This window comes from Octopus sinensis, linkage group LG5 (assembly GCF_006345805.1).
Source record: "Octopus sinensis linkage group LG5, ASM634580v1, whole genome shotgun sequence".
Lineage (NCBI taxonomy): Eukaryota > Metazoa > Mollusca > Cephalopoda > Octopoda > Octopodidae > Octopus > Octopus sinensis.
In genome coordinates, this window is record NC_043001.1 from 89,830,835 (window position 1) to 89,888,334 (window position 57,500).

The 57,500-nt window shown below is 39.0% G+C and overlaps 1 protein-coding gene across 2 annotated transcripts; it reads left to right on the forward strand.

Annotated features, from left to right (window-relative positions):
* The first annotated feature begins 17,713 nt into the window (after positions 1-17,713).
* LOC115211923 (prenylated Rab acceptor protein 1) lies at positions 17,714-40,918 on the forward strand. 2 transcript variants are annotated; one of them, XM_029780672.2, is made up of 6 exons: positions 17,714-17,894; positions 17,991-18,151; positions 34,605-34,817; positions 37,468-37,565; positions 38,240-38,341; positions 40,582-40,918. In XM_029780672.2, exons 2-6 carry the CDS (start codon positions 18,072-18,074, stop codon positions 40,671-40,673), a joined length of 585 nt encoding a protein of 194 aa, XP_029636532.1. In that variant the 5' UTR covers positions 17,714-17,894; positions 17,991-18,071; the 3' UTR covers positions 40,674-40,918. The 2 variants fall into 2 exon arrangements, with proteins under 2 accessions (XP_029636532.1, XP_036358826.1); XM_036502933.1 differs by lacking the exons at positions 17,714-17,894; positions 17,991-18,151 and adding an exon at positions 33,913-33,935.
* The last annotated feature ends 16,582 nt before the right edge of the window (positions 40,919-57,500 follow it).

Consider the following 57,500-nt stretch of genomic DNA (forward strand, 5'->3'; position numbering starts at 1 on the left):
GGTGTCACTAGCACAGGAGCCAGTCAGGGCAGGGGGCTGGCATCGACCACATTCAGATGGTGCTTTTTACGTGTCACTGGCACAGGGAGCCAGACAGGCGGAGCTGGCATCAGCCACAACTACAATTTGATTGTGGTTTGATTTGATTTTGATGTTGATGTACTTGACTCAATAGGTCTCCGCAAGCATGGCATGTCACCCTATGATCCTAGGTACTTTTTTGAGTGGGCTGGTTATGTGTCAATGGTGTAGGTTACAGCTGTGATGTCACTTTATTTGCTGGGTCTTCTCAGTCACAGCATATCTCCAAAGGTCTCGTTCTTTCATCCTTCCTCTGTGAGGCGCAACATTCGAAGGTCATGCTTCACCACCTCATCCCATGTCTTCCTGGGTCTCCCTCTACCACAGGTTCCTTCTACTGTTTGGAAGTGGCACTTCTTCACACAGCTCTCCTCATCCATCCATAGTACATGACCATACCAGTGCAGATGTCTCTCTTGCATGCCACATCTGATGCTTCTTATGTCTGACATTTCTCTCAGGGTGCTTATGCTCTGTTGTGTGTGCACACTGACATTACACATCCAGCCGATCATGCTAGCTTCATTTCTTCCGAGCCTATGCATGTCTTCAGCAGTCATGGCCCATGTTTCACTACCGTGAAGCACAGTAGTTCACACACATGCATCATACAGTCTACATTACACTCTGAACGAGAGGCCCCTTGGGGTAGAAGCTTTCTGAACTTTGCCCAGGCTCTTCTTATTCTAGTGTTACACCCTCTGAGCATCTATCTCCCACTACAGACTTGGTCACCTAGGTAGTGGAAACTACCAACTACTTCTAGTTTCTCCTCCTGGCATGTGATGGAATTTGTTTTCTGAGTATCTGTGGTGTTTATTGTTGCCCCAGTGCATCTGCTACATATGAAAGCTATCTTTCCAGTTAATCTTCTTTTGATGTTGCTGCACCTCTTATGCGTCCATAGCTTATACTAGATAATCTTATGGAGTTTCTACCTTCACCTTTTCTACAGATTGAGCAGGGCCATATACCTGAAGGTGTATGTGATGTTTGCCTTCCTAGAACTTTGGTTTTTGCAATATTGACTCTAAGGCCCTTCGATTCTAAACCTTGCTTCCACACCTGAAATTTCTTCTCTAGTTCTGGTAGTGATTCTGCTATGAAGGCCAGGTTATTAGCATAGAGGAGCTCCCATGGGGAACCTGTCTTGAATTCCACTGTTATTGCCTGGTGAACAAGAGGGGGCTGAAGGCTGATCCTTGGTGGACCCCTACTTCTACCCAGAATTCTTCACTGTACTCATTGCCAACCCTAAGGATATGCTGTGACCTTACTAATGGCATCTCTGTATAGGGCCTGTACGGCCCTTATTAACCATTCATCAATCCCTAGTTTCTGCATCACCCACCAGATAAGTTGACAGGAGACTCTGTCAAAGACTTTCTCTAAGTCCACAAAAGTCAATATGCAAAAATGAAAATAACACTGACACCTCATTTTATCAGACATATTTACCAAAATTACATAAAAATATCTTCAAATACTAAAGAGTAAATTTATTCAGTAAAATAACCATTGGTTTCAACCATGGCCTCCATATGACTTCGGAATCTTCTGTAACTCTTCTGGATGGTCCCATTGTTTAAGTTGGTGAATGCTGCCATAATCCTTGCCTTCAATTCGTTTTTGGTATTCCAAGGAGTTTTGTTGGTCTCTTGCTCAACTGCACCCCACACATAATAATGAAGTGGGTTGCAGTCTGGGGAGTTAGGTGGCCAGATGTTAGGAGTGATGTGGTCACAGAAATTGTCTGACTGCCATAACTGGGTTCTCCTGCTTGTGTGGCATGGTGCATAGTCTTCTTGGTAGACACAGGGTCTTCCAGCAGCCTCTCTCTTGACCCAGGGGAGCACTAACTCCTCCAGGCACTTGATGTAGGCTTCTGTGTTGAGTCTGAGAAAGATGAATGGAGGCATAACCTCACCACCACTAGTGATCATTCCAAATACCATGATATTGACTGGATGCTTGATTTGGTACATGTCCTTAGATTGCATTGTCCTCAGAATGATACCCAAACACTCTGAAATGTTCGTATTGGAGCTTCCAGTGCAAATGTTAAGCAATACAACATGTTTCCAAATTTCTGGCAGACTGAATTGCGTCATAGTGCTGCTTTCTCACAGATGGTGCCCAACTGACCCTACTATACTATGTAGTTGACAAAATCAAAAATAAATAATGCACAAAATTGAAAATATAAAATGGCGACAATTTACCCATTACACCCTGAATACATGATTTTTATGTGTTACTAATAGTTTCTTGTGCTGAGAACATGCTGCATAATGAATTATAACATGTGTAACCTCTCTGTACAGTCATCAGGAACAAACCACACATAGCATAAACAAACTTTGGAAAATCCTTTTGATATCATCTCACCTGAGAAAGCTTATGGTACAACAAACTTACTGTCTTAAAGCAATCTAAATTAAAATCTTCCATCATAATTTCATGTTAAAATTTCGTTCCAATCACCAGCTTAATAATGACACAACTGTTTTACAAAATTCTTTCATTATTTTCAAAATGTACTGAAACCGCATCTGTATTTCAACCAAGATATGATAAGAAAAGTTGTGCTCTTCACCACAACTCCTGAAGCGGTTATCAATTGCACTACGGAGGAACCTCTAGGTGACTCTGATCATGCTATGATCATCGCCAATCTGGCTCTTGCGGGCAACAAAAACCTGAACCATCTCCAATCTGCTTCCTTCGATTGGAAGAGAGCAGATTGGAACCTGTACCACACTGAACTACAGCACCCAAACTGGCGTGAATTCTACAACTCTGGAGATGTGAATACTATACTCCAGAGTATCCTGGACTCAATATGGGCAGCATGTGCAGCATCAGTGCCACGTAAACAAAAAAAGAAGAACCGCCCCAAAGGGCAATTTGGGAAACTTCAGCGGTCCGACTTGCCAGGAGGGAACGTCGGACTGCTGAACAGGAATACAGGTTGCATAAATCAGACACCAACAGGAAGAAGCGGAATAAATCCTCCAACCATCTCAAGCAAGTAACAAAAAAAGCAGTGCTTGAATTTGAACAGTGCATAGCAGCCAATCCTGACAGTAAGGTTTTCTGGGAATATGTGCACTCAAAGCAGAGACCTCACTCTCCAGTGGGCCCTCTTCGCAACCCTCACACAAACCAGATCACTGACGACCCCAAGGAATGCGCAGAACTCATTGCCGAGTGCTATGCAAACATATTCACTGTTGAAAGTCAAGATGTACCATCTTCACCATCACTAACAGCAAACTCCATAACAACTATGGAATTTACACCTGCAATGCTGCGACGTCACCTTCAAAATAAGCGCAACTGTGCCTCCCCTGGTCTCGATGGAGTTACATACCTGCTTCTCAAACGTGGCAGGCACTTCCTTTTACACCAGCTTTCTATTTTCTTCCAGTACTGTCTCAACAATGGTGCTACTCCGGAGCAGTGGAAAACTGCCAGTGTCATTCCTCTGTTCAAAAAGGGCGACCGCACATCACCTGTCAACTATCGCCCAGTCAGTCTCACTAGCTGTATTGCAAAACTGATGGAATCGTGTGTCAGAGAAACACTCTGGAACTTCTGGAGCTCTCACAGTCTCATCCGACCCTCACAATATGGATTTGTCCCTAACTCCAGCTGCAGTGACCAGCTTGTCGAGTTCCTTGAGGACATTACTCAGATTACTGACAGTGGCTCATGGGTGGATGTTGTCTACCTTGACTTTGCTAAGGCTTTCAACTCTGTGCCACACAAAAGGCTTATGGTGAAACTCTCTGGAATGGGTGTGGGGGATGACCTTTTTAACTGGTTGAAATCCTTCATCCTCAGCCGAAAGGAGGTTGTCACAGTTCTAGGACAGCACTCTACACCATATGAGATGTCATCGGGTGTACCACAGGGATCTGTCCTTGGTCCCCTCTTGTTTGTGGCATACATTAACGACATAGATGCCAATTTAAAGAATGCCACAGTATTGAAATATGCAGACGACATCAAGCTGCACCTTGAAATCAAGAGGACAGATCCTGATGTCTACAACTCTTTCCTGCAATCAGACCTAGACACAATGCAGCAATGAATCACAGACTGGCAACTGAAACTGGCTGTGGACAAGTGTACCACCATGCATTTTGGGAGAAAAAACCCTGCGTTCACATACTCCCTCCACAACACTGATATCAAGAAATCCTCTTGCGAGCGTGACCTAGGCATCACTGTCAGCAGTGATTTGCGTTGGACAAAGCATATCTCTAAGATTGTCAGGAAGGCCGAGGGTGTCTTGGCATCACTCAGCAGGTCTTTTGTTAGCCGCTCTCCAGCCATCTATTTAAAACTGTATACAGCTATGGTACGACCACACTTGGAATTTGCATCATCAGTTTGGAACCCCTATCTTGCACAGAACATTGACCTCCTGGAATCTGTCCAGAGACGTGCAACCAAACGCATACCCTCCATCAGACACCTACCATATTCTGAGCGCCTTGTTTCCCTGGGCATGGATTCACTGAAGCTCCGGCGTCTGGCGACGGACTTGGTAAACACCCACAAAGTTATCAACCACCTCACCAACAACAACACTGAACACCTTTTTGATCTCCATGTGTCTAACACACGTGGACATGCCTACAAAGTCAGAAAACAATACAGCTCTCATGACTTTCGGAAACATTTTTTCACGCTCAGAGTTGCTGAAGCATGGAATAAACTGCCTGCGTCAGTTGTTGACTGCTATGACACTGCATCTTTTAAGGCCCTCATGCTTTCCGAAATCCGCCGAAACTACACCTGATTATATATACACTTTAGATGAGTTGTAGTGCACCTGAGCACTGTACACAATTATTATTATTATTATTATTATTATTAACATGCAAAAAATTTTTCAACTGAAAAAAAATTAGTAAATGACAGTAAATAACATGCAGAATGTTATGGCATTCAGACAGAGAAACACAAGTATGGAAGGATGCGTGGGCTGCGTTATTTTACTCATGCAACGAAAATGTTGACAGTTAAGAAGTTCATTGTTGTGGTAAATCTGTAGTTGCAGACATATTGTCGGTGATGTTTCGTTTGTACCATAATCTGTTATTGATGTTTTTGTTCATAAAAACTGTGACTTCTGTATTTGCCAATTGTCATTGTAATTTTTAACAATGAGACAGTTACGTTCATCTTTTCTTCTTTAGTGTATTAACAGACTGATAGTGCAGCTTGTGTAAACTAATTACATTTTATACATTCAGGCACAGGTATGTCTATATGGCTCAGTAATTTGCTTCCTAACAACACAGTTTGGGGTTCAGTCCCACAGTACAGCACCTTAGGCAAGTGTTTTCTACTATAGCTCCTGGCCAACCAGAGCCTTGAAAATGTATTTGGTAGACTGAAACTGAAAGAAGTCTGTCATGTGTTTGTGTGTGTGTGTGTGTGTGTGCAGATAGATAGACAGAGAGCAAAAGAGAGAGGTAGAGAGAGATAGAGAGATGTGTGTGTGTTTGTCTGTGTGAGTGCAGATAGATAAAGTGTGACAGAGAGATAGACAGTGAGAGATAAAGAGAGAGAGAGAGAGATGTGTGTTGTGTGTGTGTTTGTGTGTGTGTGTGTGTGTGTGCGCGCAGATAGAGAGACAGTAAAAGAGGCAGAGAGTGATAGAGAGAGATAGAGAGATAGAGACAGAGAGACAGAGAAATATGTGTGTGTGTGTGTCTGTTTGTAAACCTCCTCCACTTGACAATTGGTGTCGATTTGTTTATATCCCTGTAACTTAGCAGTTCAGAAGAAGAGACTAATAAAATAAATACCAGACTTAGAAATAAGTACTGGGGTTAATCTTTTCTACTCTAGGCACAAGACCTGAAATTTTGGGGAAGGGGGCCAGTCAATTAGATTGATCACAGTACGAAACTGGTACTTAATTTATCGACCCTGAAAGGATGAAAGGCAAAGTCGACATCAGCGGAATTTGAACTCAGAATGTAAAGACAGATGAAATACCACTAAGCATTTCACCCGGCGTGCTAACATTTCTTATTTCTTTACTGTCCACAAGGAGCTATACAGAGAGGGGACAAACAAGGACAGACAAACGGATTAAGTTGATTATATCGACCCTACTGCGTAACTGGTACTTATTTAATTGACCCTGAAAGGATGAAAGGCAAAGTTGACCCTGGCAGAATTTGAACTCAGAACGTAAAGACAGACGAAATACTGCTAAGCATTTCACCCAGCGTGATAACGTTTCTGCCAGCTCACCACCTTCTACTGGGGTTAATCTGTTGAACTAAAGCTGTCAAGGCTGTGCCCCAGCATGGTTGCAGTCCAATGACTGAAACAAGTAAAAGAATAAAAGATGAAAGATATGTTTATATGTGTGTGTGTGTGTGTGTGTGTGTGTGTGTTTCCTTACCTTGACATCACATAATAGTCGGAAACCAGCACCGCCATCAGGCAGGCAGTGTTGTTCATTTCCAATTTTACATGAAAACATGTCTGGTCAAGGGAAAATATTACCTTACCTTGCTTGGAAACAAGTGAGAAACAGTGATAGAAAGGGTGTCTGGCCCCTTAAAATCAGTTTCAATTAATACTGTCTGACATAATACAAGCATGGAAAAGTGGATGTAAGAATAATGATGACGATGATGGTGATGTTGATGATGTGGAGGAGCGAAATGAAGATGACAGTCAGCTGAAAGTTACACTGTAAATATAGGCTCCATAATATCTTAAGAATTTGTCCATATTACCAGAATGTAAGGCAGTGAGGTGGCACCCTCTTAAAATAATATAATAATGAAATTATTGTATACAGTGCTAAGGTGCACCACAACTTGTCAAAAGTGCGTATAAAGCATATGAAGTAATGTACAAATATCTGGAAAGTGAACAGTGTATGTGTCAGATACATGCTTGCATGTGTATGGAGGGGAAAAAAATCAGGTGTAGTGTTGGCGAATCTCAGGAAGCATGGAAGTTTTCAAGAATGCAGTGCTCCAACAAGTAACAACTGATGCTGGCAGTTTGTTCCATACTTCAGCAACTCTTGGTGTGAAAAAATGTTTCTGAAAGTTATGGGAGCTGTGCTGTTTTCTGACTTTGTAAACATGTCCATGGGTGTTAGACAGGTGGAGTTTGAAAAGGTGATCAAGGTTATTGTTAGTAAGATGGTTAATAATTTTATGGGTGTCTGCCAAGTCAGCTGCCAGATATCGGAGTTTCAATGTATCCATGCCCAGGGAAGTAAGGTGTTCAGAATATAGCAAATGCCTGATGGAGGGTATTCTCTTGCCTGCACGTTGCTGAACGGTTTTCAGACGATTAATACCATGGGCAAGATAGGGGTCCAGACTGGTGATGCAAATTCCAGGTGAGGCCGCACCATAGCTATATAAAGCCTCAAATAGGTAGCTGGAGAGTGGCTCACAAAGGACTTGCCATCACTCAGCTACCCTCCAGCTATCTATTTAAGGCTGTGTATGGCTATGGTGTGGCCACATTTGGAATTTGCATCATCACCAGTCTGGAAACCCTGACTGCGGGTGTCTTGGCATTACTCAGCAAGACCTTTGTCAGCTGCTCTCCAGCTATCAATTTTAGACTGCGAATGGCTATGGTGAGGCCACATTTGGAATTTGCATCACCAGTCTGGAACTTCTATCTTACTCAGGACATTGATCTCCTGGAAACTGTTCAGAGACATGCAACAAGTGAATACTCTCCATCAGGCATCTACCATACTCTGAACGCCTTGCTTCCCTGGGCATAGATACATTGAAGCTCTGATGTCTGGTAACTGACTTGGTAAACACCCACAAAATTTTTAACCATCGTGCCAACAACCATCTTGAGCACCTTTTTGAGCTCCATGTGTCTAACACATGTAGGCATGCCTACAGATTGTATTTCTAGCTGCGCACAGTGTTTTCTTTTTCATATGAATTTACCCTTGTCTGCGTGTGTACAGATCATGGTGTACCTATTCATGTAGATGATGGTGTGGGTACATGCATACATAAATACATAGATATGTGTGCGTGCTTGTGCGCGTACAGTGATGGATTCAAGGGTTTCATTTATTTATGACGTGATTTCTTAATTTCACCAGTGTATAAATACCTATAATGGTGATACTTAAAAAAAAAAAAAGAATTGAACTCACAAATTTCCCGATAAGCAAGTGGTCATATTATTTTGTTCACTTTCTTTTACATATGAACTGACCTTCATCTGCATGTGTGGCACAAAATCAAACTGCATCTCATTTTAACTTTCATAACCTGTTTCAGCAATTTCATACATCTGTAATACTAGCTCTTTCTATTTTATCTTCATCATTATCATCATCACTTATTTTTTTATCAAAATTTTAAATTCAAAATTCTTATTCATACTCATCCAGATTTTCTTCATTAAACCTATTTGCTATATGCTTGGTGCCAGATCCCCTAACACATTTGACATATTCAAGTAACTCATTAGCAACTTCTTTCTTTCTCTGATACATGAAGTCTTGTAAATTTTATCATTTGTATTTTGTCTTCAGTGATTTCTCAAACGTGAATGCTGGCCACAATTTTTGCTAACCTTTCTTATTTCTTTATTGCCCACAAGGGGCTAAATATAGAGGGGACAAACAAGGACAGACAAAGGGATTAAGTCGATTGGTATTGGTACTTAATTTATTGACCCCAAAAGGATGACAGGCAAAGTCAACCTCAGCGGAATTTGAACTTGGAGCGTAGCGGCAGACGAAATACTGCTAAGCATTTCGCCCTGCGTGCTAATGTTTCTGCCAGCTCGCCGCCTTTCTTTGCTAGCCATTCTTTAGGGTTGATGGTTTTGCAATATCCCAGACACTAGAAATAAACCAGCGCACATCTTTGATGTTGTATTCTTTTGTACATGCCTTTATAGGCTTGCCAGCATTTACTACATCTATCTTTACTTACTTATTTAAACCCTTTTCTCCCTAAGGAGCATGGGCCATTGGCATTTTTTCTTCCTTGTTCTCGACTCAGGGCTCTCATTTCTGTATCTTTCCATTTAAAGGGTCAGAAAAGAAGTTGACCTTGCAGCTTTCTTTCAGATTTTGTTGCACTGCATTATAGGTTTCCCTGAAGGATTGCCTTCCTTGTCCAGGTCTTGATGCTTTTCAATTGTCGTCAATACTTCTCTATGCTATTTTTCTGTGTAGTGGTGCTAGCCCTACACATACTCATTTTTATCTCTGGAAAGACACGGTCCATATTAGACTAGCCTCTATCCTATAGCCTGTCCAGTACGGAAGACCCTACCAGGAGTTTTGTACTCTGTTGGCATAGCTCTCAGGATCATTGAGACACACAAGCCAACATGCTGCAAGAAGGATAGGACCTTGTAGTTGACATCTATCATACATTTCATAAAAAGTAAGTGATACTCCACCTTCAAAAAATGTTCTATTCCTTGATCTTAAGCTTAAATACGGGATGTATAATTTGGTGGTAAATGCTCTGTAAACCCATTCTTATGCAGGGTTTAGGCTCACTCAAAAGCTGAACTCCTGTAATATAAAAAATAATTTTACAAAATATTTTCCAAACCATTGTATAGTAATATAAGTAGGAATGTGTGTGTATGTATGTATGTATGTGTGTGTGTGTATGAACACACTCGCACGTGCGCGCGCGCGCGCACACACACACACACAGAGTATGTGTCAGCGGGGGTGCGTGTGTTGTTATACTGACTCACATTTCTCCATTCTTCTCGTTATATCTTAATTTTCTTTTTTTTTTACTGGCTATCTTCGCCCTCGACTAGATAATTTAGGATATATATTTATTATTGCACTTTCCCCGTGATTTTTCTATACATTTCCTTCTTTATCATCGTAGTTATTTTAACGTTTTAACTAACCACAGTTATCTCCCCTATATTTCTATAGTCCTAAATTTTCAACCATGTAAATGTTATTCTTTTAAAATTCTCCTTTATCTTTATCCTTTTTGGTAAGTTCTCTCTCTCTCTCTCACACACACACACACACACGCACACACACATACAGAGTATATCCCTTTATTCCTTTTTACTAACTAATTTGTACGTTAGACGACAGCTTGCTAAAATGCCATAGCCACGAAATATTTTTTACCTCCCCTTGGCAAGATCTTTTCCAATCTCAATCCAGTCACTTGTTTCATTTTTCTTTTTTCTTCAATACATTTTGAAAGATAACCATAAAAATTTATTCATGTCTCCTGTTTTTGTATACATATCAAATATGGCATTTTAATCCTTGTGATCTTCCCTCGTCGATTCTGTACAGTGTATGCACTTTTAGCTGTCAATGCTTTCTTCACTTGACTTATTGCTGCTTTCTGCCTCCTCTTTTACCATTTCTCTGACAGGTTGCAGTACACCTAAACACTGTGTACAATAACCCCATTATTGTCCTCACTATCATTATTAAGACGACGCTCTCAGGGAAACTCTAGGTGTCGATGAGGATCAACTAATTGGTCTGTTTCGGAGAACTTCTGGGTCTGGGCCTATGGATTATCATCATCATCGTTTAACGTCTGCTTTCTATGCTAGCATGTGTTGGACGGTTCAACTGGGGTCTGGGAAGCCAGAAGGCTGCACCAGGCCCAGTCTGATCTGGCAGTGTTTCTACAGCTGGATGCCCTTCCAAACGCCAACCACTGCGTGAGTGTAGTGGGTGCTTTTTACGCGCCTTCCAGAAATCCCTTGCCTGGCAATGCTACCGAGGGGCGCTGCCTGTTCAGGATAAACTCTACAGGCATGGAAGTACTGTCAGCTGGGCCTGCTCAAGGTGTGCGCAGAGTGATGAAACCGTTTTGTACACCCTTGTCCAGTGCCCTAGTATTGCTAACCTGTAGGTTTATGTCGAACACCTGCTGTCGTATGTAGGATGGATCTAGCTATCAGCTGAACTCATTGCAAGGATTGCCCACTGTCCTCCTTTGTCTGGGAGGGGCAGGCAGTTTTTATTTGTCCGGTGGCTGTAGTGAAAAAGGTGGTATGGTAGACCTGTTTGAAAGGGCTAAAGCCGGACACTTTCCTCTTTAGCCAAGTCCTTATGAACTTTTTCAAGTTCCACTTGAAAAAGAAAGTGAGGGAAGCGTTGTCTTCTAACAAATTTGTGAAAAGGTGGGTAAAATTATTACCTGTCAAACACTGGAGTCAAGGTGATCGACCAACCCCACCTAAATTCCAGGTCTTGTGCCAATAATAGAAAGAATTATTATTGTTGTTGTTGTTGTTATTGTTAGTTATTGTTATTATTCTTATTATTGTTGTTGTTATTATTATTGTTATTATCATCATCATCATCATGCGAGCTGGCAAAATAGTTAGCACATCAGGCTTAGTGGTAGTTTGCCTGTCTTTACGTTCTGAGTTCAAATTAGCTGAGGTTCACTTTGCCTTTCATCCTTTTGGGGTCAATAAATTAAGTATCAGTTGTGTACTGGGGTTGATCTAATCGACTGCCTGCCACCACTTTCCCAAAAATGCTGGCCTTGTGCCTAGAGTAGAAAAGATTATTATTAGGTGAACTGGCAGAATTGTTAGCATGCCAGATGAAATGCTTACTGGTAGTTCACCTGTTTTTATGTTCTGAGTTTAAATTCTGCCAAGGTCAAATTTGCCTTTCATCCTTTTGGGGTCGATAAATTATGTACAAGTTGTGTACTGGGGTTGATCTAATTGACTGACTCCTTCCCCCAAAATATATTAAGTAACAGTGAAACACTGGGATTGATGTTATCCACTAGTCCCCTCCCCCCAATTTTGGCCTGTGTGTCCAATAAAGGATCACTACTACTACTACTACCAAAATGGTGAACTGGTAAAATCATTAGCATACTGGACAAAATGCTTAGCAGTATTTCGTCTGTCATTACATTCAAATTTTGCTGGGGTTGACTTTGTCTTTCATCCTTTCAGGGTTGATAAAATAAGTACCAGTGAAACACTGATGTTGATGTAATCGACTAGTCCTATATCCCAAAATTTCAGGCTTTGTGCTTTTAGTAGAAAGAATTATTATTATTATTATTATTATTGCTAAGGCGGTGAGCTGGCAGAAATGTTAGCATGCTGGGCGAAATGTGTAGCTGTATTTTGTCTGCCGCTACGTTCTGAGTTCAAATTCCCCTGAGGTCGACTTTGCCTTTCATCCTTTCGGGGTCGATAAATTAAGTACCAGTTACGCACTGGTTCGATGTAATCGACTTAATCCGTTTGTCTGTCCCCTCTGTGTTTAGCCCCTTGTGGGTAGTAAAGAAATAGGTATTTTGTCTATCTTTACATTCTGAGTTCAAATTCCGCCAAGGCCGATTTTGCCTTTTATCCTTTTGGGGTCAATAAATTAAGCACCTGATGTGTACAGAGGTCGATCTAATTGACTAGCTCCAGCCCACCAAATTTCAGGCCTTGTGCCTAAAGTAGAAAGGATTATTATTACTATTATTACTACTATTATTATTATTAAAGTAGAGAACTTGCAAAATTGTTAGCATGTTGTATGAAATGCTTAGCAGTATTTCGCCCTGAGTTCAAATTCCGCTGAGCTCGACTTTCATCCAGTCAGAGTCAACAGTGAAACACTGGCATTGATCTAATCGACTGGTCCCCTTCCCCAAAATTTCAGGCCTTGTACATTTACTAGAAAGGACTATTATTAATAAAAGTGGTGAAAGGCAGTAAGATAGTAGAACCGTTAGCCTGTTGAACAAAATTCTTAGCAGCATTTCTTCTGCTTTTACATTCTGGCTTTAAATTCTGTCAAAGTTGATTTTACTTTTCCACCTCTCGGGATTGATAGAAAAAGCACCAGTTGAGCAATAGGGTTGGTGCAATCAACTGTCCCCCTCTGTCAAAACTGCTTGAACTGTGCCTAAATTTGAAACTCTTCTTTTTCTTCTTCTTCTTCTTCTGCTGCTGCTGCAACGTACTTGTCACAAGTATATTGGAGTATCTCAAAAATATTCGTAAGGGTATATCAGTTTCCTCTCATGTGCTGTATCATTGCGTGAAAGATGCATGTTCTTACCTTGGCTTCAAATTTTCACACAAGACCAGGAATTTGGAGGAGGTGGGCAGGGTAAATCAATTACATTGACCCACACACACAGACAACTTCAGCTTTATATATATAGATTATTTCCCCATTAATAATTTTATACAATCCTGTTTAGCAGGTCTACACTTTGAACTGAACCTGGCACTTGTTGTTTCCTATCAAGAAATTTTATGTAAACAACCACCATGCTTTTGAATTGATGATGTCTCTGCAAACTTATCCAGTCAGATTTGTCATGGTGCTTATAAAAAGAGACCATTTTAAGAACCACAGTGACAGATAGGAGAACAGATGATATAATGCAGTCATGTATTCATACCAGGTACTACTTGATATCAGCTGATATTGACAGCTAGACCCACCAAATACGAAAAGTTTGCAACACAGATGATATAAGTACATTATTTACATTCAATGGATATTTGTCCTCATCTTATTTGTCGTTAACACAACGTTTCAGCTGATATACCCTCCAGCCTTCATCAGGTGTCTTGGGGAAATTTCAAACCTAGGTTCTCATTGCTAAGGTATATTTTTCGTTGTTGTTGTTGTTGTTGTTATTATTATATTATTGTTGTTGTTGTTGTTCAGGTCACTGCTTGGAATTGAACTCAGAATCATGGGTTAGTAGCCCACGCTCTTAACCACTACACCCACGGGCATATGGCATAGTGGTTAAGATTCCGAGTTCGATTCCAAGCAGTGACCTGAACAATAATGATAATAATAATAATAATAATAATAACATCGAAAAATATACCTTAGAAGTGAGAATCCAGGTTCAAAATTTCCCCAAGACAATTGAAGAAGGATGGAGGGTATATCAGCCGAAATGTTGTGTTAACAACAAAGAAGATGAGGACAAATATCCGTTAAATGTAAATAATGTACATAATCTCTTAAATATAGAACAGATGATTTAACTCTTACTAGCGTAAGGATTATACTATACTAGAAAATACTTCCTTTTATTCACTCACTTGACTCTCCCTCTATATCTTCCTCTTATCTGCACAAAACTACAGAACCTGTCCAACCAACCACCCATTGTATAAAAAAATCTTTCTGCCATCACTCAGTTATTTCTCTTTGGACCATTACGTCCAAGTCAATATTTAACAACAAACATGATAAATCAATGACTTATCTCTCATCCATTTATCTCGGTTTACTTTCATCTCATTGTTAACAAAGTAGTGCACGCACACACACACTTATAAAGTAAAAAATATTTCCTTTATAAATTTTATCAATCCTTTAACTATTCTTTTGAATTTTATTGGCATTTTTCCTGATTTTATCATATATTACAGAAATGGCCATCTGTTTCTCTAGAATGCTACTAGCAGTTCATTTATGTATTGTACAATTAAATTATTAATACATTGTAAATTTAAGGCTGCAAGCTGGTAGAATCATTAGCATGCTGGGTAACATGCTTAGCAGCATTTTGTTCATCTTTACGTTCTGAGTTCACATTCTACTGAGGTTTACTTTGCCTTTCATCCTTTAAGGATTGATAAAATAAGTATGAGTTGAACACTGGGGTCAGTATAATCAACTTACACCCTCCCCTGAACTTGCTGGCCTTGTTCCAAAATTTGAAACCAATATATTGTAAATCTAAGAGTAAAGGTATTCCACCATCCAATTCTCAGTGAGTCACACTTATTTCTCTTTCTTCTCATCTCCTATACCAAAAAATCTAACCATTTGGCATCTTCAATAATTTTTTTTCTCAATCACTTAACTAGAAATATTCTCCTTATTTTAATATTCCACACTTCTCCCAATACCTTTGTTTGTGTGTGTGTGTGTGTGTGTGTGTGTGTATGAAAAATGGCCATATTTCATATTTGTCCCTTCTTTCACTACCTCTATTAGAACTTTCAAAGTTCAATTGTTGATTATGTTCATATTTGATAAACCACACCTAAACATACTGATGATTTTTCTGTATATGCTTTATATGGCTTTCACAAACCATTTGTGTACTCCCTAGCTTCTTCAGTGACCACTAGATCACAGACTGAGGGATTCTGGGAAAGGATTTCCCTAGGTCAACAAATGCTAAGTACAGCAGCTTACTTTTAGTTAAATACTTCTCCTACAGTTGTCTTCTTAGGAAGAAAGCATCTATAGTACTTTTCTGTGGCACAAACCCAAAACTGCATCTCTTCTAGTCAGACACTCTTATTAATTGAGCTATAACCCTTTATGTGACTTTCATAACCTGGTTCAGCAATTTGATACATCTGTAAATATCTCTCTCCGAGGCATCTCCTTTAGCCTTGTAACAGTTGACTATGATGCTGCTATGCCAACCATCCTTCCAGTAAAACTTGATGGACTATGTGGGTAACTAGGCCATATTCTACTCCACCAGATATTTTAAGCATCTCAGCTGTAATACCTGATGGTACAGTAGCTTTCTGTGCCTTTATATCCTTAATTGCTTTATTTGTCTTACTGCAATTAAGGAAGATAGTTGGTTACTCTGTTGGGTCTACGTTTGAGAAGACCCTCCCATGTATTCATGACATACAATAACTTATGATAGCACATTCATCCCGCTTTCTTTTCAGAATCACTGAGTGAAAGTGTACCATTGTCCATCAGTATACACTTCTCTCCTACAATTTTTTCTGGTACATTGTCTTGCAATCCAGAACATGTGTCTGATCTTCACATTATAGAACATTGGTAAACCCCTTCTTTTCTGCTTCTCCCCTTCATAAATGAGCCTGTTGTCTAGCTTCACTCCTAACTACTTGCTATAAATACCTGCCAAGCCAATTCTTTCAGTTTTACCAGGCCTGTCTCTGATTTTATTATTCTATCTATCTCACTGTTGCACCACCAACATGATCTCATCAACCTCAGTCTAGCTGGAATTTTTCCAGGCTTGCATGGGTTAGATTAATATGTTTTTGAGGTATTGTTTTTCAGTTGGCTGCCTTTATATACTTTTCTACTCTAGGCACAAGGCCTGAAATTTTGGGGGAATGGGGCCAGTTGATTAGATCAACTGGTACTTAATTTTTCGACCCCAAAAGGATGAAAGTCAAAGTCAACCTTGTTGGAATTTGAACTCAGAACATAAAGACAGACAAAATATTGCTAAGCATTTTGCCCACTGTGCTAACATTTCTGCCAGTTTGCTGCCTTGGCTGCCCTTCTTATATAACCACATACTTAAGTAGCCTGAAGAAGATGGGATGATGTTAGTTACTCAAAGAGGTAACCAAGAAATAATTGTGCTGAAGAAAATATTTATGGTGAATACAGCCTGTACTGACTTCTGTAAGTTAATGGATAACAGCATGACAAAACTTGAAGACTTATATTCAGGTCAAATAGAAAAGATGCAGGCTTGATCTACCAGTACAATTGTATCACATCCAGTGGAAATGCAGCATAAATAGATCCTCTCCAAATGTGACAGACTTGGTTCTTTTATACCTGTACACAATAGCAAAGAGCCCTTGCTGTAACTGGTTGTGTGCTCATTCCCTTGTATCACAGAGATCCTATCGTTGCTGGACCTTTTTTTGGGGGGGGGGGGGAGAGAAAGCTATTTGTATAACTCATGGCAACTCACAAACATTAATATGTATTGTCAGACATGATATTTGGTGTTAGCTATTTACAATGTAAAATATCAATAATATAATTGTCAGCAGGGAGGAAAGAAAAACCATGCTGCGTGTGTAGAAACTACTTATGGGACATCATGTAAATGTTCAGAATCAGTCTGTCTGAGAACCTGAATGTCTGTGCAAGGTCTGAAGCTGTCTGCTCAAATGCTGGAGGTTGTTTGTCTGGCAAGAAGTGAGACATGTGAATCAGTCAGCTGCTCTCAACACTCTGTGAGGAGTTAGGTGTCAACCTGTTTTTATGAGGTGACAAGGGGTTGGATTTTAGAACATCGAGTAAGATACATCATGCTACAGCTTTACTCTTATTGGTGCATTTATAGCTCAATCACATGAAACTGTGGTGGCTCACCTGTGCCTAAAGCTGTTAGGAAGGAAGGAAAGAAGGAAGGAAGGATTGGTGCATTATCATCCTGAAAGATTGTGTTTCTCTCTGGAAACAGTTCTGCAACTATAGGATGAATTTGATCAGATAAAATGCTTAAATAGACTTTTCTATTAATTCTGCCATGAAGAGAAACCATTGGGCCAGCGGATTTCCGAGATATAGCCCCCCCCCCCCCAGATCATCACAGATCCTCCTTCATGTTTAACAGTTGAAAGAAGGCAGTCTGGGTCAAATGCTTCTTTTGGCTGTCTCCACATGTATATACCTGGGACTAAACCTCTGTATTGGGGCTGACCCGGGACTAGACAGTGAGAACTTTCACAGCACCAATAGCAAAAATAAGGTAGTGGATCGGTAGTATTCGCAGTATTTGTTTTGACTGTCTGCATTGTGAGTTCAAACCAACTTTGACTTTCACCCTTTTAGGGCAGGTTAGAGAGAGAGAGAGAATCAGCACAGAGCGGTGGATCGGCAGAATTTTTAGAAAATCGGACTAGTTGCCATGCGGTATTTGTTCGGGCCCAGATTTGTGTTCTTGTTATTTTAAGCAAATCGAGTGTCCATGTTTATGTTGATTCATTGGCTCATCGTCATTTTGTTAATGTTGAAGGGACCATAGTGGATCTTTTCAGAGTATTTTGTCCTTGAGGCGTAGGTAACAGGGAATTTGGATTCTTTTTCTTCTGTATACATGTATTGAATAATAAACAATAAATAACAATTTACTAAACAAAAACATCAATTTTTGTAGTTATAATCAAGAAAACACAAGAAGTGGTGACGAAAGCAACATCTGGTGTGACGTAACACATATATACACGTAACCTGAACGATGGATGAACAGCATTTGTTGGAAGGAAATATAGACGGGGCTGAAAAAAATAATTCGTCGCTTACTAGAAAAGGCAAACAGTGAGTAAATTCTTTATTCAACTTTTACCTTTCGGTTTAAATATTTCATTTACTGTAATCTCTATGCCTTCTCATGTCAAATTTATTAGTCGTAATAATTCCCAGAAAACTTTTTTGTTCAGCTGTTTACTTTTTGACACTTCCCTCCATGAAACTCTTCCCCTGTTGGTATGTGTGTGTGTGTATATAAATATAGTGTATATGTATATATATATATATATATATATAGTGTACTGTTCCGTTAATGGTGGGCTCGACTCAAACGTACTTCATCCAATGAGATATAAATATTGTTTGATATACTCAATTTAAGTATGAGTTATAGTGATATGAAACTAATTGTAGTAGCTCGCATATCCTATGTATATTGAGATAGATGTATGTGTGTAAATGGCGTATAATAGTTGCTTTCACAGGATTTTCAATCTACTTACTACTCTAAGCATTCTAGCATAATTAAATGTACAAACTTTAAGTCTAAGTCATTTCTAAACATAATACTTCAACTTGACTCTATATTTTGAGGGTGTGTGTTATCAAATCTGAAATCACATTGCGTTAAAATTCTAATTAATTTATATGAAATTGGCGGAGGTAAAGAATACGCACACCACCTGTTTTCAGCGTAACTCCAAACCTAATCCCTAACGCGAAATCCATGAAGAATCGTTTTATTAAACGTTAAAAAGAAAATGGATATTGATTACATTTAATATCAATATTTTAGCAAACAAAATGTAGAGATGACTAATCAATATAAAAATAGTCACATGTAAAAACCAGTTCGTGTCTAACTATTAACGCGCGCGTATGTGTATGTACTATATATAAATAATCGATAAGCATGTTTGTGAGCATGTAGCTTATTTAAACAATACTTTATTTTGTGAGTATATTTTACGCACCTAAATTATATAGCAGTCAACCCATTAACGTGTGTATATATATACATTGCTAATTTCATAAGAATTTATAAGCTTTGAGAGAATATGAAATATTGGATATCGAGAGAATATGAAACATTGGATATTGAAGCAGATATGCTATAAATAGCTTGTAAATATTGAGGTAAAAAAACGTGTGTGGTTTGGTGTCACAAACACACATTCTATCCCCACCCCATATATACATACATAAACCACTTATATGTCTGCGATCATATAACTTATCTTATTTAAGCAAAACTTTTTCTGAATATATTTTATGCACGCAGATTTATATAATTTACCCAAACCACGTCTAGATAATATTTCGCTGACTGGAAGAATAGAATTCTTATGTAGAAATTTTACCATCTTTGGCAGTGTTTATTTAACACACCCAAAATGAATACGTCTCCTGATGATGTGTGTGTGTGTGTGTATATATATATATATATATATATATATATATATATACTAGCTTAAAAGCTAGTATGTAGCTTTTAGTAACTGACCCTGAATGGGTAGATCTGCAAACAGATCTCTGACTTGTTTTGGAGAATTTGTTGCAATTGCTTCCTCCAGAGTCATATATCAATGATGATCATATTCGTTGCAAAAAATCATGTAAAAAAGAATCGCCGAAAACAATCGTAGTAATGTAAACACAGGAATCCCAAATTTCAGGATTGCAGATCCAGATTCAGCTTGGAATGTGTGGTGTGTGCGAGAGATTCGAATATAAAGGCACCTACCTTCTCTTCTCTCTGATGGAGACCCTTCAGTTGTAACTGATCCTTCGACACAGCCTGAGATAGCAGCTGCTTCACCCAGCCTTAGCAACGTCTTCACCCGTCTTAACACCTTGACGACCCTGGTTCGAAAAGCCGAAATCCCCGCTCGCTGCGTGCGCATCCCAGCTGCCCCCTCCCGGTCAGCTCACCCAGCTGCTGACGTCATCCCACACGCCACCCTGATCTTAAAGATCACAATCTCTCTGCCCCATGTCGTAGTCCACCATCCAACCAAGAGGGCGCTTGGCGCATCGAGATCCTCTCAAGCTGGGCACCTCGTTCTCCCCCTCTCCAGAATCGTCCGTCGAAGCGACAATCCTGCGATGGTCCAAGACGTGTTGCGGCATTCCATCCACGGAGACGTTGTTTCTGAAATTGACCGCCGTCATCGTTCCTCTGCTCCATTGAGACGTACAGCACGCCTTTGGTGGCTTAATCGAGACTTCCTCCCCTATTTTCAGGCAAACGGGTCCCTTCTCTTCCTCGTGGCCTTCCGGCGCTTTGCTTGAGTGCCTCCATTCATATTTAAATACAGCTCTCTGCGGCACAGATTCCTCAGCTTGTCCGGATCGGGGAGACAAGTTGTACCAAAAAACTGCTTCAAGCGGCGAAATGTGCCCTCTTTCCACTATGGCCTTGACTGTCCGATGGTGCCTCTCTAAGATCCTGTTACCGCTCGGCCTATACGCTGCTCTGAACAAGCGACGCACCTTCCACCGATCAAGCATAAGCCTCAATGCTTCCGAACGAAACCCTGCCCCATTGTCCATCAGCAGTTCTTCTACGGGACCTCTCTCTAAAAATATCCTGTTCAAGATCTGCGCGATCTCGTCAGCAGTGCCCGTTCTCAAAACCCTCCAAATGGCCAGCCAGCCTGGCCCGCAGTTGACCATGGAAAGGTACATTCCCTGATGGTAGTGTGTCACATCCACAGCTAGCCTTTTTCAGTTCTGCTCCACCGGAAGGCTTCCCTGTTCATGCCCACACGGAGCAGGGTCGATGGACTGACACCTGTCGCAGCTCCCGACCACCTTCCGGATGCTTCTAGTGACGTCAGCATCAATTTTCTTTGCCAGATAAAGGGTTCTGTCCACACCCAGGTGATGCATAGCATGCAGTCTCTTCAGTTCAGAGTCATCCAACCGACATGCTGCAGCTATCCTTTTCCGGGCCTCCTCCGGTTCTTCCAACCATGCTCTTTTCACCCTGGTCAGTATGTCCGCCCTGTTTTTCTCCGAAGGCACGAAAACCACATTCAGCTTCAGTCCGAACTCAGCGATCAATTCACCTAGACGGCGCTTCACTAACATCTCCACGGCATCTTTCGACCGCACTCTCCTTTCACCGGTGATCACCGATCCTACCCAGCCAAGCACAGTGGCTGAATCCGTCTGGATTTCAATTGTGCGCAGCCCCCATTTCAGGGCCAAGTTCACCCCTTTCAGCACCGCGTCTAATTCGGCAACATTGATGTGGTTGAAGTCATCTGCTTTCTGAATCCAGGCCGCGTCCTCCACCGCAGCACCTTCGATTGCCAACACAACCCCTATCGCTATACTGCTAGCATCACACCAGACGGTCCTGCATTCCATCTTGGGCACGTACCAGTTCCCCCTGACCGGGTCTTCCACTCTTGTCCTCTCTAGGATTTCCTGCATCATCGCCACCATCCCTTCTCCCACCTTGTCGCCCCAACTCTCCCCCTCTGCTCGTCTCTTGGTGTAACTGCACACTGTGTGCAGCCATCCAGCGATCTGGTAGTGACCGACCAACTTCCCACATACTGAGAACAGCTCTCTCCTGCTGACGCTGGAACTCAGCTCTGGGATTTCATTCCCTCTCCAGAACACCAATTCATCCGATCTATCTCTTTGCAGCTTCAGCCCCAGCGTGGCTCCCCCTTCCATCGACTCCGGTGGCTTCGCAATCAGTCCGAACTTCTCCAGATGTCTAACTACCTCGTTGGCTGGCACTACAGTTTCGTCCACCAAAATGTCGTTAATGTAGGAGCTGGTGGCCTTTCTAATCTTGCCGTCTTTCCCTAGGACGGACTTAAGCACTGCTGCCATGATCTTCGGAGCGGAATTCAGCCCGAAACCCAGCCTGGTTAAACAGTACGTCCGGCCTTTGTACCGCACCAGCTGATATCGCCACAGTTTGTCGCTCACATGGAGCTGCAAGTATGCCGATTTCAAGTCGACTGTTTCCACACACGTAATGTCTCGCCACAAATGTCTGTCGCCTCACCTCCCATGTGACACGATATATGCTGGTTTAGCTCCCTGAAGTCCAGCACCGGTCTGACTTTTCCCTTCGTAGGCTGCACCACCGCCATCAGGGGTAGCACTCCGCCTACTACCTCCTCTTTCCAAGGGACAAGGACCCCTTCCTCGATCCACCTCTCCACCTCGTCTTCAAACTCGACCCTGGAGTGGCCTTTCAGAGTATGCTGGTAACAGCTCACCCTGTTTTCCAGCGTCGGGGGCTCGTCCTTCCATCGCCACTCTATCGTCCACCGCTGACCATTGAACGCCGCCTGAAAGTCTTTGTCCTCGATGGTGTATGCGGCGCAGTCCCTCGCGAGGCTCTGCTCTCTGGTGATCCTGACTCGCAGTGCATGACGCCCCCACGCTTCCGAATGTGACCTCATTTCCCACAACACTGACGCCACCGAGGCAGTTGATGGCGTCCATCCCCATCACCACATCAACCCCATCTATCATGCGTTCAGCCACAATTACCTGCAGCCTTAGCGTCGCGCCGCACACCACTATCTCTACCTTGCTGCTGCCTCTGCAACAGATTTCGCTGCCGTCGCCCGCCTGGACACTACTTGCCCCGTTCCATTCCTTCGCCACCCTTGAAGTCACAAGGCTTTGAACGTCTTCCCCCCGGCCTCCACGTCAATTAACGGCAGCATCTCCAATAGCGCCTCTACTCATTTGCGGGGAAAGTTCGAGAGGCAGCAACTTCCCCGCGGTCGTTTCCCTGGTCGCAATCACGGGCGATGTGCCCTGTCTGCCTGCATCGATAGCAAACGGGCACCGGTTGCGTACAGTCTCGCGCCATGTGCGACCCCCGACATCTAAAACACCGACCTGAGAACAGCCGCTGTTGTTGCATGGTGAGCTTCTGTACGTCTTTCTCCGGTCGTCGTCCGTCTTTATGCACCTCCGTCATCGCCATTGCTATCGCCTTCCGCCCAGAGTGTCGCGTCAACACGCGGGCTTGAGTCACAAGTTCGCTCAGCACCGTCTTTTTAATCCCAGGCAATCGTTGTAGGTGAATCCCTACATCGTTGGGGAACCCATTTACAAACGCCAGCCGCGCTGCTCTCTCCAGCCCTTCTCCCGTAAACCCAGCCAGCGTCACTAACCTTCTAACTTCTGCCACGTACTCGTCCACTTGTCCTCCTGTCCATCTGATTGTACCCAGCTTAGCAAAAGCTGTGTATTCACATTCTGTGTAGGTATCCCGCAAACGTTGCTCTATCTTTTCCTTGCTCAGGCGTTCCTCCTCCTCCATCTCAAGGTATAGCGTTAACGCGCTCCCTTCAAATACAGTGCCATAAGACTTTCCACATCGCTTATACCTTGCAGTCTTGCCACCAGCCTGATTTTACGAATCCAGGTCACTACATTGCTTTCACCATTGAAGGGTCTGATGATGTCGCTGGCGATCCTGATTTTCGCAGACATCGTGGTGACGACTTATGTGGAGTACCGAAATAGCTTGTGGTGTGTGCGAGAGATTCGAATATAAAGGTACCTACCTTCTCTTCTCTCTGATGGAGACCCTTCAGTGGTAACGGATCCTTCGACACAACCCGACCCAAACGCTAGAGATAGCAGCTGCTTCACCCAACCTTAGCAACGTCTTCACCCGTCTTAACACCTCGACGACCCTGGTTCGAAAAGCCGAAATCCTCGCTGCGCGTGCGTCCCGGCTGCCCCCTTCTGGTCAGCCCCAACTTCCAATCAGCTCACCCAGCTGCTGACGTCATCCCACAGAATGTTTTTAATTTATTCACGGAGTTAGCTTTTAGATTATAAAAATTGTTATCGAACAAAAAAATTTGTCGCAAAAAGTCACGTAAAAGATCGCCAAAAGCAATGACAGTCATGTAAACTTAGGAATCCAAAATTTCAGGATTGTGGGTCTGGATCGGCCCGGAATATTTTTAATTTACTTATGGAGTCAGCCGGATTCCATATATTATATTAGACTGATTATTATATTAGACAAAGCTTAAAAGCAATGTAAGTGATTGACTGAGAGTTATTCTTTACTGTTGAATTCTGTTTGGCAGAATTCTGGTTTTCCAACTTGATCACTTTTTATTTTTTGAAATTTTCAGAAAATTTTTGTGAATCTGTTGCATTCTACACACGGGAATTCATACGTTATGAAAAAATTTTCAAAATTTTCTTTTTTACCCCATCCCTGCCTCAAGTTCCACTCTTTTTTTTAATTCTTTTTTTTTTAATCTGAGTTTAAAATACAGACAGTTTGAATTTTTTGCTTAAATTCTAGGAATGGACTAACTTTGGGTGCATCATCATTCTGCTAAATGTATTTATGGGAAGAAAAATATTGATAAACGTTGATACATGTCAGAATGGAAAAGAAACGAAGTGGGTATCAGGTAGTCTAGAGACGTGCTAAATATAGCAGCTAAATCACCCTTAAATCACACACAAAACGATATATTTTGCATAATCGTATGAATTCTTGGGTGTTGAACACAATTCTTTTATTCTTTTATTTGTTTCATTCATTTAACTGTCGCCATGCTGGAGCACTGCCTTTAGTCGAGCAAAATCAACCCCAGGAAAAATTTTTTATAAGCCTGGTACTCATTCTATCAGTCTCATTTGCTGAACTGCTAAATAACAGGAACGTAAACACACCAGCATCGGTTGTCAAGCAATATTGGGGGGAAAAACACAAACTCACAAACATACATGTGTGTGCATGTGTGTATATATATATATATATATATATATATATACATACATACATACATACATACATACGACTGGCTTCTTTCAGTTTCCATCTACCAAATCCACTCACAAGGCTTTGGTCGGTCCGAGGCTATAGTAGAAATCACTTGCCCAAGGTGTATGTCAACAGTGGGACTGAACCCGGAACCATGTGGTTGGTAAGCAAGCTACTTACCACACAACCACTCCTGTGCCTATACAAATTCACAAAAATTTTCTGAAATTCTAAAAAATTAAAAAAGTTAGGAGGGGTTATATGGGCTGCTTAAACCAAAATTCCACCTGTTTCTTTTGTTTGTTCTATTTTAACTGACAAAAGAAACTAAAGGGCTGAGAAAGTACCAAGCATGAAACTCTTGATCCTTGAGTCATTTTTGAAACTTCAAGTAAAAATAAAAGAAACGTATATATACTAATGTATTGTGTACTAATTCTGATTGTTCAACTGAGACTCCACACACAAACACCTTCACACCTTACAAATTTGTAAGTATACAGATGTGATTCACAACACCTGCTAAATTATATTTGTAGATAAAATGGCTTACCTACACAAGTGTGCCCCCACCAACTTTGCTTCCTTGTGTTTTTTAGAAGGCTATACCTACACAATTGTGCCTCCCACCCCCAACTTTGTTTCCTCATATCTTTCAGAAAAATGGATCACTTGTATAAGTATGCAGGGATGCTGATGATATATCAATATTTAGAATTGAACTTTCCTAGCAAGTTATTTGATCTGTGACTGTGCTAAAACTCAAGCAGTTTCATTGTGGAATAACTATTTTAGCTTTCTATAAACACACAAAATATTTTCTGGATTTCACTATTCATATATTTCTTGTGGCATTGAAATATTCACTGCATAACTGTGTCTTGGTTACCAACACAGTTCTACTGCAATTTGGTGGAATCTCAAGAAGTATTTCAAAAGTGAATTAACAGAGTGGGATTGTATTGTGTTTTTTAGATTACTAAACACTCTTTCATGATGTAATTCTATCAATAACTATTATTTTTTTATTAATTAAACGAGCATTTTCATTTTTAAGAACACCTGAAAGTGCCAGTATCTGCTTTGGCATGGCTTCTTTAGTTTGGATGGATGACCTTTGTTATGCTGACCACTATTTACTGAGTATACTAGGTGCATTCTTTGGAGCATCAGCATTGTGTGTGTATGTGTGTTGTCATACAAGTAGTATGGTTTTTTCAGCCTTCCATGGAAAACATTGGAATTATTTTCTTGCTTGGAAACAAGTGAGGGTTGGTAACAGGAAGAGTATATGGTTGTGGAAAATCTGCTTCTGCAAATTCCACCTGAGCATAGAAAAGTGGACATTAAATGATCATATGTATATATATATATATATATATATATATATATATATATATATATATATATCATCATCATCATCATCGTTTAACGTCCGTTCTCCATGCTAGCATGGGTTGGACGGTTCGACCGGGGATCTGGGAAGCCAGAAGGCTGCACCAGGCTCCAGTCTTATCTGGCAGTGTTTCTACAGCTGGATGCCCTTCCTAACGCCAAACACTCCGTGAGTATATATATATATACACACTAGCTGGGCCCTGTTGCCATAAAAAATAACAACTAATTGTAGTATTTTATATATAAATAAGGTACAAAACCAAGATGTTGATTTAATAATTCTTTTATTTGTAAACTTTTATGTGAAAAATCTATCCGCAACTAACATCCTTTGACTGCTTGTTTCCTTCAAAAGAATTTTCAAGTTTTCCTTCCTTCTTGTCTGACTTAAGGCTACATAAAGCCAGCCATTACTAAATACGGGAGCTGGCAAGTATATACCAAATACAGAGTTGAAACGCTGTTTGATTTTTCTTTTCAGCGTTGAATGTTCACCATCCCACTTCAATTGCACACACACACACACACACGCATTCACATACCTCCCTTTTACATATACATGCATAAACTCACACAGAGTTGGAACGCTGCTTGATTTATCTTTTTCACGATACAGTTTCCATCATCTCACTACAAAGTTTGCCATCACTCCTTCCTTCTTTATTTATCTATCATTCCTTCTATTCTCATTCATATGTTGTGACAGAGAAAATCACAAGAGTATTATTATAGCAGATAAGGTACAAAACCAAAATTTTGGTTTAATAATCCTTTTATTACCAAACTTATGAAAAATCTATCCACAACTAACATTCTTTGATTGTTTGTTTCCTTGAAAAGGATTTTTAAGCTTTCCTTCCTTCTTGTTCGAGTTAAGGCCACGTAAGGCTGGCCATGACTAAATACAAGAGCTGCTAAGTAAATACCAAATACACATAGTTGAAACGCTGTTTGATTTTTCTTTTCAGTGTTGACTGTTAACCATCCCACTTCCATTACACACACGCACATGCACACACACACTTACACTCCCTCCCTTTTACATACACACACATATATTCACACAGTTGAAACGCTGTTTGATTTACTTTTTCAGCATAGAATTTTCATCATCCCACTACCAAGTATGACATCACCTCTTTCATCCTTATTCATCTATCATCCCTTCCTTTCTCATTCATATTATAGTATTATTATAGTAGACTAGCACTATGACCCAGCAACGCCGGGTCATAGTGCTAGTGCATGCATATACAGCTGCGTGCATGCGCACATACACGCAAGTACTGTCCAACTCTCTGACCAATCACATACAGCTAGCTGGCATTCAATTGGCATACCAAGTTTCGGGCATTTTGATTGGGTTTTGGATAGAAAATTCACAAAAAAGTCACTTCTATTGATTTTTTAATGGTTTTACGGGGGTGACTGGGGAAATGTAAAGATCTGCACGACCACCCTTGGACGGTTTTGAATGACCATAGAAAGTGTGAGCCCTCTAAATGAAAAATTGTGGATTTGTATAAAGGACACGCACACAGACATTTTGCTGTTTGTATATATGGAGATTATCTTGGTAACCATGGGAGCTATGAAAAAAATACAAAGCCCAGCAACACCACCGGATCAGTCTATACATTTGTGTAATTTTTTGTGCAATTCCAACCAGCCGTTTGACCATGAATCCCAAGACAAGAAAATATACAAGAAAGAATCGCCCTACAATTTCCATTTGATTTTCATTTTGATGTTGATGTACTTGACTCAATAGGTCTCCTCAAATGCAGCAGGTTTCCCTACGATCCAAGGTATTTTAGAATGTGCTGGGGCTGGTTATGCGGAACTGGTGTAGGATACAGCCATCTTCACAGTCACAACATATATATCTCCAGAGGTCTCAGTCTTTTATCATTGCTTCTGTGAGGCCCAATGTTCGAAGGTCATGCTTCACCACCGCATCCCATGTCTTCCTGGGTCTACCTCTACCCTGGATTCCTTCAACTGTTTGGGAGTGGCACTTCTTCACGCAGCTCTCCTCATCCATCTGTAGTACATGACCATACCAGTGCAAACATCTCTCTTGCATGCCACATCCGATGCTTCTTATGTGCAGCATTCTCAGGGCACTTACACTCTGTCGTGTGTGCACACTGACATTACACATCCAGCAGATCATGCTAGCTTCATTTCTTTGGAGAGCCTATGCATGTCCTCAGCAGTCACGGTCCTTGTTTCACTGCTGTGAAGCATGGCAGTTCGCACACATGCTTCGTACAATCTACCTTTCACTCGCTCTTTGAGCGAGAGGCCCTTTGTCACCAGTAGGGATAGAAGCTTTCTAAACTTTGCCCAGGCTATTCTTATTCTAGTGGTAACACTCTCTGAGCATTCACCTCCACTACTAACTTGGTTACCTAGGTAGCGGAAGTTATCAACTACTTCTGTTTTCTGAGCATCTGTGGTGTTTATTGCCCCTGTGCATCTGCTGCATCAGCATAGAGGAGCTCCCAGGGTAAATCTGTCTTGAATTCCTCTGTTATTGCCTGGAGGACTATGATGAATAAAAGGGGACTGAGGGTTGATCCTTGGTGGACCCTACTTCTACCCGGAATTCTTCACTATACTCATTGCTAATCCTAACCTTACTACTGACCTCTCTGTATAGGGCCTGTACAGCTCTTATTAACCATTCATCAATCCCCAGTTTCTGCATCACTTACCAGATAAGGGAACAGGGGACCCTGTCAAAGGCTTTCTCCAAGTCCACAAAAGCTAAGTACAAGGGTTTATCCTTAGCTAGTTATCTCTCCTGCAGTTGCTGCACCAGGAATATAGCATCAGTGATGCTTCTACCTGGCACAAAACCAAACTGCATCTCATCTAAGTAGACTCTCTCCCTAATGAGATAGGCTATGACCTAGCAGTTGACTATGGTGCAGCTATGCCAGTCATTGGGTATGACTCCATCACAAACTACCTGGTTTACAATGCAGGTGACTAGGCCATAGCCCGCACCACCAAATGTTTTAAGCATCTCAGCAGTGATTCTTGATGGTCCGGGGGCTTTTCCAGGCTTCATAACCTTAATTGCTTTATCTACTAGGGAGTTGTCTATTCGGATAGCTAGTCCCCTTACTGGGTCAACATTTGGCAGGCTCTCCTCCTCCCATTCATTCTCCATGTTCAGCTGTCTTTCATAATGCTTCTCCAATCTTCTTTCTTTTCCAAATCATTAAAAGCATGTGCACCAAAATCCATGTGGATACATTTCTCTCCTGTGACATTGCAATTTTCTCTCACACACTGTCTTGCAATCTGAAATACTTCAGTTCTTTGGTCCTCACATCACTGCACACTGGCAAACTTCTTTTCTGCTTCGCCCTTGGCTATGTATACCTGCCACCCAGCCTCCTTTTTGAGGTTTATATATATATATATATTAAAGTGGATGTATGGCCTAATGGTTAGGGTATTAATTTCACAATCATGAGATCATGGTTTCAATTCCTAGGTGGTGTGTTGTGTTCTTGAGAAAAACACTTCATTTCATGTTGCTCTGCAGTCATGTTGACACCTGAGGTGTGGTACACCATGCACCTATCCAGGCCACATAAATTTGATGGACTAAGTGATGTAATGTCCAGCACATACATTTGATCACTATAAACAAATCATTTGTACTGGTCATTTGGCAAAAGCTGAACACGCACACATCATCTCCTATGTTGTATGTATTGATCTAATTAGTGAAATCTATCTAGATATTTGCATTCTGGTAATTGAAGTGTTTTAGGGTAATAGATAAACTATTTCAGCCAAGTTGATTGGGTTTTGAGTTTTCATTTACTAATGAGAATTGTATGTTGTTAACAATTTATAAACTTTCACAAAGCATTGAACTCAAAACATGAGCATGATGTGAAGATGTTGAACACGACTGATGTGAGGATGGTGAGCCTCATGTAAGATGTTACAAATGATTGAGATTTGTGATATGCAGTGCTTGAGAAGTCCTGCCCAACCATACTAGCACATTCTGAGTGACGCACTCAAAGCATAATGTCTGTGCACATGACTGAAACAGTGACAAGTCTATAGTTCTTTCTTCTTTGTTCCCTTCCTGTCACCCAGACAACTGGGACCTTCTCCTGGGTCACTTCCTATTGACATCCTTTCTTCATTCTTACCCCTGAACACCCTTGTTAGTATGCATCTTTCCCCACCATCATCCACAACTTTAACCCTATTACTCATCCCTTGATCACTTTTCTATCTACTGTATTATTCTGAGGCTGTAGGAAATGAAAGCAGAACCTATTACTATATACCATTCCATATCACCATCTCTATACTGCCAGCCATCACTCCCTCTCCTCTGCTACTCCTAATTGGTATACACCCCCTCATCCTTCTCATCATCCCTCATATTTGTCACCCCATCTCTGTTCACCCATTCACTACATTACTCCCCTACATACATCTGAACGTTTTCATGTTTGTATCCATCTTTCACTCTCTTCCCACACTCTTACAACCTTACTCACCATTCTCCCTGATTCTTCTATATCTGTACATCTCTTGACATATTACTTTCTGGCACTTTGTCATCACTGTATTTACCTCACTTTGGGCTCCACTCCAGCTTCCCCCACCTTCTCATGTAAAATGTGAAGTAACCATGGATCTCCATATCAATAAGCTTGCCCCTGCTTCCTAATATTGTACTTAAACATTTCAACACTTTTTTTAAAGTGACCACCTTATCTCCTATTCTCCCTGTCTGTCAAGCGGTCTCTTTAGTCTTACAAATTACAAGGCAACCTCACTAGTACTGATACCATGGAAAAGCACCCAGTATACACTGGTTGACATTTGGAAGAGCAACTGTAGAAACCATGCCAAAACTAGAACATTGAAGTAAGATATACTACACTGACATATTGGACCCTGTCAAAACATCTGCCTTCCATGTCAGCATGGAAAGCAGATGTAACAAGATAATGATAATTTTCTATTCAAAATGGTTTTTCAAACTGGTATTTACTTGCTATTTTTGCTTTATGTGCTTCAAGATTCACAGTTCCAAAAAAGTATGTATATGTATGTTTGTAATGTGACCGCATGTGTATCGTTGGCGATTTTCTTTCTCCATCTTCCTTTCTTTGGACTTTCTCTATATTTCTGATGAAGAGCTCCACTCGAAATGTGAAATCCTCCTTCTTTCTTTCCTTTCCTGAGCGTCCAATAACACTGTACTTATTCCATGTCCTCGTGTTGTGTTTTCTCTTTGTTCATGTTTGGATTAACTATATATGTAAGTATCTGTCTGAATTAGATCCAGGAAGATGTAGCATGAGGTAGTAAAGGCTGATATGAGGATGCTGAAAGAGATTACAAAGGATTGAGATGGTTTGTGATATGCAGTGCTTGAGAAATCACTCCCAGGTCTTTTTCTACTTTAATTTATTTTGAGATAACATTTAAAAGAGCAGGACCATTTGCAGTGAAGAAATTGTGCTGCAATGTTCTTATGTGATGTGATCTCGACATTTATAGGGAAAACATTGCATGGGGGCCTAGTCTTGGGTGAATTGTAAACATAATACCAATAACATTTTGATAATATTGGTGAAATATTTTCCACTTAGTGTAAATAATGTATTGTTCATGGTGATGTTGCAAAGAATAGAGTTTCAGCTATTTAGGTTGAGCCCAATAATCAAGTCCCGTCATGCCACTTATTTTTTTAGTGACTGATTTTTGTGGTGCTTTGAACCTCACTATGTCTTGTTTTTTGTAGGGGTACCACAATGGGCAACAGTATTCGAGGTGGAGCCTAGCAAATGTGGAGAAGAGAAGGATGATGGTTTCATGACACCTTGATTGAAAAGGATCCATGAGCACATTCTGCGGGCAACATTGAGTCTTTTGTTGTTGTGCACACTCCAGCTAAGGTTGCTGTTGACAATTATACCTAAGTCTCTCATATTATCCACTCGTCCAAGAAGGTCTTGTGACGGTAGTGTACATGGTTGTTTTGAGTGTACCTTCTTTCCCAAAGTGGATGAGCTCAAATTTTCCTTCATTCAGTTGCATATTGTTTTTTTGTGTCCACTGAGTTACTATGCATAGGTCCAATTGAAGCATCATTCGATCATGTGCTCCTTTAATGATTTTCTGAAGCTTAGAGTTATATGCAAATATTTTAATAGTGCTATGTTCAGTGGAATCTGCAATGTCATTGATATAGACAATAAAAAGAAGTGGACTCAACACAGTACCCTGCAGGACTCAGCTGATGACTTTTGCTGGTCTTCAGTGGATGCCATCAACCACAACATGCTGGCTCCTGTTTGTTAGGAAATACTTAATCTACTGAAATAGCTTTCCACTGACTCCAGTGTTGGATAGTTTCCTTAACAGTAAATTGTGGTCAACTCTGTCAAAGGCCTTGCTGAAATCAAGGTATATGACATTGGTGTTGGAGCCCTCAGTGTATTTAAGATGTCATCAAAGTGGTGGAGGAGCTGTGTTAGACAGTACCTCCCACCACGAAAGTCATGCTGGTTGCAATTTAGAAGATGATTTTGCTCTAGGAAGGCTATTATTCTTGATTTCAGCACACTCTCAAATATTTTGATATGTGAGGTGAGTAAGATTGGATGGTAGTTTACTGAGAGCGATTTAATTCTCTTTTTTAAAGATATGAATGACTGACTGTGAGAGAAGGTTTTGAAGGATAAAACTGACATCTAGTGATTTCCTCCAGAGATTTGCAAGAGGAGCTGCAAGTTGCTGTCTGCATTCCTTCAGCACTCTGGTAGGAAACCTGTCCAGACCCACTGCTGAATCAGATTTGATTTCTTTTATTGCTACTAGGATGTCTGTCAGTAGCATTGAAGATTATGTCAGAAGGACATGCTGAGGATTCAAAGAAGCAAAGCTGCTTGAATCAACTGAATCAGGGTCACTGAAAGCAGAGCAGTATTGACTTTGCAGGACCTCAGCCATGTCTTTGGCATTACTGTGAAGGATGCCATTTCCATCAACCAGTGGGCTGATAGAGGAAACTGGTTCTATGTGTTTTTGCAAAAGGGTGAAAAAACCTTAGGATTATTCTTGGTGTTTTTAATAGCCCAGGCTTCTTCTGCGGCTCTTTGGTCATTTATGAGAATTCTCATACAGTCATACAGTTCCTTCTTTTATTCCAAGGTTGTTAATGTTCTTGATTGGGGCTGCTGCTGATGGTGGTATTTTACAGTATTGATGTTTTAGTTCTTTTTATTCTCCTGATGAACACTTTTCTCTGTTTTGGAATCCTGCATCTACTGTTATGAGTTATGAGGGTGTGTGTTTTGAGCATATGTGATCGACTGTCCTCAAACAGTAGCCATGTGTTTGTGTTGAAATATGCACCCACATAGTCTTCACATCACACTCCAACCTGTAATTTCCAAAATCCTACCACGTGTCAATCTCCCACTCCATCTTTGTCCCCTTACCAATAAAAATGAACTTACCTTCTGTGATACTTCAGAAAACTCAAGATTTTGAATTAGTTAGAAAATCAAAGTGCACCTTAACAGTGTACTCAATCATTAATTAATTTATTATTATTATTAATTCCAGATAGTTGTGATTTTGATGTGAGTTTCTACATAACATGCTAAGGTTATCTTTCATAAACATTAGTTTACAAATATAAATAACATCCCTGATAAAATTATCATCAATATCATTATTTTAATGTCCAAATGCTGTCATGATTTGGAGTTCATTGAGGTAGATATTTTTTTACAGCTGGGTGCTCTTCCTGTCACTTTAACTGTTTCCAAGCAAGGTGTCATTTCAGACATGTTTTAATTGAAGGTGGCGAGCTGGCAGAAATGTTAGCAAAAACGTTAATGACACTACATGTATGGCAGTGACACTTACAACTACTGTATGATGTCAAGACAAAGAGGCACTAACACACCCAAGCATGATGGGCTTCTTTCAGTCTCTGTCTAACAAATCTACTCACAAGGCTTTGATCAACCTGGGTCTATTGTAGAAGACACCCAAGGTGTGCCACGCAGTGGGACTGAATTTGACACCAAATAGTTGTGAAGTAAACTTCTTAACCAACCAAATAACAATGTTTTCATATTGATTAATTAAACATACTCTGTAAATCATTCAATTCTTTTAATAAATAACAACTAAGATACAATGTTTCAACACAAGTTTACATAAGAACTTTATACAAAAGTATCCAAGAAAGAAATTCTATGATTTGTTTAAGAAGATTCTCTTCTTTGTTATTTATGTTACTAAATGCCACCTTTCCTTTTATTGCAGGTCCAAAATGTCTGTGACATTGTCAAGTGTTGCTGCACGGGAGTGGTTTCAAAAGAAACGAGAAACCATTAAACCATGGGGCGAGTTCCTGAACACTTCTAAATTTCGAATTCCTAAGAATCTTGCTGAGGTGCCCAAACACACAATGAAAAACATTGAAGATTTCCAAAGCAATTACTTGTTCGTGTTTATTGGTTTAATCATCGTTTGTATGTAAGTGATTTTTTTTTTCCCTCCCTGCTCTCTCAGAATACTGGTACAACATCAACTTTCTGGCACCTTTGCTTCCAAAACCATTCCATATGACTGATTTTTCTGAGTCATGGGTGCTCATACTCTAAATTAAACAAATATTAAATTTACTTATGTACTTAAATGAAATATAAGTACTTGTACATTAGTATAAATGATATAAGTTTATCAATACTATATCATGCATCTACGAGAATTTGATTGGGGCAGCCACGAGAATTTGAAGTTCCTGCTTGTAAATTAGTGCTGGTTATAAGAGGTTCTGGACCATCAGTGCCTGAAAAATCAGTGAAGTACCTTTATTCATCATCATCATCATCATTGTCATTTAATGTCTGTTGTCCATGCTGGCATTGGTTGGACAGTTTGACCAGGACTTGTAATCTGAGGGGCTGCACCAGCCTCCAGTATGATATGGCATAGTTTCTATGGCTGGATGCCTTTCCTAATGCCAACCTCTCTGAGAGTGTAGTGGGTGCTTTTGCATTCCACTGGCACAATGCCAGTTGTGTGACATCAGTATCTGCCATGATTACAATCTCACTTGGCTTGATCGGTCTTTTTCTCAAGCACAGCATATTGCCAAAGGTCTTGGTCATTTGTCATTGACTCTGTGAGGTTCAGTGCTTGAAAGGTGCTTTTTATGTGCCACCAGCCTGGTGCTAGTTATGTGATACTGGCATCAGCCACATTGCTTATGTGAGGCCCAATACTCAAAAGGTGCTTTTTACATGCCATTGGCATGGGTGCCAGTTATGTGATAGAACAGCCACTACTATGTCACACTAGTCTTTGTCACAACTATGTCACACTAGACAACAGCCACACTAGTCTTTGCCTCCATGCGGCCCAACATTTGAAGATCATGCTTCATACCTTATCCCATTTCTTCCTGGGTTTACCTCCTCCACAACTTCCCTCCACTGTTAGAGATCAGCACTTCTTCACATAGCTGTCCACATCCATAAGCATCACATGACCATACCTATGCAGTCGTCTCTCTTGCATACATCTCATGCCTCTTATGCCCAACTTTTCTCTCAGGACGCTTACACTCTGTTATACATGCACACTGGCATTGCATATCCAGTGAAGCATACTAGCTTCATTTCTTTCAAGCCTACGCATGTACTCGGCAGTCACAGACCATGTTTCATTGCCATATAGCATGGCTGTTCGCATACAGGCATCATACAATCTATCTTATTTCTTATGGTGTATATGAAAACTTTGTGAGCTGTATTTTACCAATGTAAAGTTCCAACTTGATGTTTAGTAGATGGTGTTTCACTTAAAGCCACATTGATAGGCATGGAATTATTCAACCTATAGACATGTCATCTCCTATCACTGTCTTTCCTATCATCAATTACAATGTCTTCTGCTCCTTAGATCTGGCTGATTTCATTCTACTTCCATCTAGTCTTATGTGATCCACTCGTCCCTTGCACCCATACTGTGTCTGTCTCCCTAGGCTGTGCTGACCAATATTCTGAATTTGTCTTATCCAGAACATCAGACTTCTGGAATTTCTGTCTTGCAGTGGTTCAACTGTATTGGATCTTAATGGTCTTGGAGGGCCTTTGAAGGCCATATGCTTAAACCTCTTTTACCAGATCAAACAAGCTATTAAAATAAACCAAAAAAAAAAAAAAGAGAGAATTTGAACCATTTTGGAGACAAAACTGGCTTATGCATCTACAGAAAAATAACAGAATCAGTTTTAAGAGATACAAAATGAGTCACATCATCATCACCACCACCGTTGTTTTAATGTCCACTTTTCCATGCTTGAATAGCTCAGTCAGAATTCATCAAGGCAGATTTTCTATGACTAGAAGTTCTTCCTGTTACTCTTACCTGTTTCCAAGCAAAATAGTATTTCCCCATGGTTGAACATGTTTTCATGGAAGCTTGGAAATGGGATGGCACTACTTTTGTGATGATTATGCGAGTTTTACAACTGTCACATGATGTCAAGACAAGGAGACTCAAATACATAAACATATGACAGGCTTCTTTACAGTTTCCATCTACCAAATACACTGACAAAGCTTTAGTTAGCCTAAGGCTATATTGTAGAAGATACTTGCCCAAGGTGCTAAGCAGTGAGACAGAACCTAGAACCATCTGGTTTGGAAGAAAACTCCTTAAACACACAGCTATGTCTGCACTTATTTGTTGTTTAAAATTCTGTAATATAAAATACCTGAATGTCTATATAGAAACTAAATATAATCTTGAAGAGATTGTCTCTTTATTATTTCTAACACAAAAATGATAATTTAATAATTAACCTAGTTATCTTTAAAAGGTTTCTAATCTATCAGAATATGAATGCCACTACTTAGCACCAGTTTAGCAATTAATTGAAGGTTTAAGTTTTTCATGTTATTTCTATCTCATCAAAAAGTCTCCCATCTAAGTCCTAGAGTCATCAATTTGTTAAAAGATTAAAATAACTGATGTATTTTCTTTTGCTTCACCAGAAGTAGGAAGTTTATTAAACTTGACAGTGTTTATAATAATTGTTGTTGATGTAATTTCCTTTTGTTGTTGCTGTATATGGATTTCAGTTGAGTATTTTGCCAATAATTTTTATTTCCTTCAGCCTGACATCACCATTGCTGTTAATAGCACTAGCTGCCTGTCTTGGTGCCTGTTACATCATCAGTTTGAAAAACCAAGAGAAAAAACGTACAATCATGGGTATGTAACAAAATAATTATATCATTCTTTTTGTTAATATAATGGTTAACTGTACAGTGTAATGGGAGTCACGTGCCCAGGATACCACATAGTGGGACTGAATCCAAAACCATGTGGCCTGGGGCACAAAGTACCACACAGTGGGACTGAAGTAGAAACTACATGGCTGTAAAGTGAACTCCTTAATCCAGACTGTCATACCTGTGCCTATTTGTTAACTTTTATTATATTCATAGGTCAGAATTTTGTTTTATTTCCATTTTTCTACATCCTTTACTTAGCTTTTCTAATATCTATTCTTCACTATCTGTCCTTTTGACATTGAATGCAGACTGACTCATTAGTTTTGCAACCAATTTTTCAATTCTACCTTCCAAATCGACTCACAAGGCTTTTGTAGACCTGGGGCTATAGTAGAAGGCACTTGCCCAAGCTGTCCTGCAGTGGGACTGAAAGAACTGTGCTTGAAAAACAAGAGCTGGTCACAGGAAAAGTATCCAACCATAGAATACTGAGATGATATGGTTGAAAAGTAAGCTTGTTAACCACACTCCATGCCTGTACCTAAATAAGAAATTATGTCTTATATGAACTATGTGTCATAAAGGGAAATTACATAATAATATATATAAATGATATATTTTGTTATTGATAACTTGTTTCTTTGTTTACAGGTCATGAACTGAGTTTAGGCCAACAGTATGCTGGTGTTGGAGTTTTATCTTTCCCACTTTTTTGGGTAGCTGGAGCTGGTTCGGCTGTTTTCTGGGTTATTGGTGTGTATTATTTTTCTTTTCCATCTTACTATTTATTGCAGAAAAATGTTGCATAATAAATTGTAGTTTCTTTATTCTATAAGTATACAAATATTGTTGTGGTTTCAGCTTAAGAGAGTATGAACATTGTAATTCTATTTCCCAATTCTATAAATTTGTGACACTAAAATCAATATTTTAGCATTATCATCATCATTTTGTGTCCATTTTCCATGCTGACATGGGTAAGGCGGTTTGATTGGAACTGGTAAGCCAAAGAGCTGCACTAGGCTCCAGTCTGTTTTGGCTTGGTTTCTATGGCTAAATGCCCTTCCTAATGTCAGTCACTCTACAGGATATACTGGGTGTCTTGTACATGTCACTGGCACGGTGCCTTTAACGTATCACCGGCACAGGTAATTTTTATGTGTCACCTTCACAAGTGCCTTTTAAATGTCACCCACACTGGCCTTGACTACAATTTTCTAAGTATGATGTATCTATTTGTTTATTGCACTTAATTTTGATCCATAATGATAGGCAAGTTTACTGCAGTATGCATCATGAGATAATATCTCATGTGGACATGCTGTGTTTTAAAACAGAAAAATATATTAAGAGCAGGTGAAAATCATACTGGCAGCTGCCAGAGAAAATGCTAGATGCATTTCTGCTTCATTGGGATTTGTCTGTAGCATGTACTTGCAACCAATTGCATACCAAGAAGAAATTTGTCACCACTGTTATGGAAAATCATTGAATAAACATTCACTGATATTGCAAATAGCTGCCCAGCTGAATAAAAATTCATTATATGCAATAGAAGCAGTATTAGATTGAAATGGTCATACTTAATGTTAATATATTGTGATAGGCAAATTTGTGGCACTATTCACTCTGATATACCAGCTCATATAGACATGCTATATTTAAAAAACATTATATTGCTGGCAGACAAAAATAATCTTACCAGCATATTTAGTGTTTTGTGTATATGATAGAATCATATGGCAAGTGATTTGGATTAATAATCTAAGAATTTGTCTGAATTGAAAATTCTTCCCAATCTAAAGTTTTAGAGAAATTGCAGTTAATATATATATTATATTTTGTGAAATTTGATTTAGTATTTCTAAATTGAATTTTTTCCCTGTAAGTTTGGAATAATATTCCCTCATATTATATATATATATATATATATATATATATATATATATAAACACATACATGCATGAGGCCTCAAGGCCTAATGGTTAGAATGTTGCACTCACAATCACAAGATTGTTGTTTTAATTCCTAGAATGGGTAGTGTGTTGTGCTGTTGAGCAGTACACTTCATCTCACATTGCTGTGCAATCACTTCAACACCTGACATGTGGCACACTGCACCTGTTCAAGCAATATCAATTTGATGGAGGGAGTGAGCTTATGAAGAGTACATACATATGATCACTAGAAACAAATCATTTGTACAGGTGGTTTGGCAAAAGCTGAACACTCATATGGCATCTTTGACAGGAGAGTCCATCATATACATATAGATACACATACATATATACACATTGCTGTGTAGGCACAGATGTGGTGCTCAGGTAGCCAAAGACACATGTGGTGGGGCATTGTCTTGCTGGAACACTACCCCTTTCCTGTTGGCAGTCTCTGGCCTCAATTCTTTGATTTTTTTTTTGTGCAAATTAGCCAGCTGATGACAGTAGACATTAGAAGTAATGGTCTTGTGGGAGAAGCTGATAATAAATAATGCTTTTATGATCCCAACAAAGGCATTATGATCATAATGTCTTTATGATCAAGTTGAGAAATTTACTTCCCAACTACTTGATTTAGCTTCAGTCACACTGCATAACATCTTGGACAAATGCCTTCTATGATATCCTTGAACTGACCAAACCCTGCCGTTCAAGAATTTGGACCTGGAGATCCCCATTTCCAGTGACTTCGAGGGCCACCTCCCAGCAGTGTAGGCCGCCAACGAAGAGACCTCGACTACAACAAGACGACCAAAGTTTTTTTTTTTTCCAAGGTCTGGAGTCTCTCAACCCTAAGCCCTAGACCATCACCTAATCACCCTTACCTGTCTTGTTGCTTAACAATAATGACCAAACTCTTGTTAGTTGATTTGGTAGATGGAAACTGAAAGAACTTGTTATACACACACACACACACACACACACATACACACACATAATGTTGCCACTGTCTTTCAAGCTGCCACTATATTTTCATATATTTGTTTATTTCAGGAGCTTCGTTCTTTGTGATTGGTTTGCATGCAATAATGTATAACCGAGCTGACGAACAAGAGAATTTTGACTTAGAAATGGAAAGTGTATGAGGAGGAAACAATTTCTTGCATGTAACTCACCACCAACAGTTTTCAGATTACAATGGATTCTCTTTTTTTCTGTTTCTCATTAAAATATTTAACTGTGCAAATAATGGCTAGTACTTAGGTTTACCGATCAAGTGGCTGATAATGTTTAGGTTAATGGGATTCTGTGAAAAATTATAACAAAGCATTTCTTTGTAAGCATTCAATATATTTGTTTTGGAATGAGAATTAAACATTATTTTTATATATTTCTTGGGCTGTGACAATTTTTTACTTTGTCAGTATTGCAGAGTTTTAACTAAATATCATTATTTTCTCCATTAACTGCTTCTACTTAATGCCTGGTAATGGTATGGGTAATGCCTAGCTAAATAATATTTGCACATTTTGGTTATTATTGCCCACCTGGTTCATCAAATATTTGAAATGTATAAAAATTCAATTGTGCATAATACTTGATATCCCATATATTTAATCATATAAAACCACTTATTTTATGGAAGTCATTTCTTTTTAATGTGGTTTACAATTAATATAAACGATCTGATTTTTGAAAGAAGACTCAGTAAAACTATATAAACAAAGCAAAATAAAATTAATTGTATTTAATTTTCAATTCTCCTTTTGTTTCTAATTTTATATTCACTTTCATCATAAATAACATAACCAACACCTTCAGACAAGGGACACTCCAGCACAGTTGTCTTATATCTCTTATTATAAAAGGCAGATTTTATCTCCCTCCCTTTGTCTCTTATAGAAATCTACAATATAGGATTTCTTCAATTACAATTTACCTAGCATTTTTAAGAGTAGAATGCATTGGGTTGTGCCAGGTACAGTTTTTCAAATTTCACCCCCAATTAAGCAAAATTTTGAGAAAACTCACTTTGTGGTGTGTAAGTGAAGTGCTTTTCTTAGTGTGGGCTACAGCACACACACACACACACAAACGGAGCGAACTGCTTCACTCATGCTATCATCCTAATTTCTCCTCCTTTCTCTTTGCAAGTGTGCAACGATTAAAGTGAAAGTATTTATATAAAACGGATGAACTGCTTCACTCATACTTTCTCTTTGCAAGTGTACCTTAAACCACTACTCAAAAAAAAAAACACAGCAAACAGAAACAAATAAATACATAACGATTTACTCTTCACACAATTTCTTCAATTAGAGTTTACCTATGATTTTTCAAAGTACTTCCATTCGGTCATGGCATACAAAATTTCTTTCAATTTCACCCCCATTTCAGAAAAAATTCGAGAAAACTAAATATTTTACCATTTCACTTCAAAGCCTTTACTCTGCATATTACTCCCACTTCCTCTTTACACACATAGACACGCAAATATATAAATAAAATTGTAAGCTAACGTGTGTGTGTGTGCGAGGGTGCGTACTGGTTTTCAGTTCATATTAATCAAATTAATATTCACAACAAGAAGGACTATTCATTATAATACATCAGTTCCACACATTTACCCTGGTTCCATTTCGGACAACTGCACAAACATTTGCCATTTCACACATGTATGTAAACAAATTCATTTCTTAAAAATTTCAATTCATTTTCTTTATCAATTCATACAAAGTTTTTTAGGACGAATATAAGATCTAAAGTATATCCAAGTAGCAGAAACATCGCCCAAAAGTGTATATAGATATATAAATGTATTTATATATTCATCTATGCACACATGTATGTATAACGTGTGTGTATATATTTCCATAGAGGTAACCATTCACTCCATACAAAGTTTTTTAGGACGAGAATAAGATCTAAAGTTATCTCTAAGAAACAGAAAGATCGCCCAAAAGTGTATATAGATATTTAAATGTATTTATATATTCATCTATATACACATGTATGTATAATGTGCGTGTATATATTTCCATAGAGGTAACCATTCAATCCATACAAAGTTTTTTAGGACGAAAATCTTTATATATAAAAGAAGGTTGTGTGTCTGTCTACTCCGATTTAGATTCCTAACTACTCCCACATTTTGCAATGCAGTTTAACCAAAACCGGGTATCTTATAGTCGTGATTCATATCGAGCCCTTCTGGGTATTAGCGCGCGTCTACGATGAGTCTACGATTTTACAAATAATTTACCATAATTTTTTTCCATTTTAATGCATATTTTTTTAAATAAAGGGAAGTAACTCTCAAACTTCACACCAATATGCGTGCTCATATGCGACGTAATATCACATCAGCAGCATTTCCTCACACCCTCCTTGCACTTGGCGAAGGCAAAATACCAGGGGATGAAAATGGTAATATTGCCATCGATTCCATTTGTACCATTGTTAAGACGCCTTCTGATCTCAGAGATGAGTGTTCCCAGATCTACAAGCTAATTATCAGAATATGGATTGGATTGGCAAAAAGGCTATACTGGCCCCGACGAATAAAACTGTTCACCATATTAATGATGAAATGCTAAAACTCATTCCTGGGGAAGTCTATGTATATCGCTCTATCGATACAACTCCTGACCCAGAGGACGTCATCAACTATCCAATAGAGGTACTCAATTCCTTTGAGCACCCCGGACTACCACCACACTTTCTCAAACTTAAAGTTGGTGCCCCTATAATGCTCATCAGAAATTTGGTTCCCCCAAAACAATGCAATGGCACATGTTTGATCGTTAAGTCCTTATCTCCCACAGTAAACTTATATCAATATTTGCCTGAATAATTATCATAATTCAGTGCAATCATTAACAGTACTTTCAAGCAATTCAGCCCCGAGCAACACCGGCCAATTCTGCTAGTAACATCATAAACTTTAAACAAAACTTGATTGGAGAAGGGGGGATCCTTCTCCAAATCATTGTCACCATCATCATTTATGAGAGTAGCCTGGAAAGTTCATAGGCTGATGATGGAGTGATGCAAGAGCTATGAAATCTTCCATGTCTTAATTTCAACACTTCTTATTAATAACTGCATTGTTTTTTCCAGGTAAACTGACATCTGACAGTTCAAAGAAAACTTCAAAAGTAACTAGTAGCGACTTCTTTTAAAAATGAACAAAATTTGGCATCATGGTGTTATCAAGTACCTGCAGAAAAAGGCTTTAGCCCCCAAGGACGTTTATGTGATATGGCTGCTACATTAAGGGATGATGCTCCAGATTTATCAACTGTGTAAAAGTGGGTTGCTGAATTTAGGAGAAGGGAGAATTTTGAAGACGATCCAGCATCTGGATGACCTGCAACTACCTTCACCGAGGAAAATATTGATCATGTTCACCATATGCTGATGAATGATGGGTGATTGACAATAAATCAAATAACCTATGCTGTTAGCATATCCCATGTGAGAAAGTTGAGCATATTCTGCACAATAAACTTGGCATGATGAAGGTTTCTGTTTGGTGGGTGCCATGTCTTTTGACACCTGATCAAAGGTACACGAGGCTGACCACATCATGGGAAAATTTGACATTGTTTCAGGTGGATCCAGCTGATTTTTCTTAACATTTCCTAACCCAGGATGAATGTTGGGTTCATCACTTTGAGCAAGAGACAGAAACAATCCATGCAGCAGAAATACCCATCTTCACTTACTCCAAAGAAGGTTGAGGCCATTTCATCTGCAGGGAAGGTGATGGCCTTAGTTTTTGGGGATGCAAAAGGTATTGTTTATTGACTATCTTCAAAAAGGGCCACACCATCAATGGAGAATAATATGCCAACTTGCTGAGGCAGTTACGAAAGTCTATGAAGACAAAATGCCCAGGAAAACAGTGAAAGGGGTCTTGTTTCATCAGGATAGTGCTCCATCACACAAGTCCTGGGTTTCGATGGCTACTGTGCATGACTGAGACTATTTTGGTTTAACCCCATCTTTGTTCCCCAACATGAAAAAACACTTGGCTGGGAACCAGTATTGCAGTGATGATGTCATATCTGCTGTTGATGACCTTTTTTACCAACAGGATGAAAGCTTCACTAGTTGGATCCAAGCACTGCAACATTGGAAGAAGTGTGTGGATTGCAAGGGGAACTGTGTTGAAAAGTAAACTTCATTTGGACACATTCCATGAGAGTATCTTGGTCAGCATATGACCTTTTCAACTAACCCTTGTAACGTCTGTTTTCCATGCTGGCATGGGTTGGACAGTTTAACAAGAGCTGGCAAGCTGGAGAGCTGCACCAAGCTCCAGTTGTCTGCTTTGGCGTGGTTTCTACAGCTGGATGCCTTTCTAATACCAACCACTTTCCAGAGTGTATTGGGTGCATTGATGTGGTATTGATATAGGTGCCCTTTACATGACACCAGTGTGTGGCTAAGAAGCTCACTTGCAATCACATGCCTTCAGGTTCAGTCTCATTGTACAATACCCTGAGCAGGTATTGTCTACTATAGACATAGCTGACCAATGCCTTGTGAGTGAATTTGGTTGACAGAAACTGTGTGGAAGCCCCTCACACACATACACATGTATATATATATATATATATATGTATATATATATATATATATATAATATATATATATATATATATATATATATACACACATACAGGTTGCCATCAACTTACGACCACAATTGGTTCCGACTGACTAGTCGTAAGTCGATTTGGTTGTAAGTCAGTCTATAGGCCTATACATAGCTTTGTTTTATATTTTTACATTCTTAAGGTACATTCTCAGGTAAAAGTCACATACACCATTCTGTATTATACTATTATACTGTATAAACAAATAAGGCTTCCTTGATTTCTCCGCCACAGGATAGTCATCCAACACTTCGGATAACCACAGTGGCGATCGATAACCAAACCTAGGGGAAGTGTTTGTTAGTTGACAGGTTAATTTCTAAGAAATTAAAGCCATTAGATTTCAACTGGACTATATATTATTTGCCGGGAGCTGGCACGCCAGTTGTAAAGTTGATTGGTCATAAGTTGGATAGGTCTTAAGTCAACGATAACCTGTGTGTACATATATATATCTGTGTGCATGTGTGTCTTTGTGTCTCTCTTCACCGTTTGGTATTGGTGTTGGTTTCATTACACTCTCAAAACTTAGCGATTCTGCAAAAGCAACCAGTAGAACGAGTAACTAGACTTGAAGGGAAAAAAGACAATATGACCAAAGCATAAGTGCTGGGGTCAGTTTGTTTGATTAAAACCATTCAAGTCAAGGCGGTGCCCCAGCCTGGGCTGCAATCTGATGACTGAAACAAGTAAAAGATAAGTAATGCATTCAATTTTTGGAAAATTTTCAAAAATTTTTTATGAAAATTTCCAAAAATGTTTGCAGAAAATTTTCAAGATTTTTTGGGGAAAATTTTCAAAAATTTTTGAGGAAAATTTTGACCCAAAAGTTTTGAAAATTTTCTCCAGACATTTTGAAAATTTTCCCCAAAATTTTTTCTAAATTTTCCTAAAAAATTTTGAAAATTTTCCCCCAAAATTTTTGAAAATTTTCCTCAAATGTTTTTGAAAATTTTCCCTAAAAATTTTTGAAAATTTTTCCCAAAATTTTTGAAAAAGTTTTTGAAAATTTTCGGCAATCTGCGGTACTTTCCAGCAATTTCCGTCAATCTCCGGCAATGTTTGGCAATTTTCGGCATTCTCTGGCAACCTTTTTTTGAAAAATGTTTTCCGAAAGTTTTTGAAAATTTTTTCCAAAAATTTTTGAAAATTCTCCCTGAAAATTATTGAAAAGTTTTCCAAAATATTTTTGAAAACTTTCCTCAAAAATTTTTTGAAAATTTTCCTCAAAAATCTTTGAAAATTTTTCCACAAAATTTGCCCAAAAAATTTTTGAAAATTTTTGAAAATTTTCCCCCAAAAATTTTGAAAATTTTCTCCAAACATTTTTGAAAATTTTCGCGAAAAATTCTGAAAATTTTTCCAAAAAGTTTTTGAAAACTTTCCCAAAAATTTTTGAAAACTTTCCCAAAAATTTTTGAAAATTTTTCCCAAAAATAATTGGAAATTTTCCTCAAAAATTTTTGAAAATTCTCCCTGAAAATTATTGAAAAGCTTTCCAAAAAATTTTTGAAAACTTCCCTCAAAAATGTTTTGAAAATTTTCATCAAAAACTTTTAAAAATTTTCGAAAAATTTTTTGATAATTTTCCCCAAAAATTTTTGAAAAATTTTTTGAAAATTTTCCTTAAAAATTTTTGGAAATTGTCGTCAAAGATTTAAAAAAATTTTTCACAAAAATTTTTGAAAATTTCCCTAAAAAATTTTCCCAAATATTTTCGAAAAGTTTTTGAAAATTTTCTTCAAAAATTTTTGAAAATTCTCCCTAAAATTTATTGAAAATTTTTCCGAAAAATATTTGAAAAATTTCCCGAGAAATTTTTGAAATATTTCAGGCAATCTCCGGCTATTATCAGCAATCTCCTGCAATTTTCGGTAATTTCCATCAATATGCGGCAATTTCCGGTAATCTCAGGCAATTTCCTATAATTTCCGGCAATATCCGGCAATTTACGTTAATCTTTCTTTGAAAAATTTATTGAAAATTTTTCCCAAAAATTTTTGAAAAAGTTTTTGAAAATTATTGGCATTTTCCGGCAATTTCCGTCAATCTCCGGCAATGTTTGGCAATTTTCGACATTCTCCAGCAATCTTTTTTTGAAAAATGTTTTCAAAATGTTTCCAAAAATTTTTCAAAATTTTTCACAAAAATTTTTCAAACTTTTCCCAAAAACTTTTGAAAATTTTCCCCGAATATTTTTGAAAATCTTTCCCAAAATTTTTGAAAATTGTCCTCCAAAAATTTTGAAAATTTTTCCAAAACTTTTTGAAAATTTACCCCCAAAATTTTTGAAAATCATTCCTAAAAATTTTTGAAAATTTTCCCTTATTATTTTTGACAATTTTTTCTAATAATTTTTGAAAATTTTCCCAAAACTTTTGAAAAAGTTTCCCCCAAAATTCTTGAAAATTTTCCCCCAAAAATTTTGAAAATACTTCCAAAAATTTTTGAAAATTCTTCCCAAAAATTTTTGAAGATGTTTCCTAAAAATTTTTGAAAATTTTCTCAAAAAATTTTTGAAAATTTTACCCCAAAATTTTTGAAAATCGTTCCCAAAAATTTTTTGAAAATTTTCCCAAAAACTTTTGAAAAAGTTTCCCCAAAAATTTTTGAAAATTTTCTCCCAAAATTTTGGTCAAAGTCTTATGAGTGTATCTGGGAGATTTTCCCCACTCAGTTCACACTAACTTTGCCACTACTTATTAACTACCTCACCCATACCCATTTCCTCAACTTCCTCTCTAATAGATATCCACTATTGACCTTGTTTTCTCCTGTGTTCACCACTCACTGCATCTCCCTCTCCATCTACCATTTGCCTCTCGCTCTCTCATGAACTTACCCACCCCCACCACTTCTCTTCATCTTGCTGTAACTTGAGGATATGCGTTCACATTTTCACTTCCATCTTGCTTTTCCACCTGCGGTAACTATGTATCTCCTCTAACCATGACACCTATTTCTCTCCCCACTATCATTATTGTCCTTTTATCACCTACCTCAGTACTACTTCTCTGCCCCCTCACTTGCAGGATCTTGTCTTGCTAGTTATTGGTAATCTCACTAATGTTTGTACCATGTAAAAATAAAAACACCGAGTACACATTGTAAAGCAGTTGACATTAAGAAGGTTATGCTGCAATTGGGAATAAGACTAGAGAAATTCTAATTGAATCATAAGACTACGATTTAGATGCATATAGCATAGATGACAACTGGGGGTTTCTAGTGGAGATGAGGTGTCAGGATGAGCCATGACACTTCATCACTCCTATTTTATCTTCATCCAACTCCACCTTGGCCATTACCACCCTCTCTCCTATAGTGAAAGTAGCTGTGTAACTCCTCTACAGCAAGAAACTTGTTCTCTACTGGTCCCTTCTCATAAGTTAACTCAGAGGTTCTCAATGTGAGTAGTGCTGCTCCCAAGGGGGCACTAGGCATGTTGATGGGGGCATTAGGCTTTAGGGGGAAGTCAGGTGTAATGTAATGTACTAAACTTTACCTACAGTAATTATTATATTATACATGTATTTTTCAGAATTACCCTTTTATTTAAGTTTAGTATCAAAACCTTGAAACTATCCTTTATATAATATATATTTATTTATTTATGAGCCCTTTTCAAGCCTAGCCAGGCTCATGGGCCTGGTTTCTATGGCATATGTGTTCCCCCCAGCTGGACGGGATGCCAGTCCATCGCAGCGTTACCCAAGAAACAGGAAGAAAGAGTGAGAGAAAGTTGGGGCGAAAGAGTATAACAGGGGTTGCCACCACCCACTGCCGGAGCCTCATGGAGCTTTAGGTGTTTTCGCTGAATAAACGCACCAACGCCCGGTCTGGAAATCAAAACTGCGATCCTCCAACTGCAAGTCCGCTGCCCTAACCACTGGGTCATTGTGCCTCCATATAATATGTATATATATATATATATGGTTTATATAAAATATGATCAGGAATATATTTTACAAAAGAAAAACAAGGAGAAAGAAAAGGCAATAACAAAGTAGCCCCAAGTGCTTCAGTTGGTCACACACCACAAGGTTCAACGGAACCTACTGAAGCAAGCCAACATGCTCATGGGTGAGGCTAAGACGTTGGAAAAGTCAAGCACCCACATGAGCATCACCTGCTGCTTTGGTGAAGTGAGCTACCACCAATGACAAGAATTTTGTGGTTAGTGACCCAGTCCCTTCAAACGTCTCAAATGCCACAGACTGGAAGATATAGTTCATTATCAGATCCTGAGACTTCAAGGTTTTGATCTGTTTGGCTACGGAAGTAGTGACCCTCCCATTTACTCTACCATTCAGAATGTGAGTATGTGAGGAGGAGCAAAAGAGTCACAAATTATGACATCCCAGATGAAGCACCTACCTCTTTACCCAGGGACAGAAGTTAAGACCATCTGATCTCTTTCCATCACTTCTGGATAATCTTGCTAGCTTCAGAACTGAGAAGGATATTAATCCAAGCCAGGTCCCACTTAATGATCAAGTTTAGCTTAGTGTGATGAGCAAAATGACTAGCATTTAGGCGGCAAGACAGACCATGAAGACCTGAGGAGTTGAGCCCACCACTGCGACATCTCAGTCCCCTACAGACGTCAGCTCCCACTCTGAGTGTGATGGAAACCTCCAATGTTGGCCATAGACAGGGCATCAGTCCAGTCCCCCAAGTATTTTGCACAAGCAGAAAGTAGGCAACATCTTGAAAATTCATCAGGTTGATCAAAGAAAGAGTTGAAAGTGGTACCTGAATGCAAATTGTCCCATACTCTCTGCTTAAGTCTATCCTCAACTGTAACAGGAACTGACAAACCCAGCTCTCTTCACTGTAACAGAGCTTCATCCATCTCCCTGTTGGAACTTTCCATGTTGGAGAGGAGAGGATGATCCCTACTAAAGTGGAGCGAGCGTGGATGGAGGGAAGAAAACAGGGAAGCGATATGGACAAAAAATATCATACATGATAAAACTGGTAATGGTTATTAAAATAAAATGAGATCTCATCAGGCACAGGGAAGTCTTTAACTTGCAATCTATAAAGTAAATTTACAACTTTTGTCTCTTAATCTTTTATCGTTTCCCAATTAAAAGCTTATACAATCCATTTTTAGAATAAAATTTATAAACTAACATCAACGTTAACACTTAAAGCGCAACAGGTCACGATCGTGGCCGTCATGCACAAGTTGACAGGCCACGATCGTGGCCTAGATAAATGCGTTTAAATTATGGGGGCTTGTTGGGGTCTAATGTCACTCAAATGCTCTGATACCCACAAGAATGCAAGAGAACTAATAGTTCAACTAATGACTTTTAAGATGATGTAAAACTTGCCACCATTATATACTAAGAAGATATTTTAACTATTTTTTGCTTTTTAAGTGTGCATGGCAGCCCATGCAATGTACATGCAAACCTCAGCGCTTCATGGGTTTTAGTTGTGATATCTCTCACTCGTTACTTAGGTGGATACAAGGCATAACAACTACTTAAAAATGGGGCGCAACACAAACACACACGAAAGATTAAGAAAACCCTTGCTTTAACCTAATATATTTCATAAAGCTATCCCCGCAGTCAAATGTCGTCTTAGTCTTTCCCGACGAAGTCATTAGTGCTGGCACTAAGGAGAAAGCACCCAGACGCGCTGTAAAATGGTTGGCATTAGGAGGGGCTTCAGAGATGCGATCTTTGAACCAGTTCAGATCGTGTCGAACTGTCCAACCCATACCAGCTATGAGGAAGGATGTCACATGATGATGGTAATGATTTGTCGAATAAGCTGTTAAAGGTGAAATTAGCATTATTAATAAATTTCACTCTTCAATATGTACTGAATCCCATCGCCAGTAAAAGTCTGTTTCCAGTAAGTGGAATTCTTTCGATATAACTCGACAAAATCAAAACATTTTACTTCGGGTATTTCCGTGGAAGCAAATGACAGTTCAATTCTGTTTTCTGCTTGGAAATTTGCTGATTTTACATACACACATAATTTCGTTATATCTATACTCCACAACCCACAGAAATACCCGAAGTGAAATGTTTTTATTTTGTCGAGTTATATCGAAAGAATGCCCAGCAAGTTGATCAAGAACTGAGAAATTAGAGACGATATTTTCTTCCGTTTAATAATACCCAAAACATCAACATTACCTAGCTAACTGATCTAAGGGGAATAACTCAATAGCTTAGACAACTTATACCCCTACATGCCTCACTGCACACGACAGGAATGTCTAAAATGGTTGCTTTAAAGACTGTTCGTATGTGTTTTGGTCATGAGGAACTTTTGGTTTGCCCGACACTGAGAAGATAAGATGTAAAAACACCCTTTATCATCTGCGAACATTTTTACTCCATGATAAACTGTAGTGAAACTTCGTTTAGAAGTTAAAATTTGTTATAAACATATTCGAACTAATCTAAAGCTCGTTTACTTCTCCACAGGGCTTAGCGCTGTTACTACCATATTTGTTCTTCCTGTCAGTCACTAATATTAGTTTCAAATTTTGGCACAAGGCCAGCAATTTCGGGGGAAGGGTAAGTCGATTATATCGATCTTCAGTGTATCACTGGCACTTAATTTATCGACCCAGAGAGGATGAAAGACAAAGTCAACCTCGGCGGAATTTGAACTCTGAACGTAAGAATGAACGAAATGCTGCTATGCATTTTGCCTGGAATATTAATGATTCCACCAGCTCACCACCTTAAATCAGTCACCAATATTGACTGTTTCAGTGTAAAAGTATAACCTTCTAATCTACTTAGGGTTGTCTCATTTCGAAATCTCTTACCGAGCAAGGCTAATGTGCCAGAAATGGGTCTAGCAGTCAAATATATACTACAAGTAAAAATTCTTTCTCCATAATAAACTTCAGTGAAATTGCCTTTGGAAGTTAAAATGTCACAAACATATTTGAACTCACCTAAATTTAGTTTATTTTTCACGCACACGCTCACACACATACATAACTGCTGTGTGGTTGGATGTTTAAGACGTTTACTTTCCAGCCACATGATTTCAGGTTTGGTCCCACTGCATAGCATTTTGGGTAACTGCCTCCAACTATAGTCTTGGGCTGACGAAAGCCTTGGGAGTGATTTTTGAAGATGGAAATTAAAAGATGCCCACCACATGGTTCCGGGTTCAGTCCCACTGCATGGTACCTTGAGCAAGTGTCTTCTACTATAGCCTCGGGCCAATCAAAGACTTGTTAGTAGATTTGGTAGACGGAAACTGAAAGAAGCCTGTCATGTATATGTTTGTGTGTCTGTATTTGTCCCCACCACCGTTGCTTGACAACCAATATTGGTGTGTTTATGTCCCTGTAACTTAGTGTTTCGGCAAAAGAGACCGATAGAATAAGAACTAGGCTTACAAAGAATAAGTCGTGGGGTCGATTTGTTCGACTAAAGGCAGTGTTCCAGCATGGACACAGTCAAATGACTGAAACAAAAGAATAAAAGAAGATATATATGTATAATTTCAAGAGTGAGGTTGTGAATCCAACCAACTAAGGGATAATATCTATCCAATATACTGCTGGTAGAATACCCAATTATTAATACACAAGTGTTTTTTATTGCATTACAATTACATTACTGAGTGTACTAAATGGGTGAGGGTAAAGAGATATTTCACCATTAATTTAAAATTTCCACTTATTTCTTTTTTACTTTTCTAAAATTTTCGTTGTGCCTTGCAAGCTTTTCAATAGTTTTGATTCTGTCCTTTACTCACACTGCATTCCTTTTTGTTTGTTTGTGCGCATGTGTGTGGGTCAGTGTGTGTGTGTGCCTATACATGATTGCATGTATATATGTGTGTGTGCATATGTATCTATGTGTGTACATTTGTATGTATGTATTCTGCATATTCATGTGTTTGCATGTCCATGATTATGTGTTTTTTGTATGTGTGTGTGTTTGTATAAGTGTGTGTGTACCTCTGTCTCCTTGTGTGTGCATGTCTGAGTGCGCGTGTGTATGTGTGTTTTGCAACTCTGTACCGTGTTTGTAAGTATGAATATGCATCTTCATATGTGTGGACATGTGTCTCCATATGTGTCCTTGTGTGAAGTAAAGTGTGTGTGTATATATGGTCAAGTGTTTCAGTCATCATTTGCTTCTGTGTGCTTGTTTGTTCATATAACCTATGTAACTATCCATCTGTATGTTGATCTTTTTAGTTTCATATCCATATGCTTACATACATGTGCATATACATATTATATTCATACACACACCCACCCACCCACACATACATCTATCTACATTATATATATAATATATGAAAGAAGGTTTGAAAATGCAATTTCAAAGATGTTTATTCACAAGTGAATAAACATCTTTAAATTGCATTTTCAAACCTTCTTTCATATATATTTCCACTCGTGCGGTACCTTACAACTTTACTTTATTCTATATACATGTATATATATATACACATACATACCCCCCCCCCCCGCACGCATACATACATCTATCTACATAATAGCCCACTAACTATTCTACACTACCTGTGTAAACTGTGTGTATGGGGGTATGATAACTACTAAGTATATTTCCTATTTAGTATAGGGGAAGTTTCATTTATGAAGATGTACTTCTGTATTTGTCTGAGTTTTGAATAAGATGCAGATGTCAAGTTGACCCAGGTTACCTCCATGTTGGTAGAGTATGGAGGACTGTTTTTTGTTGTCATATTGTCTCAAATGTTCATTTAGTTGTTCCGCAATGCTCCTAAATGTCTTCCTATATACATGTATATACATATATATATATATATGTATATATATATATATGTAATATATATATATGTAATATATATATATGTATATATATATATATGTTATATATATATATGTATATTATATAGTATATAATATATATAATGTATATATATATATATAATGTATATATATATATATGTATATATTATATATGTATATATATATATATGTTATATATATTTATAAAAAAAATAATATATATATAATGTAATATATATATATATCTAAATATATATAGTATATATATGTATATATATATATATATGTATTATATATATATATTGTATGTATATATATAGGTATATATAATATAATATATCTATATATGTATGTATATATATATGTATATATATATATTATGTATATTATATGTATATATAATATATATATATATGTATATATATATATATTATATATATATTTATGTATATATATATATGTATATATAATATATATATATGTATATATATATGTATATATATATATATATATATATGTATATATTATATATATATGTATTTATATATGTATGTATATATAATATGTATAAGTATATATATATGTATGTATATATGTATGTATATGTATATATATATTTATAATATATATATATATGTTATATATAAATGTATTATATATATATGTATATATATAATATATATGTATATATAGATGTATGTCTGTGTATATAATATATATGTTATATATATCTATATATGTATATATATATGTAAGTATATATCTATGTATATATATATATATCTATGTATGTATATATATATGTATATATATATATATATATGTATATAATATGTATGTATGTGTATATATATATATATGTATATATATATATATATATGTATAATATATGTATGTATATGTATATATATATGTATGTATTATATATATGTAATACCTTCATCACCAACACCACCGCTGTCACCGGCTCCAACCTGCACACTGTACGCATAGGCACTCTTTTACGTGCACCTCGTCTGGCTTATTTACTGCATTAAATGCAACCTATGCGGGATGCTGTATGTAGGACAGACGGGACGCCGGTTGTCCGACCGTTTCACTGAGCACTTAAGGGACGTTCGCCTACACTCTCTTTCTCCCGTCGCACGCCACTTCCGCTCGGCGGCCATTCCCTAGATGACATCTCAGTGTTTGGTCTCGCCCCCCACCAAGGTCGCCCACTTTCCAGGCTCCACTTGGAGCAATGCTACATCTTCACCCTACAAACTACCCCCCACACGGACTTACACAGCCCCCTCCTCTTGAGATCTGTTTTTTTTTTTTTTTTTTTTTTTTTTTGGCACACCACCCCACACCACACCCACCTGCCTCCCACAGCACACAACCCCACCCACCCTACCCTCCCACACACACCCAACCACCTACCTCCCACACGCCTGTTCACACACACACATACGCAGACCCATTTACGTACATACATTCACACATTAATCACACACACTTACAGACATACTAGCACACACGAACATACAACCAACATGCACACACACCACACATATACATACGCACACACATACATACTTACACACACACACACACACACACAACATACATACAACACAATACACACACACTACATACGCACATACATACACCACACTCACACACACACACCACCGCACGTACATACTTCACACACCACATGCAAACATACATGTAGGCACATACATACATACATGCCCACACATGCACACCCTTACACTGAATGCACACACACATACACCTTTTTGCATCCAGGCAGCCCCCCCCCTCTTTTCTGCTTTCCGGTTTTTGCTGATGGATCCTCGGTTCCCGCGTAGCGGGCGTTTCGAGGGCCTTTGCGCTCGCGCGCCTTGGCGCGCGCTGGGGCTTGGTCGGCCCCTGGGCTTGCGTTGTACTGCTTGTGCGTTGTGTGCGTGAGCGCGCTTTGTGCGTGTGGGCTTGCTTCGGATGTGCGCGTGCGTATGTATGCATACATACCCACACACTCGCATGCATCCCTACCCACATACATACACGCACACCTACTCACACACACACATACACACACACACATACCTGCACACACACACACATACATACATACACATACATACCTACTTCAGACATACACACACACAGACATACACCCATACACTCACACTCACACGCATACACACACACACATACACACGCACACGTACACATACACACACACACACACACCTACATACATACATTACACTTGTATACACACACACTTACATTCATACACACACACACCTACACAGCCATACCCTCACTCAGACACACACATCTACCTACACAACACACAAACACACACGGACACACACCCATACATACATACATCTACACACACATGCCTACACACATACATACATAAACACACACATACACATATACACACATACGCACACACACCATATACTTATACACATGCACACACCACACATACATACATACACCCATATACATACATACACACTACCCACATACTCCTATACGCACATACATACACAAAGACACACACTTACACACTCACACAAACATACACACCACATACTTACACACACACTCACCTGCACGCGCACACACATGCATGACAAACACCCATACTCACACTCACATACGCACACACCACATAAAAACACGCACACGCACACACACACCTACACTCCCACACACATACACACGCACCTACATACACACACGCACGCATACACACATACATTACACACGTACACACACACCCACATACACATGCATACACACACACACACAAACATGCACGGACACACCCAGACATACACACATACACCTATATCACACGCCCCACACCTACATACACACACATATACACACGCCCACACACCTACATATACACACATACATACACACACATACACGGACACACCCACACATACTTACATACATACACCTATACACACACGCCTACACACCTACATACACACACATGCATACACACACACAACACATGTACGCACATACACACACATATACGCACATACATATATACCCACACACATGCACACACACACACACATACGCACATGCATGCATGCATGCACACGCGCACACCTACACGCATACACACCACACACGCACGTACACATACATACATACACACACGCATACATACACCCATACACATACATGCATCCGACACACACATACATACAACACTCACACATACATACACACACACACACTCACTCACACACCTGTATGTACGCGCACACACATGCACATACACACACTTCCCCACACCCACACGTACATACATACACACTCACACACTACACACACACACACGGACATACATCTATGCACACACATACATACACACATACTCACATACATTCATCGGACACACTGCCACTGCCACCCACATACACACAGACACACTCACACATCCACACATACATACTTACGCGCATACTCGCAGGCACGCGCACATACGCACT

Coding starts and splice junctions, on each gene's coding strand:
- LOC115211923 (XM_029780672.2), top strand. CDS start 18,072: ATGGATGAACAGCATTTGTTGGAAGGAAATATAGACGGGGCTGAAAAA. Junction 37,566..38,239: donor GAAAAAACGTACAATCATGG/GTATGTAACAAA, acceptor CTTTGTTTACAG/GTCATGAACTGAGTTTAGGC. Junction 38,342..40,581: donor GGCTGTTTTCTGGGTTATTG/GTGTGTATTATT, acceptor TGTTTATTTCAG/GAGCTTCGTTCTTTGTGATT.